This window comes from Lolium rigidum, chromosome 4 (assembly GCF_022539505.1).
Source record: "Lolium rigidum isolate FL_2022 chromosome 4, APGP_CSIRO_Lrig_0.1, whole genome shotgun sequence".
NCBI classification, from domain to species: domain Eukaryota; kingdom Viridiplantae; phylum Streptophyta; class Magnoliopsida; order Poales; family Poaceae; genus Lolium; species Lolium rigidum.
Genome location: NC_061511.1, coordinates 71,063,302 through 71,135,390, shown reverse-complemented (window position 1 = coordinate 71,135,390; position 72,089 = coordinate 71,063,302). Strand labels below are relative to the sequence as shown.

General features: G+C 41.9%; 1 protein-coding gene and 1 long non-coding RNA gene across 4 annotated transcripts; both read left to right on the top strand.

Moving 5' to 3' along the window:
- Positions 1–20,843: 20,843 nt before the first annotated feature.
- LOC124647222 (putative F-box/FBD/LRR-repeat protein At4g03220) lies at positions 20,844–23,615 on the top strand. The gene is made up of 3 exons (XM_047187191.1): positions 20,844–21,857; positions 22,353–22,535; positions 23,265–23,615. The coding sequence occupies exons 1-3, from the start codon at positions 20,844–20,846 to the stop codon at positions 23,583–23,585; spliced, it is 1,518 nt and encodes a 505-aa protein (XP_047043147.1). The 3' UTR covers positions 23,586–23,615.
- Positions 23,616–48,089: 24,474 nt separating this feature from the next.
- On the top strand, positions 48,090–50,222 carry LOC124649185. Of its 3 annotated transcripts, none has more exons than XR_006986558.1 (4): positions 48,090–48,398; positions 48,487–48,573; positions 48,656–48,859; positions 50,075–50,222. It is a non-coding gene; the product is annotated as an uncharacterized LOC124649185 (long non-coding RNA). The 3 variants fall into 3 exon arrangements; XR_006986559.1 differs by lacking the exon at positions 50,075–50,222 and adding an exon at positions 49,813–49,899; XR_006986557.1 differs by lacking the exon at positions 50,075–50,222 and having other exon boundaries at positions 48,656–49,025.
- The last annotated feature ends 21,867 nt before the right edge of the window (positions 50,223–72,089 follow it).

The following is a 72,089-nucleotide window of genomic DNA, read 5'->3' as shown; positions in this document are numbered from 1 at the left end:
CTTGTTTGTCCATCATGAAAATTATGTTTGCCATCATTGGAAGCTTAATCTTGTTTGCCCATGATGAAAATTCTGTTTGCCATCATGGTTTGCCCATTAGTTTTCTTGTTAGGAGCATTAGCTTATTGATGCTGACTAGTGATGTTTGTCCATCTTGTTTGTCCATCATGAAATTTATCTTGGGAAGCTTAATTCATCTTACTCATCATGGGAAGCTTAATTCATCTTGTTTGTCCATCATGAAATTTATGTTTGTCCATTATGGGAAGCTTAATTTATCCTGTTTGCCATCACAGTGAGAAGAACAAGGAGGAGCCAGACTATGAGACTGAAGAGGATGATCATTACAGTGAAGACGATGATCATTACAGTGAAGACGATGATCATTACAGTGAAGACGATGATTACTTCAGTGCTGATGAGGATGATTGGAACACATGGACCATTCTTCGAGGTTTGTTTCTTAATCAAAGTTATGTTTCAAAGATGACAAGTGCTGCATTACCTTACTATTATTCTAACACCACAATATTTTGTCTAATAGGGCCAGGTTTAGGTGGTGATGAATCATTTGACAAGTGCTGCATTTTTGGAAATGAAGTGCAGCTGACTTGCAATCAAAGGAATCAGCTATGTAGCATTGTGGAGGAGCTGCCAATGCCGAAAATGAAGCATTATGTCCGCACATTGATGAACAACAATGTAATACCAGGAGAAGGTAAAATGGTAAGTGATACTGCTTTCTTTGCATTATTTTAAATAGCAACTGATGAATTCACTGTCTTTTGAATGTTGTTGCTTTCCATCTATTTTTATCTATTTGCACAAGAATAGCTTCTAAATAGTATCTGGATCTAGTTGCTCACTTTCTGCCAGCAACTCTTGGTCAAACCAAGTGATGTTACCTAAATGGTCATGTTTGATTGTTGTTTTGATTTACTTGCCCTTATCCTTCTTGCTCCTGGATGATCTTGCTTTAGTTGGTTTGGAGGATGATGCATGGTTCCATAACATTGTAAATTCTTGTAGGAATTTTACTGATTTCGAATTTGTTCCATCAATTTCAGGAGTTTTCACAAGAGTACACAAGTGCATACCTTGTTAAATTTCTCATGTCACAACAGCACATTAAGTATGGCATTTCTGGTGGAGCTCAGGATGTCGCTGTAGTTGTCAAATGTAGTACAAGCTCTCTTAGCAAGTACTGCAGGATGAGGTATGATGGTGATCGAAAGGCCAAGATCAGTGTTGGATGGACAAAAACTGTTGAATCATTCAACTCAAGGAAGGAGAGGTTTGCAAGATAACCTTCAAGGATGAGAGGGATATTCCGTGGGCTAGGAGGGATCAGTTTGCCTGGCTAAGGATGGTTATCACAAAACTTGAAGATGGTTCAGTGTAGAAGTCCAATGTTAGATGGTTCAGTAGTTATAAGTTAAGTGTTATTGGTTCTTGCTGTAATACTGGTCAAGAATATTATAAGTTATGCAGGGATCTTATGAATTAAGTCTCCTAGTCTTGTTGTAATACTGGTCAAGACTATTATAAGTTATGCATGGATCTTATGACGTCTGATTATCCTGCCTGTATTATTCTGCAATGCATGGAACTTTTGAATTTGCCTGCCTGTATTGATGATGATTTTTTTCCTTTTGAACAAAATGACTATCCTGACATCAATGTTCTGAATTAATCTATATTCAGAACAAGGCAGGTAGCCAACATTTGGCAATTTTAAAAATGTCCATTCAATGTATTTCTGTTCCATTGGGCCTACACTTGAATTAGTTATTTGCATAATGGGATTGTGGGCCTTTTTTGGAAACGACATGAGGGTGTTGCCCTTCCTATCGTGGGAACGTGGGTAAGTGGTAGTTCCGTTTATATAAGAAGGCCAACCGTCCAAGAAAATCCACAGAAGCAGTTCCTGGTGAGTTCCACTATTTTTCACTTCTCAATTTTCTTCATTGCTTCTTCATTGATCATGACTTTGTACATCTTATTTCTTCATTGATTCATGCAGCGCCAGAACCCTAGGGAGGATCAGTTTGGACAATTTGTTTTCCTTCTTCTGCGTTGCACTTTCGGTAGGTACACATACTTCCTTGCTTCTGCATCAATTTTCATGTCCATTTCTTCTATGGTCATAATCATGTTCTTATCAGGGATGGATGTGGTTGGTTGTCATTTCTGTTGTCAACCACTGGAAATTTGTGGTCGCCGTTCTAATAGGCGTGCAGTTTCTTTTGAAGTTCACATGATGCAGGGATTTGAAAATGGAATGGTTAGTGCACTAAGTTGCATTTTTCCCTTGCATTAATAATTCTTGATGTGCCTCCCTGCTCTACCAAATTATTTCTTGATGTGCCTTGGAATTCTCAGTATGTGCTCAGTATGGTATGCTATTAGTTTTTCATTCCTCCCTGCTCTTCTAATTTATTTCAGGCTGTGCCTTGCAAATTCAAGGAGCAAGTTAGTAAGCTTGCATGTTCAGAGAACTGGATGGTGGCAAAATGCCCAATGAGGGTTTATGACATGTACCTTGTGAAAGATGGTACCACTACAACTATTTGTGGTCCATACTGGAGGTCCCTTGTCAGGTTATATAATATCCAACTTGGTGATGTACTTTCTTTCACCTACATGGAAGAAGAGAACAGATTCCATCTCAATGTGTACCAAATTGTGAACACTGTCAAGGAAGAAAAACCTTATGTTGGAGAACAAGGTATGATACATTATTCATGTGTTCATGTATTTTTTGCCTGACATCAGGTTATCATTACAGCTCCTAAATAATAATCTGTACTGACTTGTTTCTTTGTTTTGGACCAGTTGTTTATGATGTCATCCCAAGAATCGGAGTGCAACTCCACAAGACAATATTTACAAACATCAGAGCCATCACTGAGGAGCATATGGCTGCCATTACCTTTGGCCTGACCAAAGTTGTGTTGGCTGCACCAAACCAGGAACTTGATGAAAATGAGTTCTATGAGAGTACAAAGGAGTTGCAGTTCTTTGCTCACATTTATAATGAGGAAAATGTGCACTTTGATACCCTGGTAAGTTGTACATCTAATAAGACATGTGCATGACACTTGTGGAACTGTAAATACAAGTCTGTACTGACAAGAGTTTTTTTTCTCTCTTTCAGTACCTGAATCCAAAACCATTTAACCATGTCGGCTCCCCTGTCAATGGATTTGCACACTTGTGGAAGAGGGACCTTGAAGAGCTTATTGTAGCCTTGTACCACATTGAAGGAGTTGATCACATTGCATTTACCATTGGGTGGGATCAATTTAGGGAGCAGGCACATATTGTTGAAGGAACTCTCCTTCTAATGATTGCAACACCAAGGGCTGAAGCAATTGTTCTGGACTTTGTGGAGATCATCAACCCATGAAGTATAGGGTCTAGTTGTTAAGTGGTCATGTGTGACTTGCTGTTTAATCTCTGTGATTATTATTTGAATGGATGAAGTGTGTAATGTTTAGAACACTGTGTTTTGTAATCTACTGTGATTTGCTTCATACTATTAAATGTGTTTTGGATTTGCTAAGATTCAATTATAAGACTACTGTAATCAACTGTGATTACTACTATATATGTGAAAGCAAGAATTCCTAAGGCACTTGTGTTTTTATCACATTTGCATGGATTTTTTCTTGCAACAGCTGATGTTCTTTTTGCCATTTCTAAAGGACATTTCCAAAAAAATCCAGGATTTTTAAGTTTTACGATGCAAGAATTCCTAAGGCACTTGTGTTTTTACCACATTTGCATGGATTTTTTCTTGCAACAGTAGTTGATTTGAAAGTAGTAAATTGGAATTGAAGTTTCTCTACATCGTGGGCTAACATTAACTTGATCTGGGCCTTCATTTTCATTTTGGGCCGGTCGCTAGCCCATATACAATTCATCCTGGGCTGGGTTGTTGGAAGTCATACCGTCCCCCTACTATATTAACCAGTTCATCTCTCTCTCCGTCACTTCTTCCACTTCATCTCTGTCGCTCCACTTCTTCCACTTCTCCTGTAGCAGTTCCTCGACGGTGACGACTGGAAGCTCCTGTAGTAGTTCGTCGATGGTTCTTCTTCAAGTTCATCAAGATCTTGCAGTCGCTTCTTCTGCAAGGTGAGTTCGAAACAAAAAAAAAACCCCCTCTCTTCTGCAAGTTTAGTTGGAAACAAAAAAAACCCTCTCCTTGCTTCCAGTTCTTGCCGTATTTTCTGTAAGGTGATTTTTTTGTGCCAGTTCTTCTTGATTGATGTCTTCGCATGGTTTCAATCTATTGAACATTTTTCATTCCCTCTTTCTAATCTTCTTAGATCTGTTCGCATTGGTTCAATCTGTTTAACCTTTTTCTTTCTTGCATTGATTTGAATAGATGGTTCCAATCCATTTAACCTTTTTTCCTTTTGCATGCGTTCATTTGCTTGATTTTACTGCATTGGTTCATCCTTTTCATCCTTGCATGCGTTTGTTTGCTTTATTTGACTGCATTAGTCCAATTTGTTTATCCATTTTCATCCTTGCATGCGTTCATTTGCTTGATTTTACTGCATTGGTTCATCCTTTTCATCCTTGCATGTGTTCAGTTGCTTGATTTTACTGCATTGGTCCATCCTTTTCATCCTTGCATTTTTTCAGTTGCTTGATTATATAGTATGGTTTCAACCCATTCAACCTTTTTAGGGTTCATTTGCTTGATTAGATCTGTTTCCACCACTGTAAATACTTTTTTAGGGTTCATATCGTCTTCTATTTTCTGATAGGTTCAAATGGATCAAGGCAACTGTCAGTTCTACCATCAGCCTATGGACAACTGCAAGTATTCAAACAGGCGTGCTACATCATTCAAGATCATCATGCAAGAGGACTATGATCACTTTGCGGTACGCAATTCCTTGTACAGACTGTTTAATTTCTATTTATCTGAAAGACTAATCTCACATTGCATTTCATGCTTTGAACAGACTGTTCCTTGTTACTTCAAGGAAAAACTGAACAAGTACAATGACAAGTGGTTGCATGCTCTTGCTGCTGGCCACAGGCTCGATTTCTACTTAGAGAAGAGAACAAACTCCACAACCATGTGTGGCCCCTGGTGGTCTTTTCTCCTGATGTCACACCTTGTTGATGTCAACGATGTTGTCACCTTCAAGTTACCTACTGAAGATGACAGTGAAGATGTGATTTCTGATGAAGATGCAGAAGGCATGGAGTATGAAGAAGAGGCTGGTGATGGCATCTTCCAAGTAACTGTTGCAGATCCTGATGGAAACCAAAAACCCTTCTATCTTATGAATGGTATGTACATGACTCCTTTGGAAACTTGTTCAGACAATTAGTTTGTTTATTAATTTGTGTTCACTGTTTTATAAATTTTTGCAGGACCAATTTATGTACCTGAAGAGATCAGAGGCACACTTTACAAGACAGCTTTCTCAAACATGCATGCTGTTGGTGAAGCAGACATGACTGAGATTGTCTGGGAAATGTACAAGGATGCATCAAAAGATGTGGACTCAATTGATGAGCTTCAGTACATTGTTCACAGAGTTGATGCAGTTGATGCTACATCAAAAAGATTGGTAATCTCCATGTCTCAAAAACCTTGTTCATACAGTTCATACATTTCACATTCAGTATTGCTTAATGCTCTATTCCTGTGGTTTCTATTGCAGGCACTGCCAGAGAACCTTGTCCATGGTTACAATTACCCAAAGAGGGGAATTGCAAGGTTTTCTAGCAGGACTATGAGTGAAGACATTGTTGGTCATTACTTCATTCAAACTGGGGTCTTGGGCATGCTGGTCGTCTGGCTGAATGGAGAAGACATGGACAATTTCTGTGAGGCCAACTCCATAGTTGAAGGCTCTCTTCTTCTGATCAGGGTTGATATGATGCAAGACTACATTGGTGTCTCTGTCCACAAGATAGAAGACATCTAATGCTATGCTGATTCAAGATGGTTGCTGATTGAAGATGCTTTAGTTTATGTTGGTGCTTTTGACTGTAGTTTGTGCAATATGTAATTACTGTTTGTTTGTGGAAGACATATTTTTGGTGGTTACTTTTGTTGATGTGCTGCTATGGCACACATCCTGTTGTTGGCTAATGTTGATGTGCTGCTATGGAACACATCCTGTTGTTGGCTTATGTAAGACTACTGTCATTATGTTGTCCAGTCATTGTATGTCCTGATGATGGCATAATCAAATATGTGTATTATTACTATGTGTTAGGAAGTTAACTGAATTTCTATTACTATATATGTCAATGCAAGAATTCCTAATGCACTTGTGCTTTCATCACATTTGCATTGAATTTTGCTTGCAACAATAGCTGCTGCATTTTTTGAAAATTCTGTTGTTCTTTTTGCACAAGATGTAGAATTGATCTTGTACTTGTTGCTTCTACTGCTAGCTTGGTTTACTTGGTCCTAGCAGTAGAAGCAAGTCATTTTTTACATTGTCTATTTGGTAAAACTTTTTACCAAATGGTGATTCACTTGCATTCAAAGTAACTGCTCACCATGTGTTTTGGTCAGATAAATGGATGAACTGCTTATGCAGTAGTGATTCCCTTGATATGTTTATAAACATGGATAGAAGCCAACTTAAGCATGGATTTAAGCATGGATTCCCATGATTTTAAATGAAGCATTGCTTTTAAACATGGATTTAAGCATGTTTAAAAGCAGCATTGCTTTTACCAAATGATGATTTTGTTTAAAAGCAGCATTGATTTTACCAAAACGATTAGGGTTTGCGGAAACGTTTTACCAAATTCCCATGATTTTGTTCTGCTCTGAAAACATTTTACCAAATGGTCCTTCCACCGAACTCATTTTTACCAAATGGTCCTTCCACAGTTTGCTTTCACTCTCGTTTCCTTCGGCGTTTTCACTCTCGTTTTCCTCTCTCGTTTCCTTCGTCGTTTTCCACCGCCGCTCTCCTTCGCCGCCGCCGATCTCGTCCGCCACCGATCTCGCCCTCCTCCTTCACCGCCGCTCTCCTTCGCCGCCGCCCTTCTCCGCCACCTCCGCCCTCCTCCACCTCCGCCCTCCTCCACCGATCTAGATCTCCTCCACCTCGGCCTTCCTCCTTCGCCGCCGCCCTCCTCCGCCGATCTAGATCTCCTCCACCTCGGCCCTCCTCCACCCATCTAGATCTCCTCCACCTCGGCCCTCCTCCACCGATTAGGGTTGCGGATTCTGCGTGGCGACGACAACCCCTAGGATCCGCGTGCTGACGACAACCCTCCAGAAGCCATGGTGGATCCTAGCGGAGTTGAAGCCATGGTAAATCCTAGTGGAGTTCAAGCCATGGTGGATCCTAGTGGAGACCAAGCTAAGGTTGATCCGCGGCGCTCATTTCTCCGTCGATTCAAGAACTCAAACAACACGGAGGCGAGTTCGTCTGGTACGTGTGAATCGAACCTCCAACTACAAATTCCTGTATCACTGGTTTGCTATAAATTGACTATGATTTGCTGGTTTGCTTGGATACTTGGATTGCTCTAGTACTGGATTGTAGTTGCTGGATTGCTTGCTAACCTTCCTGTATTACTTGGTTAATTGATTGCATGCTAACATTTCTGTATTACTTGGTTAATTGATTGCATGCTAACCTTCCTGTATTACTTGGTTAATTGATTGCTTGCTAACCTTCCTGTATTACTTGGTTAATTGATTGCTTGCTTGATTACTGGATTACTGCAATGTATCAATTAATATAAGATGGCTTAGTTCATTACTGGATTCTATTTAAACTCTAAGTTTTACTAAAAAAAACAGTAAAAATGGATAAAAATTGGATGGAAGCTTCAAGGTCTTCAGATGAGTATGCAGCTGGAGTCTCCTTATTCTTGAAATTTGCTCTAAGAAATGAAGTGAAAGACAGTAAGATACTGTGTCCATGTAAAAACTGTGGGAACAGGTTCTGGTATGATGTAGAAACTGTAAATGATCATCTAATGCATACTGGTTTTATGCCTGGATATAAAACCTGGTTGTTTCATGGGGAACAAGTCGTTAACAATGATCTTGACACAGAATCTAGCTCTCCGGAAGATACTAGTAATTCTAGAGATGAGATTGACCAACTATTGTTAGATGGGTTTGACATGTACAATAGAAGTTCATTGCATTCAGAAAAAGAAGAAGGGAGTGAAGATGATAGTGAAGATGAAGATGTCGAATCATACAAGAGGTTAGTCAATGATGGTGGCCAGCAGTTGTACCCAGGATGCAAGAAGTTTTCTAAATTGCAGTTTCTAGTAAGATTGCTCAATATTAAAAATGTCAGGGGAATGACAAATGCTGCATTTGAAGATATGTCGACACTCGTTCGGGGAAGCACTACCCGAAAGACATTCTCTGCCTAAGAAATTTCATGAAGCAAAGCAGTACATCAGAGGAGTTGGTCTTGCATATGATACTTATGATGCCTGTTTCAATGACTGCATAATTTTTAGAGGCATCCATGCCAAGGCCAATGTCTGCCCAGTTTGCAAAACAAGCAGGTGGAAGACTGTAAGAAGTGTAGTAGGTGGGAAGAGAATCAGTAGGGTGGCAATGAAAGTTATCAGGCATTTACCACTGAACAAAAGAGTCAGGAGGTTGTTTATATCTAACAAAACAGCATCTCCGATGAGTTGGCACAATGATGGGAGAACCAAAGATGAAGTAATGAGGCATCCAGCTGATTCACCTGCTTGGAAGAACTTTGACAGCAGGTACAGGTCATTCAGCAAAGAACCAAGGAACATTAGATTTGGATTAGCTACAGATGGATTCAACCCTTTCAGGAATATGAACTTGTCTTACAGCATCTGGCCTATAATTCTGATCCCATACAACTTCATTCCCTCCTTGGATTTGCATGAAGGAGACCAACTTTATCTTGTCTGTCATTGTACCAGGAAGAAGATCACCAGGGAAAGACATTGATGTATACCTGCAACTAGTAATTGATGAGCTACAGGAGTTGTGGCACCATGGAGTTCTGGTATATGATTCTCATTTTGGTAAAAAGTTTAGAGTCCATGCTGCACTCGCTCCGGACCATCGGTGATTGGTCGGGCCGTGGAATATTGAGTGGTGAACGCATTGTTGTCTCGTTCTCATTGCCTAGTAGGAACTTGTTCTAGAAGGTTGAAGCATGGACACAAAGCATGTTTTCTAGGTCACGAAGGTTCTTGTCAATGAATCATCCATTCGAAGTGATGAGGAATCTTTTGATGGGACAACCGATTTCGGGGAACCTCCGAGTGCAGCCTACGGGTGAAGAAATTTCTGCTATGACAATGGATATCCAAACTGCATATGGAAAACTGCAGAAGCAAAAGAGGATTGGAAGGAAGAAAAGGAATAGAGGTGAAGTGGATGAGGATTTGGAGAATATGGAGGAAGTACATACTATTGAATCAACTTGTAAGAAGAGAAGCATTTTTTCCAACTAGAGTATTGGAAATTTTTGCTTGTGAGGCACAACTTGGATTCAATGCACATTGAGAAGAATGTGTTTGACAATGTAGTCAACACTTTGCTTGATGTGGATAAAAGGTCAAAAGATAATGCAAAAGCTAGGATGGATATGAAGAGAATGAAGATTAGAGAACATTTGCATATTGATGAAACACAAGAAAAACCTAACTTGCCAAAGGCAGTGTACTACATGGAGTCATCAAAGAAGAAGCTGTTCTGTGGACTGGTGAAAAATGTGAGATTTCCAGACAACCATGCTTCCTCAATGTACAACAAGGTAAGGTTAGAGGAAAACAAGTTTGTTGGGCTGAAAACTCATGATTGCCACGTTTTGTTTGAAGAAATCTTACCTCTGGCTGTAATGAAGACATTGCCTGAAGAAGTTGCATTGCCCTTAGTGAAGCTTGCCATGTGCTTCAAAGTCATTACTTCGAAGATCGTCAACAATAAAGAGATAGCAATTGTTGAAGAATAGTTGCCACAGATATTATGTCAACTAGAGAAGATTTTTCCTCCAACGTTCTTCGACATAATGGAGCACCTAGTTATACATCTCCCAGCTGAAGTGAGGCTTGCTGGGCCTGTTCAATTCAGGAACATGTGGTCCACCGAGATGTTTATTGGCAACATGAAAAACTGGGTACACAATAGAAGCCACCCTGAAGGATATATTGCAGAGTCATATTTGTTCGATGAGTGTTTGACATTCTGCTCTAGATATGTGGATGATTGTAACACCAAGTTCAACAAAGCTCCAAGACATGATGATAATATGACAAGTAGTGCAAACAAAAATTGCGGCAAGTACCTGAAGATTTTTGGAAGACCATTATCAGCTTGCAGTACTTCTGAACTAGATCACCTGTCATGGACACAAGCACAGAAGTATGTACTCTTCAATTATGAGCACATCAATTACTACACAGAGAAGCATATGAAAGCTTTAGCTGCTGGGAAAAAGAGAAAAAATAAAAGACAGGTAGAAGCAGAACATCACAGAACATTCCATATTTGGTTCATTGACCATGTGCAGTCTTTGCTTCTTAAAGGCACTAAATTGCCAGCAGAAATTGTTTTGCTAGCAAACAAGTCTTACATGATGGTGAAGAAGTACAATAGCTACAACATTAATGGTTGTGTATTCCACACAAAGGAGTTTGCAGCAGGCAAAAGCACCCAATGTGATGGAGTGTCAAACTCAGCTATGACTTCCAGTTATTCTAGTTCTAAAGATAAGAACGCAGTAAAAGGAGAAGTAGAATACTATGGTAGAATAGTAGAGATTGTTGAGTTAAATTATTCCAACCAAGGAAGTGTTGTACTGTTCAAATGTGAATGGTCAAAAGCTGCTGGAGTTAAAAAACATTACCAACTTTGGGGTAACACAAGTAAACCTGAAGCAGTTAGAATTTGGATCAGAACCATTTATATTTGCAAGTCAAGCTAAGCAGATATACTATGTGAAAGATGTTGTAGATGATGATTGGTACTCTGTTGTCTGTCCTTCAATTAGAGATTGCTTTGACATGGAGCCTAGAATAGACACTTAGTTTGGGTATGACGAGTCCTGTTTGACATGTTCTTCCTTTTCTTTGAAGTTACTATATGTGCAGGAACAAATAATTCAGTTAATATATGTGCAGGAACAAATAAGTCAGATACTCAAGATTGGAAGGAAAAGATGATCCAATTAGGTGGAGCTGTAACAACTGAAAGTAATGGTGCCAATATTTATGAAAGGTTCATACACATAGCAAAAGCTACTGGATACTTGCCAGGGAACCAACAAGTAAGTAATGAATTCTACATCTCAACACCTTTGTACACAACCAGTTTTGCAGGATTCCAAGATATTTGTCTAACTATTACTTTTAAATTTCCTTTGTTCAGATTGTTGAGAATGAAACTATATATGAACAACTAGAGGAAGATGAAGATGATGATGATGATGAAGATGACGAGTGATGAAGAGGATGATGAGGAAGAAGATGGTGCCGAGGATGGGCGAGAGAGTAAATGATGGTGAAGGCTATGACAGGTGATGCAACTACTGATCCTGGTGATGAATATGAAGATGGATCAATTAAAATTAACAACACTCCAGGCTAGATTCTTGATCTATAATGTTCTATCTTGTCAATGGAAAGAAATATAGTATATCTAATCTGTGATAACAATTATGGTTTTAGGCACAGAAGAAGAGAAATCCCATAGAGGTCCAACAATACTGAAGGGGTTCTGGAAACATGTTAATCCAAACTGTAAAATAGATGTGGAATTCAATGACAATGGATAGCCTTGTGGTCCAAACACCAGCCAGTTCACCAATTTTATTGGAAGTTTAGTTAAAGGAAAAGAAATTTCAATGGCAGCAACAAGCTGGAGCAAAGTACCCAGATGTGACAAAATGCACTTGTGGGAAACTGTTAAGGTATTTAAACTGGATTACATTTATTTCAATGGCAGCAACAGTGGAAAGGTTTTTTTTTGTCTAACTGTTGCTACTTATGTATTGCAGGCATTCTTTAATGTTGAAGAAAGACATAGGTACTGGGTACTAAAGTCTGCAGGTAAAAAATGAAAAGATTTCAAGTGCTACTTAAAGAAGAAACATTACAAGTCGAAGTTATCAATAGAAGAGAACGTTGCGAACGGGTGTGGCCAAAGACTTCCTGAAGCTCAATGGGATTGGCTGGTGAGGCGTTGGAAGCAAAAAAAAAAGTCCAAGGTGCATCATTAAATTTTCAAACTTTCAATTTGAAAATGTATGCTTCCTGAACTTACCATGAACTGAATTATTATACTTAAATTGTAGAGATTGTCAAGGAAGAACAAAACTGCAAGGAAAAACCAGCCAAATAGTACACACACAATCTGGGTCAAGGAGCTTCGCAGTTGTACAAGATCAAACGAGTAATAATCCAAACTAATCAATTCGGACTTAAATTTTCTCGCATTTTACTTTGTGTACAACCTTACCATTTGAAATATTTTTACAAGTTCATGAGGGCATAATCCATGTGATCTGCAGGAGATCCTAGAAGGTAAAAAAATTGGGAGGGCTGAGCTGTACAGGATCACTCACACTAATAGCAAAGGACTGCCAGTTGACGAGTTTGCTGCTGGAAAAATTGTAAGTTTCACCTTCAAGTCACTACTGCCAGCACACATACTTGTTCTTGCAACAATACCTGCCATGACACTGATTTCCTTGTAGAGTGAAATTAATGACCAACTTAATGCCAATCCCGAACTGCATGGGGAGGAACCAAATCCCAATGACTCTGTATTCAACATTGTTTCCGAAAGCAAAGAAATCAACAAGGTATGGTCTAGGCATGGTAGTTGGTGGAAAAGGATCGGAAAATCTAGCCGAAGCACTAGCAGCTCTTGAAGAGAGTAGGAAAGAGACCGAGAGACCTCAAGCTTGTGGTCGAGAACATGGCGCGAAAGACTGATATCATAGAAAGTCAATTGAGTCAACTAATGCTAGTGTACCAAGCTAGCCAGAAAATACAAGACAACCAGCAAAAGCAACAGCAGACAAGTGAAGAGGGAATGGAAGGTATTCCTACAATCCAGGTAGACTACAACTTCTTCATTCATGAGTAATTACATGGTCAACAGTATCTTCCTACGGTACGGGCATATCTAAATTTGTGATATGATTGGCCTAATGTAGGTTACCAAGCCAAATGTTGAGAAAGTCACTAGCGGTGAGGTTACGAGTTGCAAAGCAAATGTAAGACGCAGCTTCTTCTTGCATGATCTGTATTGTAATCATACTATCCAGATGGTGCAGCTAAGTATTTGATAATTTTGTTTAAATGCAGGGAACTAGATCAACTGAAGAAACGCACGTGAGAAGGAGCCAAAAACCTAGTCATAACTCAGAAGTTGGAGGATCTCAAGCCAAGGTAAAGTATCGACAGTTTCATGTCCACTTGGCTACTAGATGGTCCTGTTAATTGTGTGCACTGATTGTTGAAATGTAGGAAACTAGATCAACTGAAGAAACACTTGTGAGAAGAAGCCAAAAACCTAGTCATACCTCAGAAGTTGGAGGATCTCAAGCTAAGGTAAAGTATAGACAGTTTCATGTCCACTTGGCTACTAGATGGTCATGTTAATTGTGTGTACTGATTGTTTAAATGTAGGCCACCACAACTCATGAAGATAGAAGAGCCAGAAAAATAAAGGAGAGAAAGAGTGTGAAGGAACCTAATAGTTCTGTACCAAAGGTATGAGCTGGTAACATTGGTATATTTTTAACTGGTGATAGTAGAAATGGTTATAATAATGTTATCATATTATTGGTAATTGAAGGTACCAAGACAGGAAGCAATTTATACCCAGGAAGGTGTATTTTATAGCCAGGAAGATGTATACAGCCAGGAAACAATGTATAACCAGGAAGTAGAAGGGAATCACTCAAAGACTACTTACAAGCAACTAGAGGCAAAGGTTAGAAATTACTCCAGCGGTTGTACTTACTAAATGATTGATGCAATAACTGAGGCTTATAGGGTGATATAATAAAATCTGCAGACAGCAAGTGTGAACAAAATCATTAAAACTGTTAAAATGGAGAAGGCACAGGAGAATAGGATGAAAAACAGTGAGGTGAAGAAGAGAAAGAACAAAGGGCCAGTCAAGGTGACAAAAGGGATGGATGTAGCATTGACTTCACCATACGAGTGAAGCAGATGGTTGCTCTTGGGACAGTTCAGAATGCAGACACAGATGAATTCATCGAAGTTATGATCAACATGGTCTTGAAGAGAACCACAAGGTTACCACAAGCAAAGGGGAGAATGACACTACTAGGTCATGTTGAGGCACACTCAGTCCAGTGGCCAAGAAAAAATGTAAGTTCCACTTGCCTCTTGCCTCTTGAGAATGTCAATTATCACTTGTACTTCACATGATCAATACTTTACTGTCATGAATCAACCATGTGACACAAAACATGCTTGCAGGTCAGCACGCGAAGAAGTGGACATGGACATGACTCATGCATCAATTATGAGCTGCATGGACAAGAACTTGCGCATTCATTCCGGATCGGATGGTAAGGTGCTGACATTGGAGGAACAAGCGGCAAATCGGGAAATGAGGAGGAGGGCGAGAAAACCACGACGATCGGACAACTAAGAGGAGGAGAACCTCCACCTTCAAATCAAAAGCCTCCATAGGTGATGGAAACAAGGCTGATGATGTGTGACCAGGCCTATACTTGCTTGCTTGTAAGTTATACAATGTGTTGCTTGCTTGTAACCCTGCCAAGCGGATGCTGGATGCTTGTAAGTTATGACTGGATGCTTGCTTGTAAGTTATGACTGGATGTGTTTTATGACTGGATGTTTCAAAATGTTGACTGAATGCTTGCTTGTAAGTTAAATGATCTGACTGATGAATTGCTTGATGTCAGCTGGCAGTCCAGTAATAGCTATGAAATGCCGGCAAAAACTATTAACGGCATCTCTGTCGCGTGCCAGAAATGGTTTCCGCGACGTTTCCAGCTTGTGCCAGAAAAAGATTTCGAGGCATCTCCAAAAAGTGCCGGCAAAAACCATCCACGGCACAGGTAAAATGTGCCGGCAAAACTCTTAACAGGCAGAAACAGGTCTGCCTGAAATAGCTATTACTGGCACCAGTACATGTGCCTTGACTTACATACGGCGGTATTTCACGAAAAATGCCGGCAAAGACCTTCCTCGACTGGAATAAACGCAGCACTTTTTTATGTGCCTTGAAATACCTTTGCCGGCACTTTTGGGGCCTTTGCCGGCACTTTTTTGTGCCGGCTATCTGGGTACCTGACGCAGTGAGGATGGAAGGATCTGATCTATCTTCTCGCTAGTGCTTAGGCCCCATGCTTATAAAGAGAAGAATTGGCTCTAAGTTTACGCAAAAAAAATCGGAACTCAAAAGAGATCGATCGGCGGGAGAGAAACCAGAGGAATTTTTCGCGTTTTGGCACAGATCGAGGAGCTCGGCGGGAGAGATTTTCACGAAATTTTTGACCAGGTTTTCGCGGGGAAGAAGGAAGAAGGGAGGGCGCGCTGATCCGCCAGAACAGAAATTACCAAATGATATATGCGCGAGAACCTCCCAGTTTCCGTTTTGACTTTCGTTGCATGCAAACTAAAAGGGCTAACTGAACGTGGGCCTTCACTCTATTCCTTCACCTTCCGTCCATAATTACCGCTCCGATCGATAAACTAACAACTGATTTTCTTGTGTCTCCGTAGACTTTCCTCGACCAATCTATAGTCTATACGAACCTAGTAAGTCGCAGCGCTCGGAAGAGGGAGCGGCACTTTCCCAGCGGCCGTTAATTACCGAAATATTAGAGGCGCTTCATTAATGTGCCGCTAATTAAATAGTAATTAGTGCGGAAATAACAAAAGGAACCACCCGGTTTTCTCAAAAATTGAAAAAATGCTATTTAAAGTTTTTATAAAATGAAATAAATTTTACATCTATGTATTATCTTGATACTTACTCGTGCAAGTTTTTGCGGAAAAATACGATTGTATGTGGCCTGCATAGAAATGACAAAATATCCAAATAACACTATAATGATTGAATTTGTACTGTTCCAAGAAATATAAATTTCCATTTTCTCATTATTCTATAGGCCACATATGCCGTTTTTTTGCTTGAAAATCTGCACATGTATCAACATAATATATACATGTATGCATTATTTTAAAAAATCTGAAACTTTGAAATAGCATTATTTCGAAATTTTCAAATCTGGTGCACGCGAACCCAAGTTCCAAAACTCTATGTTGGTAATTAATGGCACTAGTTTAAAATTACCGCTAAATCTAACATTAGAGGCAGAATTGTAAAGTAAAGATCATCGCCCCTTATAAATTACTTTTTTTTGCCATGCACAATGAGAAAACAAATTGCAAGCGTGCCCTTCGGTTTGTACCAAAATTCGTGCATAAATGCACCGAGGAGAAATATCTTATACATATGACCATGGATGCAGAATTTGTCGCAGTATGTAATAGTTATTGCAACACAATGAAGTTGAGGCAAAAAGTCACCCTATTACAACCAATACATATTTTGTCGCAATAGGAAGCTATTTTTGCAATGATTTCTTGTACTGGCGCCACATTTCAGAATTGTTGCACTATATATTCGAATATTGCCACAAAGATTTAATTTGTTGCAATACCTAGTCTTTATTGCAACAAAATGAATAATTCATGCAACACTGTGCAATTGTGGCGATATCGCCACCATATTACAACGCTGATGCAACTTGTGGAAATATGTGGCTTCTATTGCAACAAAAGTTGTACTTAGCGCGACAAAACAAAATTGTGGCAATATATGGAGCTTATTACCACGAACTTGAATTTTCTAGTAATATTGCATTTTATTGCAACAAAAGATGACCGTTGCAAAACAAATTGTTGCAATAGATCAGAATCTTTGTAGTGAATGTACTCATGCATATGTTGGACAGTGAGGTTGTTGTCCATCTAGATTTTTGCCACCCAAACGTTGCCAAGCAAGGCTTGATTAACCTTCATTTCTTTCTTGTGGATGCCTTGTAGATGAGCGGCGTAATGTCTGGGCTTAGCACCATTTAGCCACGGAGAGTCCCAAAAAGGAGCAATCTTCCCGTTACCAATGGTAATACTCGTGCAAGCATAGAAAAGGTCCATGTCAATCTCATCACAAGGGTTACCCTTGCCGACCCATAGCTTCCTTGGGTGCCTCCACTCGAACCATGGCCATCTCAAATGGAGGGCCCTAGCAAATTTATCTAGGTGGAGAATGCCCAAACCTCCAAGCTTCTTTGGCCTTTAAACCGCCTCCCAATTTAACTTGCATTTGCCTCCGGTAAGCTCTTTGGTGCCGGCCCAAAGAAAATTATGCTCAATTTTATTCTTGGAGGCAAGTCATATGCCGGCGGAATCTTGAGAGGCGTTAGATGGAAAATAGCTTGGGTGTTAGGACGGATTTGACAAGGGACCCTCTCCCATCCGCATTGATGTTCTTGCCATCCCAAGTGACTAGTTTGCTGCCAATTTTGTCATCAATCGGTTGAAAATCAACCCTTTTAAGTTGCTAAATCGATAGCGGTAGCCCAAAGTATTTGATAGGGAAGGAAGCCTGGATCACCAGGAGCCCCACAAGAACCTCGTCAAGATAAATGGCACGGAAATTAATAGGAATGACCACACTCTTTTGGAAGTTTGTAAGCAACCCGGTAGCCTCACCGAAATAGTCAAGAATGGCGGATAAATTTTGGACGTCTTCCTTCTTAGGGTCCACAAAAATGGTCGCATCGTCCGCATAAAGAGAAGTCCGGATAATAGTTCCTCTACCTCTGATCTTGTGGAGAATCTCATGTTGTGTGGCCAACTCAAGAATTTTTTGGAGGGGGCCTACGGCAAGGACAACGAGAAAATTATCTTATTGTCAAGGATATACATGAGCACTGGAATCGAGGGACGGAGCTGCCTTAGGAGCAATGGGGGTTATTGGCCCCAATAAAAATTAAGAAATCCTTCACTAATTGGCATGCACTAATGCATTTAGAGAGGATGGCACCAATGAAATGGAGAGGAAATATAAATGACCCCATCAAAATATTTTTCTAGCTTTGTCCCTGCTAAAATCCAAACTATATAAACGGAAATACTATATAAGGATTAAGTGGTGATCATCAAAGAATAAGAACTAATAGTAGATATTTTTTTAAAAAAAACTAACAGTAGATATGCCAACTTTATAAACTCCAGTCCTAACCAAGAAACAAAACAAAGCGACGCTTCACAAAATCTACTTCCCGGTGCTTACATGTTGTTCTACTTGTTGTTCTCTAGTGTACTTCTTATACACTATACTTGTTGTTCTACTTCTATCAGGTGATTACTTCTCACTCGACCTGCCGTCCGTCTCGGTTTTCTACTCATGGCAGGCAAAACGAGAATAGGATTTCACAAATTTTTTTTGAGAACACAGTACAATGCAGACGCTCACAAGCACGCACATAAAAACACCCCTATGAACGCACGCACGCACACCCTACCCCTATGAGCACCTTCAAGGGACTGAGCCGGTATATCTTGAGATTGACGAAGTCACCACTGACACCTCGCTGTTGACGGGCACGTCACTTACCACTGAAAGAATAGCGCCAGTTAAATCCTGGAATGAATCCAGGTAAATGCAAACACCCATACCAAGTTTAGAACTTGAACCTGGGTGGGTTGGTTCCACCACAAGAGACCTAACCACCGGAGCCAAACTCACAAATTGAGGATGCATGTTCATACATTTATCTTTTTTGTCTAGAGCACAATTTTGCTCATACATGTACGGGGTGCAGCGAATGGGAAGCTCAAGATTCGCTGATTTTGACTGGTAATCTTACGTCACACTTTTGATTTTGACTGGAGATTGATGGTGTTGTCCTTGCACATGAAGGAAGCGGTTATTGTGGTTGAACGCAGTGATGTTAAGAAGTACATAATGATCTGTGAACATCGATTCTACTTCAACCTAATTGTGGTGTAATGGTTTCACGGTATAACTAGACAGGACATGAATTTTGGATGGCTCCTCTGCCTACTCAACTACCAAGTGAGCACTCAGCTATTTTGATATATACATTTACATTTAAATTTAAAACTCTACTGCAGGCTGAGAGCTTTCTTATTATTAGTTTGTTTTTTGGTTAATTTATAAAATTTATCTAGGACTGTTGAGATGAATATATTTTATGTTACTCCAACCAGTTTTCAACCTTTCGTGTAGATTACAACAACACCATATATCAAACAGCTAAAGCCCAAAAGAAGTGTGTCTTATTTCAACCGAGGAGCTAAGATGATCTCCAACACAAACACTATAATAGCGCGCGCTAAAACCCAGCGACGCTCCACCGGACACTGCGTTTTGCCGTGCGCGCTACCGCACAAACACAAATCTCACAAGCATCTATGAAAATCAAACACACATAAATAAAACCAACAATAAATAGTTTAATTATTATTACAACACAAATAATATCAACAATGAATAGTTCAAATGAATAACATGGATGTCTAAATATAACAATACAACAATATTGCGACAGAAGTAGCTCTTGGGGAAAGTTGGTTCATCCACAAAATAGCTACGAATCAACTTGTTGTGTCCCTCAATGCGCTCCCGCCACAACTTTCAACGACTGAACACGGAACCACCATGCTTCTCGTCTACTTTGCGTGCATAGCCAAAATCATCAACATATTTTCTTCCTCTTCTAAATCCATCTCCTCATCAAACGAATGATACGAGGAGCTCATCTACGAATGGTAAAAATCCTAATTTTAAGCATTGAAATCACCTCTACAAACAATGGAAAATCGATTTGGTCGGACGCCACATACATGCGCTCTGCTCATGTTAAATCCGCCACGGCTGCGCGGTTGAACACCCACTTGATTGGAGCAACACCGGCGAGCAAGGGGCGGCGGCGCGGCTGACGCCTGCTTGATTGGAGCAGCGCCGGCGAGGAAGGGGCTGCGACGTCGCGGTTGTCGCAAGTCGATTGGAGTAGCACCGACGCGCTTAAAAAATCCGTGAAGTACCGACGCACGCTGATCTACGTCGGTGAGCAAAGCGGCGGCAAAACCGGCGCGGAATAAGGGCAGCGGCAGCGCCGGAGTGGGAGGCAGAAATGAGGATGCAACATGGGGTGAATTTTCAGGGGGTCGTTGGGTGCGCGCGCGTTGTGGTTTTTCACGCACTCTGAAATGCAACGGCATATTTGGTGCACCACGTATTTTAGCGGGTCTGTTGGAGCGATGAAAACGCCGTGTGGGCGCGGTAAATTAGCGCTTGTGTTGGAGATGTGCAATTTTAGAAGCTGTTGGAATTCGTTCGGTTCATTTTACGGTAGATTGCCACTCCACCTGAGAAAATTGAAAAGAAAAGAAAAAAAGAAACTACCCTCTGTATCGGGAGATATGCCGCACTGCTAGGGTTCATCACCGCTACCGCCGCCGCTCCGCCGCCGCCGCCGTTGCTCCCTCACCGCTGTTGCCGCTCAGAGCACGGCCGGCGCATCTCCACTCGCAGCACGGCCAGCGCCGCCGCCTCCCCCGCCCCTCACCGTTGTTGTCGCTCGCAGCAGGGCCGGCACATCTCCAGTCGCAGCAGGGCCGGCGCCGCTGCGAGGACAAGTTTCTCAATCCGCCGCCGCCAGCAGACGCCGCTCCTCCGCCGGTCCCCCGCATCCGCTGCCGCTTCTCCGCTGCTCATCGGCCGCTCCCCCGCAGCAGACGCCGCTCCTCCGCAGTTCGACCGGGCTACACCCTAAATGGAGCACGTCGAAGGGGAGACCGCCGCCGAGCGCGCTAAGTTATGCGCCGGCAGCGAGGACTGCCTCAGCGCCCTACCCGACGACCTCCTTCTCCACATCCTTCGGGAGCTCCCCACCACCGCCGCTGCTCGCACCAGCGTCCTCTCCCGCCGCTGGCGCTGCCTCTGGGCCCTCCTCCCGAACCTCTACTTCTTCCCCTCGCACAACCCAGACAGTGTGCGCGGCGCCCTCGCCGCTCTCGAAGCGATGTCAGACGACAAAGCGCCGCCACTCCGGTATCTCTTCGTCTTCCCCTCGCACGCCTCCGCCGACTCCCTGGCGGCCTGTCTCCCCATCGCCGCCCGCCGCGTCGCCGGCGTTCTCATCTTCGACTTGGCGGCGGCGACCGTTGCGAGGGAGGACGGAAGAGACGCCTTTGAGCTGCCCTGCTTCAACAGAGCCACCGAGCTGAGGCTCGGGCTAGGGTTTCTTAGCGTCACCCTGCCGCCTTCCGGCGTATTCACCAGGCTCACCGATTTATCCCTGGAAGAACTCCACCTACATGGTCCTTGCTGGATCGGTGAAGCCGTCTCCTCACCACGGTGTCCGTCCTTGCAAACACTCAAGGTGCTCAATGCCCAGGGTCTGGGAAATTTTGCCATCCACTCGGAGTCTCTTCTCAAAATAAAGCTGGAGAAATCGTGTGGATTGCAGCAGCTGACTATTGTGGCACCAGCACTCAAAGAGTTAACTGTTTTCTACTGCTTTGCTCATCATTCAAATCCGAGTCAACCTGTTGCCGACATCGCAGCACCTCAACTGGTGTCACTCCACTGGAGGGATGCTTATCATCCAAGCTCTGTAAAGTTTGGCGAGATGGCGCAGCTGGAATTGCTGGGCGCCACCTTTTTCCTTGTAGATCAAGCAGATGGCTATGAACACAATCGCGACTGTGTCAGGCTGTTGCGCCACTTTGAGGATGTCAGCACTCTTACTCTCCAGCTGGCCTATATGCCAGAAGAAGATATCGAGGTAAATACACCATCTGTTTCAAGTTAAGGAATGTGCCATTTGAGATATGGAGTTCAGGTTAAAGAATGTGCCATTTTGGGTAGGAGTCTAAGATAATTGTGCCATTTGAGAATACCCAGGCACAATTCTTGCTTGCTTAGATTTTTTCTTTATTTGAGGAAATGACATAAAATCTGTCCACCGGTGCTACTGCACTAGCAGCATCTTACGGACTATAAACCTATACTCTAAAATTTAGTTAGGTTGAGACCTCTGTCCATAAAAGTTGTCTTAAATTTATCAAAATTTCGATGAAGGTAGACACTATTTAGTGTATAGATACATCAAATTTATGCAAATAAATATTTTTATGGACGCAGGGAGTATGCCACTGATCCTATAACAGAAATCTGAAGTGAACTTGTTAATTATGGTAATAGCTTTGTGGAAAATGAGATGCATGTGTCCATTTCGAAGTTACATAACCTGTAACTTTTACTTTGCATGAACCTACAGGAGGACTTAGGTGAGCATCACTACTTGATGGAAGACATGACAAGGCTCCCTTACGTTACATTCTTGACCCTGCTTATTACTGCAAAGGGACATTCCTTTGGAGCCAGCTCTTTCCACGTTCTCAGGACATGCACTAGTATAAGAAAGCTGATGCTAATATTTAGTTCTTCTCTGCACTTGGAGGTAAAGCTATCCGTAATTTGTTTACTATTGCTTTATTTACCAGTGGTGCCACTTAAAACAACATGCATTGCTTGCCACCCTGGGGCTTTATCTGATAGTTGCCGTACTCTAGGTGTTGGTTTGATACCAGTACTTTGATCCCAAGCTTATACTCCTACGTGGCAACTATATGGCTTAGGCCTCTCGTGATTATAACATTTTGTTCTCCTGGATTGATAAAAGTGGCATTCTACTTGCGTTTGTCGTAGATTTCACTTTTGAATATTATCAGTATGTTGGAAATATATGCCAGTGGATGGGGAATTAGCCTAGTTATTCTGTACATGGCAGGCTCAATCTTGATAACACAGTTAGGATTTAGGATATAGTAGTATTATGCTTATGGCACAAACTTTTCTAAAAGTTCCATCAGTAACCAACCAAGCCTAAGGTCGACCAGAAATCTTCTTGAATATGGGCTGTTGGTAGCACTGTATCTGAGTAAATTTTATAGGTTAACACTTTCACTTTACACAGAATAAGCACATTTTGTTGCATAGGTTGGCCTTAAGATAATTTCTAGGTGGTGCTCTATTGTAAATTTTGTTAATGACATATCTCTAAGTAATAAGGTAGTCTTCGCAAAAAGTAAGTAATACGACAGTCATACATCTTCCAGTTTCCTCTCATGTCTATGTGGTCAAGCTATAGCAGTTATACTTACTAAGTTGATGTGTGCCCCCATTTCAGGCAGAACCTGCATGTGCATCAGGTTGCTTATGTGATCATCCACCAAACTGGAAAACCGAGGAACTTGTGCTGAATCGCCTTCGAGAAGTAGAAATCAATTACTTGAAAGGAACTGAACATGATTTTGCTCTTGTCAAACGATTATTCAGTTGGGCAACAGCACTAAAAACAATGGCAATAAGTTTCCATATCTCAATCACCGAAAGCATGGCCAAAGAGTTAAGCCAGAGGATACTAGGCTTCTCCAAGCCAGACATATGTCTAAAATTTTACGTGTACCATCACTTCAATAAGAAAGTCTTGTATGTTCCAGAAGACTAAGGTGTGGGCTTGCTGTTTGCACTTTTGGTATTTCGTGGCTTTTGGTATCAGTTGTACCATGTGCAAACATCAAAAGTCCAGCAGATCCTTCTGAAATGATACTATGTCATCCATCATGATTTTCTTATTCCGTGTTATGTTTTACATAAGGAGGTTTAAATGTTGTTCACAAGCTATATGTGTGCACGATCCAAACGTTGGCATGCTGAAGAGTGATGATGAACTGTTTTTGGATAGTTCACTGCAATGACCCTGCAATTATGTTCAAGTGTTGGTAAAATTTGTCTCGCCGTCTGGAGCTACTCATGCGCAGGTTACCTGTACAGGGTATGTATGTTGGGCTATTCTCTTCTTTATCTTATGGTTAGGGCTTCTAGCTTGATCTATGATACTGCAATATGTGATATGGCAATTAACCTCCAGTAGAATTAAAGGTATAATGTTTACAATATGCCTATGTTACAGGGGCTCGAATCAACCTTTCTGAACAGAATAAAAAAGAAACTGTTCCATGCAACCCATTGAGATGCTGCTATTTGTGGCCAAAATAAACAATCAATGATACAACAAAAATATTATTACATGGCAACATCAAGAGCTACACCTGATTCCCTACTGGTTGGAGAGAGAATAGGAATTTTGGACTTTATCTACATCTAGCCTAATTCAACTTTATCTACATCTAACCTAATTCTATGTTACACGATAAATGCCAGTAATATTTCCCTGGAAGATAGAGCACCCATCCTGTCATGGATCTCACTCCTTCAGCAGCATTCAATTCATCAATTGTCATCATACTTTGAATCTTCACAGTTCGATGAACATCTAGTAGTCGCTATTTTACAAGAACCCAATAAACTGTGGGCAATCATATGGTGCAAGTGCAACCGCTGCTCGATTCTTAAAAGTTAAGATGGCGGCTGCAAAACATTGATGACTGTTGTTGCAAGAAGGGATCCTCAGAGATGTAGTACAGCTGATCCTTATAAGGTACAATCCTAGCGGAGACAGGTTTCGTTTCCTTCTCTCATCTTCTTATTCGTTCTCTATTATGTGTTAATCATGTCTTCATTTGATACTACCCAAAGGAGCTGTACCCCTGAACAAGATCCCAGATATAAGCGGCATTAATCACTGCACCCAGCACTCTATGTGTTTAGAACAGAACCTGCTTTCCATTGGGCCTTGGCAGTGGACTAGGCTGAGGGTTTGCCATCGGAAAATGCATGGGGTTCGTTGAGATGGCGAAAGAACCATGATTGGAGGCTAAACCTAATGGTTGAGGTGGAAAATTAGGTGTTACTTCCTGGATTGTTAGTGGCGTCAGTCGAAAAGTGGATGATTCAAATGGCCTAGCATTGTTTGGTTCTGTCAATGAAAAAAAGAAAGCATATTAGGATCTAGCAAATCAAAATGGAATAAGAAAATCTTATTTTGAAGATACCGATAAATAAAAGGAAGCTACTCACCCAATAGTGTTCTTTCCTTTCACATATGGTTCACTCCTCGAGGATGGTTTGTCTCTGAAGCCGTAACCGTTATCCTGCATACAACAGAGAGGTTATATATCTCAGAATCATTTCCGACCTTTTACAGGGGGTGTGTATCAAGACAAAAAAAAAAGATGCCATGTGGCAAGAGACAGACTTACATGGACTTTAATCCCCGCAAAGGCATGTATGGAACCATGTTTGCTGTAATGGCTTGAATTCCGGATAAATGGATGGTCCAACAGCTGTGTTGCGGTTGGCCTCTCCGCAGGATTCCTCTTGAAACACAATCGCAGAAAATCTTTTCCCTCTTGGGATAAATTCTCAGGAATTGGTGGGTCTTTATGCAAAACCTTAAACATTGCAGCTGGCTGCAGTACAAAAGGTTTCTTAGATTATAAAACTATAATGTTGATACCCAGTGTATTCTAGGAAAAAATGTTGATACCCAAATTAACAAGTTACTAGTGATAGCTAATAACATTTCTTATGTTAACTTATGTAACTATCTATTTGATCTACTATGACAGCAGATTCAGGCCCCTCTAGCCCAACTTTCCTGTTCCAGCCCTGACATGTGATGGGAGTATGAGAAGGAAAGGTTCAAGCTCTCAATAATATCAATTTGAGTAACATAGATCTTTTCTCTGAGAATGCCGGGCATTATTTGCATGGCAATTTTCAAATTCAGTGAGAAGTCACATGGCTGCATCTATCACATAAACATGTAAAGAAACAATGACCATGTACATGAGACTAGTCACTAGCACTGATAAAGAAAATGGTTTTATGCACACTAGGCAAAGTCGTGAAATGCATGTTAGTAAGCTTACTGTAAAGCTAAACGCTCCAAGTTATTACCCCTTGAAGATCACCCCAAGGAGGTTTCCCATCGAACATCACTCCAAGGAGGTTTCCCATCGAACATCTCAATGATGGTGCAACCAAGACTCCAGATATCAACAGCAAGATCATAGCCTACTTCTTTAGATAGAGTAGCCTGAAACATCTGTACAAGAAGAACCAAATCAAAATTCAGCAAGCACAAACTAAATTTCCGCAATGTTAATTAACTTGAATACGCGGAATAGAATTCACTAAAATACTTTATCAGACTTTTCTGTAGCATAGCAATTTAATTTCTGCAATGAACCTAATAAGCTGCCTCTTGCACTAGAGAAACATAGTGATGTTGCTGTTGTTTCAACCTTTCAGGTCATATATCTGTCGTACTAAACCACCATATGGTTGCCTACATCTTCCTATCTCTCTCTCTCTCTCTCTCTCTCTCTCTCTCTCTCTCTCTCTCTCTCTCTCTCTCTCTCTCTCTCTCTCTCTCTCTTTTACTTTTGTGAGGGGAACCATCTCCCCAGTGGTGAGGTAGATATTGTCAAAAAGTATAAGGTTGTCTCTTAACTGATTTCACACGAAGAAATAACAACTGATTCCATCAAACAAAGAACAGTTCATAAACCGAGTTTGGAGCTGTACTGGCCCATGTAAGTTGTAATAATGCACATGCTTTGGATGTATGTAATCCAAAAAAAGGTATAGCGAGCATGACGAGCCACGGCAGTACAAGGTTAAAGAAAGAGGAAAAATCACTAGTACATAAAAGAAATATATACCTCTGGGGCCATCCAGTATGGTGTTCCCTTCAATGAAAGATTAGGGGCTGCAGTACTTAACTGGCAGACTGTCAACTGCACATAAACCAGAGGATGCATAGGAAATGTTTACAATTATTATATAAGTAGCCCTATCTGAGCAAGCTTTCAAAAGTTGTAGATTGGCCATTCTCTTAAAAAAGTTATTCTGGATGCTACAATAGCATGAACAAAAGAAAGTTGTAACCAAATTATTCTGCAAGTAACAAACATGATTCAACTAGTATGGTTCTATTCTGTTCGATGCTTGTAACTGCTGGCAGTCCTCCGCTTTGTAGTTTGTAGCATCGGACCACCGTACGTGTATACATCGCGCCGCCGCCGAATCCCCTGTCGATTCTCCAGTCCACCATACACTCTGATGGAGGCGGTGGCAGACGGAACGCCGAAGGTGGATGCCGCGGCCGACTTCCACCTGCAGGTCTCCTTCGGCGAATCGACCCTGCACGCGGATGCCACACGGCACGCTTTAGTTGGACGCCGATGGCCGTCCAAAGTACATGTGACATACACAATTTTGTACATCAAATTAAAATTATACTGATGCATAGTTACAGGTTGTGCGTCAGGTTGTGTTAGAACAAGGTTTAAAATAGCGTGCTAAATGAAATAGCGGCAGCCTCCTTTAAACGTTGTGGACGCTATATCGTGCTAATAGCGTGATATATTTTAAATAGCGTTTTCAAAATAATACTAAATATAGCTTAAAAATAATTTTACTAGAACGAATGGATATATAGTCCAAAACTGACTGAATCATACATACATCAGCAAATTATTTTAGAAGGATAACATCAGCATGTCACAGGGCAACAACAGTATAAATTATTTATTAAAAATTATTAGCATTAACGATATTATCTTCTGATTTAGAAGTGGAACCAACAGATTGCACTTCATCACCACAAAAAAGTGAAAGCAACTTGCCCAAAAAATAGCGCTAATGCTATAAAGTTTTTAGCGCGATATACCATGCTATTCGCAAATAGCGCCACAACGAGCAAAATTACTAAAAATTTTGCAGGGACCCTCTAAATATGCTATAGTGCGCTATTAGCGGAGAAATAACGTGCTATTTTAAACCTTGGTTAGAACAAAAGCAACAATAGTAACACACTTGTGGGAAAACTCAAAGTGTAGCTCGAGCTACATGTAGCCTGTTTTTTACAAAATTTAAATTCAATATTTAAAGTTCCTCAAAAATCCGAAAAAGAAATCTGAATGTAGTCAATGATGTACTCTACCACTGTGCAAATTTTCTGGATGAAATATGTTATATTGGAGGCTACACAAAAATAAAAAAATTCAGACAAATATTGGAGGTTCCAAAATCTACACTGTTCACGGTTTCAGATCCATGGATTTGTGAATTTTGCACAGCCTAAAATATTGAGTCTTAGTATTGTTTTTTCCACAGTCGTAGAGTACATCATTGGCTACCTATAGAATTTGTGTTCCTATTTTTTTGAAACTATAAAATGCCATTTTCGAATTTTTGAAAAAACGGGCTACATGTAGCCTGAGTTACAAAATGCCACACTCCACACTTGTGAGCGACTAAATGTCAATTTCCATAGTTAATATCAGAAGTTATTTGTAGTTCTCACAGAGACTAAACAATCCTCCTGGCTGAATCACCAATAACAAGGTCAAATATTGAAGAGCATATTCTCTTATGCCACCTCTGATAACCTAATGATAGGTCACAAACTCACAATAGCTTATAAACTGCCAGTGGGTGACAGTCCCTAACAAAGAAAATACTCACTACAGTTACGTTGATGAAATTACATCCAACATGTATGTTACTCACCTCAACTTGTATGTTTTATTTCTTCTCATTCAAATGTTGAAAGTGAAGAGATTTTCTTTAATTACTGGTTGCTAAAAAGGTTGTGAAGAAATGAATATCAGAGCAAGATTATTTCTAGCATAGCAGCGTGTATGAAAACACTGGTAACCCTTCCTTCCAAGACTTATGTTCTCAGCCTTGTTTATATGTTGCTTGGGTAGTTTAGCGGAAATCCAATTTTTTCTTCAGTTCTTGTTTTTTTTCTAGTGTTCTATTCTGTGAACGCCTACCCCAACTTGTTTGGGACTGAAAGGCTTGGTTGTTGTGGTTGTGGTTGTTGTTCTATTCTGTGAACATTTCATGTGCACCCACTTGGCACCAGAGCATTCAACCTCAGGTAGATAATTTTTTCTATTCCCTCCGTCTAAAAATTGTTGTCTCAACTTTATCTAGATACGGATATATCTCTAATTAAAATGTATTTAGATATATATCCGTATCTAGACAAAAGTAAGACACCTATTTTTATACGGAGGGAGTATCACAATTCTTTCTGTTGTGTTTATAAGTACTAGCAAGATAATTGTCAAGCAACTTGTAGTCTGAACTTTGAAGCAGGATTCCAAGTACAAAAATAAGGAGTAAATGAGTATTATCTGAAAAACTTACCTACTTGAGAGAACATCAACTTCTTCACATTCCTGGGTGTTATAAGAAACTTGAAGCTGGTACTTGGAACTAGCAGCATTAATGTACATCATAAAAGAAACTTGAAGCTGGTACCGAAAATCCCCCAATTGTTTTTCAACAAGATTATTTCATGATTGGAAGGAATGGGACAATATGCTAAGAAATCATTACTTTGAACTAAAAATCTAAGACTAGTAATACAAAACAGATTAATATCTCCAGTCTGGTACACGAGGTGGATATGGGACAAAATGGAAGTTTTTTTTATGACACACAGGTCTGGTACACGATGATGCCGCGATGGGCTCTACTGAGCCAAGCCTCTTTTGGTGCGGTTGTGAGGTCACCAGTAGAATTCCTACTGGAGTACTGATCGTGTTTTTGACACCAGTATGAAAGCTTATGAACCATTGGATTGACGAAAATGGATGGATAGTATACCATAAAATACCTCTCAAGATTTTATTCCTGTTTCACCTTTTTGCAACACTGTTTAGCACACCTCCTCGAAATATTTACTTTAGGACAAGGTGTTGCACTGCGAGGCCAGCTAGGCAGCTAATGGTGCTAAAGAAGTAGGCAGGCGCAGGTGCATTCTTGATGGCCAAGTCAGTGAACTTCCCTTTGTGCTCTTTAGAGCCTTGTTCGGAATTCCTCCACTCCGACTATAAGCGGAGCCTGCGGAGCTCGGTTTCAGCTCCTTCCTCTCCGGAAGTACAGTCCGAACGAGTTCTTAGTGACACAAATAATGTCATGACGGTGGTAGCTGCTCCTCGGCGGCTCGGACACCCTATCCATCAGGATGAGCGAGCTCCACACTTGTTTATTGTTCTACTTCTTGCAGGTGGTTGCTTATCACTTGACCTGCTGTGTGTGTAGCCGTCCGTCTTGGTTTTCTACTCATGGCGGGCAAAACGAGAATAGATTCCACAAATTCAGGATGCATGTTCATACGTTTATCTTTTCTGTCTAGAACACAATTTTGGTCATACATCTACGAGGGGGTGCGGCGAATGGGAATCACAACGCTTTAGTGGTTTTGATTGGTCATCTTATGTTACACTTTTGATTTTAATTATTTGTTGACTCGAGGACATATCAAATATGTAATAGTATGACGCAAGTTGATCATAGGGGATAAGCTTCATTGCAATTTTGGAAGACTATGTTTCTAGGGATTTTTTCTACAGAGCTTGTTTGGTTTGTAGGATTTATAACCATAAGAATTTTACCTGTTGGATAAAGTGGCGCCAAGCTTCTGGCGTACTCTGTGACAAGAGAGTGCCACAAAAGCTAAAAGACAGGTTTAGTAGGACAGCTATCCGACCTGCGATGTTGTATGGCGTGGAGTGTTGGCCAACGAAGAAACAACATATCCAACAGTTAAGTGTAGCAGAGATGCGCATGTTGAAATGGATATGTGGCCACACAAGAAAGGATCGGGTACGGAACGACGATATACGGGAGAGAATTGGGGTAGCACCGATTGAAGAGAAGCTGGTCCAACATCGTCTCAGATGGTTTGGACATATCCAACGGAGCCTCTGGAAGCGCTAGTGCATAGCCGACGGATAAAGCGTGCTCAGAATGTTAAGATGGGTCGTGGTAGACCAAACTTGACATGGGAGGAGTCCGTTAAGAGAGACCTGAAAGTTTAGAATATCGACAAAGATTTAGCCATCGACAGGGGTGCGTGGAAGTTAGCTATCCACGTTCCGGAACCATGACTTGGCTTCGAGATCTTATGGGTTTCAACTCTAGCCTACCCCAACTTATTTGGGACTGAAAGGCTTGGTTGTTGTTGTATGACAATTATAACATACTATCGAAATTCTTGTGTATTTTTCTGCAGCGCAATCAAATGTCATGTTCAAATTCATGTTTTTTAATTCATGTAGGAATCGACATGCCACAACATTATATTTCTATTTTTTTCATTTTTCAAAGTTAGAAATTCTTTGGAACCCTTGTCAAGTAAATAAATAAATAAATTTGATTTCAAGCAAGTTTGTTCATTGAAAAAAATTCCTCTTTTCCGAAAGAGAGGATGAGACCTCCAACTTATGCATCGAAGCGATGCATACGGCCCTCTTTTTAGATTATTAAACAAAAGTATGACAGAGAGAATACATCAAAAAATCCAAAGCCACAACAAAACGCCTACAAGCCCCACAATGGATGAAGATCATACCAAACATGGCCGTATGCCCTCAAAGCACAAAAAAAACCACCAACTAGAAACCAGAAACATTGAATGCCCTTAGACACCCACTTGGCAAAATAGGAGTGCTCATCAATACACGCTACGAAGCGATCTCCACCCCCAAAACCGTCGAACAATGTTCAAGGCAAAGATACGCATAGTCTTCCCCAGTCTTGTCGCCAACATTTTGACGCTAGACAGCATCCCCTCCCTAGATGAGCCCATCAAGACACGTATGTCACTGTGACTCCCTGGTGCCATGCCGCTGGAACTCATCATCGACGAGGTAGATGCACACCGTTCGACCTTTTGCCTCCACCATGCAGCAGTTTCTCCAAAAAATAATGCCCTCATGAGGGAGTCTACCCCAAAAGCATCAAGATCGTTCGATCCAGGATACCCAGAACTAGGGTTTCCTCCGGAGCAGCACAAGTGACGAGTGAGAACATGGCAGCTGTGAAAGTGATGCCTTCAAAAAGGTAACGGTGCATATATGCTGCCATGACCAGACACGGAGATCGGTTTTCACCGGCAGCTACACCTCCCCAACTCTTCGCTAGTCACAACCAGCCGGCCAACCACCTCCGGCGGGGGAGGGTGCAGCCATCGCCATTCTTGGCTCCCTCACGTTGCAGGCTTAACCCAGGAACAACTGAGTGTCGACATAAAAAATGGCATGACATATGTGTTGCAGGTCGAGGGCCGTTCGAGCCCATCTGGGTCTAGATCGGGCCTGCCTAGTTATCGTCGCTTAGTGCGGCTAAAAACTAAGGCTTAATGATTTTATCGTGGAGATGATTACGTGAGCGACTAGTTCGATAAACATCTGAAAAGTTGTGGAACAGTTCCACAGGTTGCGGCTCCGAGTACACAACATAGAAACAACGAAACCAAATCATGTTTTTAGCCGATGATGTGTTAGTCAGATCTACCCTTGTCATTTCATGGTTATTCTCTACAAACTGTAATGGTCACTTTGTTCCCTAACTGTCCTCTCAATGTTTGTTATCAGCGACACCATACTTTGTCAAACTTTTCAATATTCAACTTTGAGCAAAAGTTGCATGCAATGTGTTAAGAAACATAGAGACTACTGTATCTTTTGGCAGGTCGCCGCAGGACACTCGCTAAACTATGGTTGCTGAGCGCTTACTTATGCTCTGACGGATTTGCGGTCCGACACAATTGAGCTTGTACGGTATATGCTTCGTAGATAGAGGGAGAAAAACTTCTTGCATGAAAAAATTGAGTTATGTAATGACTTGCGATTCGGGGTCTCTATTTGTTGTAAACTTCCCACCACTTTGTAAATTAATTACTCCCTTCGTCCCATAAAGGTTGTCTAGGATTTATTAAAAATTAAATGTATCATCTAAATACATCCAAATTTTGATAAATATCAGACAACGTTAATGGGATGGAGAAAGTAATATTGATAAACTCGGCACAACCCAACAACATTAATGCATTATGCAGCCTTAGTAAGGATGGAGAAACTGATCAAATATATGGTTACATAACTTTGCTGAACAAGAACCAGGGTTGGTGAAAGGAGACACCAGACATGTACCAGTAGTGCCTCAACATTTGGATAGGCCATTTGGTTGAAATAGATGTACAATCCAGCCACCTAAATTCAAGTCTCCGGGATGCAGATTTGTGCTTTTATTATTTCAAAACATCACTGCAGGACTTCTCCTACCGTATTCCGTTTAAAAAAAAAATCATCTTCAGCAATTCATGGAAGCATCGTCGTGCATGTTGAGAGCCTACCTACGAATGTGAGGTGTCAGGAAACACACCGATAGTGCAGGAGGTGTCAGCTGTTCAACATCTTATTCTTATTTCGCCTTTTTGTTGCACTGTTCAGCGAGTGCACCTCCTCGAAATATTTACTTTAGGAACATAGTGTTCACAATATCTCAATATGCCCATGTCTAATGATCTGAATATGGCTTACTTTTGTTATTATCATTTGGTCATGAAATTATGAAGTGCGCGAAAAAGATCCATGATGATGCTATTATAACTGTATTCTATTTTGGGTCATTCGAGTTGTGAGCATTCTGACTACTCGGCAAAACGACAGGTCGCCATTCGCAAATAATTGGAGAGGGTGTCCGACTTGTTGGAGACTTGATTATCCTTCTTTGATGATTTACGTAGATATAGATATGTCTATTTAATGAGACATAAATCGGAAATTATAAAAAAAATTAAAGAGTTTCAGAATGAAGTACAAAGTTACAAACTTAGTGTAGCAAGATACTAAATCTTCTATGATTTGATCGCAGAGGCAAGTACATGAGCAACGAGTTAGATGGACTAAAGAGTTGTAGAACAGTTCCGCAGCTTACGCCTCCAAGTACACCGCAGGGAAATGTTTTGGTCGATGATGAGTTAATCAGATTTTGTAATTTTAGGGTTATGCTCTCGATACTGCAATCGTAACTCCGTTCCCTCACTGTACTCTCATTGTTTTTCGTCAAAGACGCCTTAATTTGTCAAACTTTACAATATTTAACTTTGATCAAAAGTCGCCTGCAATGTGTTGAGAAACATAGAGAGTAGTTTTTTGACAGGTCTCTCATCTCTGGTTGCTGAGCCCTTACTTCCGCTTTGGCGGACTTGTGGTTTGGCAAAGTTGCGATTATACAGTTATACACTTTGTAGATAGAGGAATAAATAACTGCTAACATAAAAACATTGAGCTATAGAACGACTTGCTATTCGTGTCTTGTCTTAGTAGACACCCGCCAATTTTGGATTTTTTTTTTTTTTGGAAATCTCAATACATCCCAACAACATAGATGCTTTATGCAGCCTTCGTATTATTGGAGTAACTGATCATATAAACTGCAACATAACTCTCCTGCAAGAGGGTGGTGAAAGTAGATAGCTACCGATGTGTAAGTACTGGCACAACATTTGGGTAAGTTATTCAACAGCATCTTTGGCAATGTAATAGGGTCGTGGTGCACGTTGAGAGCCTACCTAGGAATGGAAGGCATTGGGAAGGACACTAATAGCGTAGGTGGTATGAAGTGTTCAAAATCTTATTTTTGTTTGGCCTTTTTGCAGCACTGTTTAGCCCACCTCCTCAAAATATTTACTTCTGGAGCAAGGTGTATTACCTTGAGACCAGCTAGAGGTGCTAAAAAAGTAGGCACATGTGCGTTGTTGATGGCTAAAACAGCTGAACTTCCCTTTAGAGCTATCTGTGCTCTTTAGAGGCTGTTCAGAATTCCTCCGCTCCTTCGAATCCGTGGATCTGTTGGTGCACAGTTTCAGCCACTCTGTAAAAAACTTGCAGCTCCTTTCGCTCGGGGAGCGCAGTTAAGAAATGCACATGTTGCTCCGATTCAAAGAAAAAGATGGCAGGGAAGTGAATCGCTTTACATTTGCTGCTATGTGAGGAGTGTTTCTTGGCGGGAGCCATGCAAGGTGCATGCAACATGCAAAGCTATTTTATTCCACTATATTCTACCTCTCTTCTTTCCTTTTCTCTCTGCAAGTGGCCCCGGTGTGCATGCTCCTGGCAGAAGATTCGTTTGAACCGCATCAACTTGATGGTTCGCTTCTTTTGTCTGACACAATAATCCGGTTCGCTGCTATGTATGGAACCGGTTCCTAGACCACTTTGAATCACTTTTGACACACATAGTACATGGTCTTAGTGACAGAATTAATGTCATGGCGGTGGTAGCTGCTCCTTGGCGACTCAGCCACGGTGTCCATGAGCATGAGCTTGTTGTTCTACTTCCACCAGGTGGTTGCTTGTTACTCGAGCATAACGAGAACAAATTTTCACAAATTCAGGATGCCGGTCATACATTTATCTTTTATGTCTAGAACACAGTTTTGCTCATACATGTACTGGGTGCAGCGAATGGGAAGCACAAGCTTTGCTGATTTTGACTGGTAATCTTATGTCAAACTTTTGATTTAATTATTTCTAGTATCCGGGACATGTGTAATAGTATGACGGAAGTTGTTCATAGCATAGGGAAGTTGTCCAAAACATTTAGGCAATATATCCAATAGCATAGGGAGTAGCTTTTTGAAAATATGCAAAGGAGTATATTTGTAAAAAAAGTCATATATCGAGAAACTGCAATGATCACTTCGTGCCCTCCCTGACATGAGTGGCCTCTTAGTGTTTGTTGTCAAAGGTGGCTTACTATGTCGAACTTTAATTACATTGTTTGAATTCAACCAAAACTTTTAGGCAATATATCCAGAAACACATTACGGAGCAGCTTTTCGGCAGGTCGCCCTAAGAAATTCAGTAATCTCTGGTTGTTGAGCGGTTAATTCTACTTTGGCGGGTTTGTGGTTTGACACAATTGTGATTGTACTGTTATATACCCTTTGTAGATAGAGGAAAAATTGTGGGCATGACAACATTGAGTTAGGAACAACTTTCGGTTCGGGTCTCGATTGGATGTAGACACCAGCCAATTTGAAATTTATTATTCTTGGCAGAGTGGGTAAACCTCAACAACATCGATGTACAGTATTATGCAGCCTTGGTACCGTTGGAGAAACCGATCAAATAAACGGCAACTTAACTCTCCTGAACGAGGGTTGGTGAAAGGATAGCTTATATCAGTAGTGCCATAGCATCTGGCAAGTCATACAACGTCATGTTCGGCAATGCAATAGCGTCATGTTGCACGTCGAGAGCCCACCCTAGGAATGAGAGGCATTGGGGAACGCACCAATAGGGTAGGAATAAGGTGTTGCACCGTGAGACCAGCTAAGAGGTGCTGAAGAACTAGACACAGGTGTATTCTTGTTTCTAAATCAGCTGTACTTCCCTGTCTGGCCATTTGTGCTCTTTAGAGCCTGTTCGGAATTCCTTTTCCGTGTCGAATCCGCGGAGCCTCTGGAGCCACGTGAAAAAGAGCTGCAGCTCCTTCCACTCGGGGAGTGCAGTTGAGGAGCACAGAGGATTCGAATAGGAGCATGAGCGAGTTTCACTCTCGTTTGTGCTTCTACTTCTACCAGAATGTTGACCAGATGTGTGTGTGTGGTCGTGGCCGTCCGTCTCGGTTTTCTACTCATTTTTCAATAAAAAGAATTTATTAATATCAAGAGATGTTAAATATATTCAGCCTCTGCAACAACGTAATATCCTAATAGCAATAGAGATTAACACAATTAAAAAAACTAAGAAAATAAAAATTCCGCTACGGTATTTTAGCCCTAGCAGCAACAGTATATCCACCACCAAGATAACACCTGAACTCCACGCTCTCTAAAAGCAATGCTTCCAAAAAAAGGAACAGTACACAATCGCCATTATCGTCCGATAAAAAATCTTAGGTTTTACCCGGAAGATAGTCTTCGCTCTCAAAAGAATGCCTCCAATAAGACCATTGCCAAGCATAACCAATTAAGATCAACTTGAATTTTCATCCTGAAAGGTAAGACTCGGAACTCCACATGTTTGCTGCCTCCACTTGCATATGGCTGCTGTGAAACCTAGAACACCAAACAAGTCCCTCATACATTTTTATTTTTATTTTTTCGGTCTAGAACACAATTTTGCTCATACATCTGCGGGGTTCCACGAATGGAAATCACAAAGCTCTTTTGATTTTTACTGGTCACCATCTTAGGCCGCACGTTTCATTTTAATTATTTGTCACCTCAAGGATCTATTAGAAGACTATATTTCTCATGAATTTTTCTATAGAGCTTGTTTGGTTTGTAGGATTTGGAACCATAAGAATTTTACCTATTGTATATTTTGCGAGCAGTTTCATAGAAAATTTTCACTTAGTATTCAACATCGTGGAAATTTTTCTTTACGTATGGCAACTATAACAAATACACTATCAATATTCTTGTGTTTTCTGCCGCGCAAGCCACCAATGCGCGATCAAACGGAACGTTTTACAAATTCAAATAAATAAATGTGCTTTCAAGCAAGTACGTCCATTCAAAAGAAAATTTCCTTTTTTGGAAAGGGAGGATGAGACCTCTAGCCTTAGTATTCAACATCGTGGAAATTTTTCTTTACGTATGGCAACTATAACAAATACACTATCAATATTCTTGTGTTTTCTGCCGCGCAAGCCACCAATGCGCGATCAAACGGCACGTTTTACAAATTCAAATAAATAAATGTGCTTTCAAGCAAGTACGTCCATTCAAAAGAAAATTTCCTTTTTTGGAAAGGGAGGATGAGACCTCTAGCCACTACATCGAAGAGATGCATACAACCCTCTTTATTAGATTATTCAACAAAAGCCTCGCAAAGGAAATACATTAGAAAATGTAAAGGAACCACAACAAGTACATCCCGACAATGGGCGAAAATCATGCCAACACGGTCTTATGCCCTAAAAGCACGAAAAAAGACCCACCAACTAGGAACCAGGAACATCGCATACCCTAATTTATATCCACTAGACGAAACGGGAGCGCTCATCCGGTATAGCACTCATAGAGAGCACCTCATGCACACGCTACACCAACGTCAAAACCGTTGAGCAACCTTCAGGGCAAAGATACACATAGTCTTCGCCAATATGTCGTCAACGCCGCCACGATGCTAGACAACGGCCCTGTCCTACACGAGCCCATCAAGACACGTCCTTTCTGAGACTCAGTGGCCCCATGCTGCGAAACTCACCATTGTCGACGATGTAGATGCACACCGCTCCACCTCTTGCTTCCACCACCCAGCAGCTGCTCCAAAAGTTCCCTCATGAGGTAGATCGGCACTGAAAGCGCCATCATTGTTCGACCCGGGAGACCCAGATCTAGGGTTTCCCCCATGGCAACACGAGTGAGGAGATGCCAGTTGTGAACTATGCCTTCAGCAAGGTAGCAGCGTGTAAACACACCACCATCACCCGCCATGACCAAAGTTGAAGCTCGGTTTTCACCAGCTGCTGCACCTCCCCGACTTGTCACCGGTCATAACCAGTCGGTTGACCACCTCAGGAGGAGGGTGCCGCCACCGCCATGTTTGGCTTCCTCATGATGTGGACGTAGCCTAGGAACAACCATGACAACTGGGTGTCGATGTCGAAGATGGCTAGATGCAGGTGCTGCAGGAAGGCCCGTCTGAGCCCATCTGGGCACATATCGGGCCTGCATGTACCACGCCGCCACCTTGTTGGGTGTGGTGCATGCACACCGTGCTCCTGGCAATCGCCCTCAACTTATACAAGCGGTCTGGAAGCGTGCGTTGCCAGAATCCAATCTGCGGCTGAGGAAAATCCACCGGCGCTAGGGCTTTGCCCGGCGCCGCCTCTACGGGCAGTGGCTAGGAGCCGGCGGCGGACACCATGGCGCGGGGGCGAGAAAGTTACGGGATGCAGAGGGTTACGGGGGAGAGAGAGTTGTGGTTCGACGGAAGATCTTTGGACCAGGAAAATTTCCTAAATAGATGTGCTTTCAACAAATAAATGTGCTTCAATGATGATGGTATTATAACTTTGTTTGATTTTGGGTCATTCGAGACATGTGAGTTCTAACTACTTGGTAAAATGGCAAGTCGCCATTAGCAAAGACTTGGAGAGGGCATCCAACTTGTTGGAACTCGTATATAACTTAGTGTGGCCAGAAACTACAGAAATTTAATTCGGCACATGAGAGCATATGCTCCTGCCACCCGAAAAACAATTTTGAAATGTCGAAAAAATTCGTACAAAAATTTTCTCGCTTACGTATTGACATTTTACGTGCGCACACCAAGTTTTACAAAAAACCGACATTTTTTGTGACTCGTATGAAAAAGATAAATAAAACGTCTCGTACACAACCTTTTTCTACATGAAAATTTGTCTTTTTTACAGATGACACTCAAAATGTCGGTTTTCTATGAAACCACTTTGTGAACATGTAGAATTTCGGAATGTACCCACTAAATTTTGTATTTGAATTTTTCAATATTTTGAAAGTGTATTTAAAATGAACTTTAAGAATCGGGAGCATATGCTCCTGGGTGCCAAAACACCATTCCTTTTACGATTTGATGATCGTGGAGAAGAGTACATGAGTTACGAGTTCTATGCTCCTTAATGAAGTAAAGACTTAGTGTAGACATAAACTAAAGCTTTTACAATTTGATCATGGAGAAAAGTACATGAGTCAAGAGTTCGATGAACGTCAGAAGACTTGTCGACAGTTCCATAACGTACGCCTCCGAGTACAACGCAGAGAAACAACGTAACCGAACCATGTTTTTTGTCGATGATGAGTTAGTTAGATCTACCCTTGATATTTTAGGGCTATGCTCTACGAATTGCAACTGTCACCCTAACTGTCATCTCAATGTTTGTCATCAAACACGCATTACTTTGTCAAACTTTACAAAATCTAACTTCCAACAAAAGTTGCACGCCTCCCGCCGCTGCCGCCCAACCCTAGCCACCTCCCGCCGCCGCCACCGGGGCAAAGACCTCGGGGCGTGGCGGCGGCGGGGGGGGCTTCCTCGTTGTAGCGCAGTGGACGGCGGACGAGTTCCCTCCTCCTTGATGCTGCAACCGGTCGGCGTGGATGGATGGGCGGCGGCAGCCTGGTGCTGCAGACTCCCTCCTCCCGTCGGCTCCCCCCGCAGCACACCGGCAGGGGCTGGTGGTGGGCGGCGGCCAGGCCCATCGTCTGCGCCGTTTTCCCCCCGGCCTCTCACCGGTGCGTGGAGATGGTCTTGGGCTTCTCCCGCGACACGAGGTCGCCCGGGGCAGCAGCCTTGGGTTCGATGGTGGAGGTAGCCTTCTTCTTCGCCGGAGGAGGTCGGCTGGTTGCTGGGGTGGCGGATAACGAGATCTCTCTACCCCGGCGATGAAGATCTAGTCGACGACGAGCTAGCGGCGAAGGTGCCACCGGTGAACACCGCGCCTTGACTTTGTTCTTGGCGGATGATGGCGGCAGCTATTGGCGTCGTTCCCCTGCGAAGGCATCATCTTTGCTGGCCTCTCCGTTTGCTCTCGCCGAGTTGGGGAATCGCGGCTGTCGGTGAAAACCGTGTCAAGATTGGCGGGCGATGGCGGCGTTAAGCGTCGCTTCCTTCTTGAAGGCATCATTGTCGCAGTCCGCGGGAACTCACTCATGCTGCTCCGGGGGAAATCCTAGATCCAGCAAGGATCGGGCGATGACGGCGCTCCCTGCGTCGTGCTACCTCTTGGGGCATCGTTTTTGGAGCAGCGGCTGGATGGAGGTGGTTTTTGGTGGAGTGGTGTTCATCTACCACGTTGTCGTCGATGATTCTCAACGGCGTGGAGCTGCGGAGTATCGAAGACGGGCGAGGACTGCTGGATGCGGGCAGGATGGTGGAGTTGTTTGGTGTTATGGTGACATCGACGGCAGGCCTGACACGGTCAATGCGTTGATCTCACTTGGAGATGGATTCGAGATAGATGGCGGTTGCGAACTCTGCGACGTGTGCAATGGCACACCCTCAGGGTTTTTCTTTTTTGATGATGTGTGTTGGTGTACCGTCAGGGAGTATAGCCTTGTTCATGGTCCCCCCTTCATCGTAGGTATAGCGAGTTGTCGCTAGGAAGGAGGTTTCGAGTTAATCTTTGTATTTCCCTTGTAAGACATTGCGAATAATTTAATAAAGAAAAAAGTTGTGTGCAGCCTTTGGATGCAGAAGCTGGAGCTATGCTACTTGATCTAAACAAAAACAAAAGTTGCACGCAATGTGTTGATAAACAGAGAGAGTAGCTTTTGGCAGGTCGTCCCAGAACATTCAACTATTCTCTGCTTGCTGAGCCCTTACTTCTTCTCTGGCCAACTTGTGGTTTGACACAGCCAGTTATGCCTTTGCATATAGAGGAAAAACTGCTGACATGAAAACACAATGTGTTCTGGAACGACGTTTGATTCGGGTGTCGATTTGCTGTAGACACCCACCAACTTGAAATTTACTAGTCTTGGAAAACTCAGAGTTAGTACATACCAGCGACATCTATGCATTATGCTGCCTTTGTACAGTTTACGAAACTGATCAAATAAACGACATAACTCTACTGCATGAGGGCTGGTGAATGGAGATAGCTATCGATGTATATTAGTAGTGCCTAGCATTTGGGTATGTCATTCAACAACATCTTCGGCAATGCAACAGCGTCTTGGTGCACGTTGAGAGCCTACCTAGGAATGAGAGGCTTGGGGGTGGGGGAACGCATCAATAGCGTAGGAGGCGCAAGGAAAAAAATAGCGAGCTATTTGATTTAGCGGATGCCTCGTCCAGAAGCTACAGAAGTTATAGCGGAGCAATAGCGGAAGCTAAACCATTTAGCGGTTTTCTTTAACAAAAGTAATATATGTCGCAGAAACATAGAATCTCAGCATGCATTATGAAATATAATAATTTTCTTCATCTCCAAAACTATTGCATTTCTTATAATCTGCTATGGACCTAAACTAGATACGCCAATTCTATCTATGATCCTTATTTCTAAAAAAATGACAAGGGGTTGAATGGAATTGAATAGGCAGGTCGCATTTGTTCCACATATAGAAATATAGTACAAAGAGGAAAGGATAGAGAAGCAAGCCTCAATGTAGCAGTTCTATTTCTTGAATAGACAAACAAGCTTCTGTATACAAATTAATTTTGTGGTTCTACTGTCTGGCATCTGAACCAATACACCGAGGAACAAAGAGTAAAGGATATAGGAGTTGCGACAATCCATCTTGAGTTTCAGGATAAGACATCACGGTGTTTTCAGTCGTCTCAATTCAACCCATGTCTCCCTAGCCACGGTTGCCACGGCCTGGGTGTAGAAGTCGTGGAGCACAACCAGCTTGGTGCTAGAGATCGTGGATTGCTCTAGCTGCATCAGGATTCAGTCCTTCGCTAGCTACCGAGCGAAAATGAGAGGAATGGCTAGGTTATGGATGTAAGCAATTGACTATGCATCGAGGGCTTGGTTTTCGGCCAATGAAAACATGCATTAGGCTTCAAGTTCTAATGTGATGGAGCAATTTTGTTTGCGGCGCTATAGCTCCTCTAGCGGCTATACTCTTTAGCGGTAATTAGAGGCACCTTAGCGGACTTAGCGTCCATAGCGGACGAAACAGGCTTAGCGCAGCAGAAGGCTGTCCTAGAAGCTATAGCGGTGCTATAGCAAAGCTATAGCCAGCTATTTTTTTCCTTGAGGAGGCGTCAAGTGTTCAAGAACGTATTCTTGTTTCACCTTTCTGCAGCACTGCTTACCGCACCTCCCTGAAATATTTACTTCAGGAACTAGTTGATATTGTGTATCTTTGAACAGTTATCTAGTTTAAAAATCAACTTTCATAAGAGTGAAATATTCGGCTTTGAAAAGGCTAAAGATATGGAACACCAATACAGAAATATTTTTGGGTGTGAGTGTGGATCCTTACCTTTTAAATATTTGGGAATCCCTGTACATTATAGAACACTAAGAAATGCCGAGTGGAACCCCATTGAGTGTCGATTTGTTTCTAAGTTAGGTTGTTGGTGTAGCAAAATGCTCTCTTACGGTGATAGGCTGGTGTTGATTAACTCTGTACTCACGAGTTTACCCATGTTTATACTTTCCTTTCTGGAAATCCCAGATGGAGTTTGGAAGCGACTAGATTACTATCGATCAAATTTCTTTTGGCAATCTGATGAAAACAAGAAGAAGTATAGATTATCGAAATGGAACATAATTTGTAGGCCTAAGGATCAAGGCGGGCTTGGGATTGAGGTACTTGAGCTAAAGAATAAGTGTTTACTTACTGATTCTGGAGTGTTTTCAGTCAAGTCTATGTATCTTGATTTAATGAATGGACATACTGTATATCTCAGGAAATATCTATGGAAATAAAGATTCCCCTTAAAATTAAGATTTTCATGTGGTTTTTTAGTAATAAAGTGCTTCTTACTAAGGACAATTTAGCTAAACGGAAGTGGAATGGGTGTCAAAAATATTGTTTTTGTGATTCTACAGAGACCGTTAATCATTTGTTCATCGGTTGTCCATTTGTAAAATTGATTTGGCGTATGATTTATCTCTCTTATAATATTTCTCCACCATCCAATGTTACTAATATGTTTGGTAATTGGTTGAATGCAGTACCAAAGACCGATAAGCAAAAGATTCACATTGGCGTTTCCGCGATTTGTTGGTCGATATGGACAAGCCGCAATGATATCATTTTTAACAGGAATGCTAATTTTTTGCAGGTTATCCGACGGGCTGCTCATTGGATTCAACAATGGACTTTCCTTCTTCTGTTGAAGTTGCGGGAGGATATGGTTACTGGGTGCAACCGAATGTTGGTGGTTGCTCAGGACAGCTTTTTCCAGGGGTAGCGGCATCTTAATAGAATAGCCAATGGATAGCTTTTCTACAGGCCGTGTTTTCTTTTAGTTAATTTTAGTATCGACTCTACCCTTTGATTGATTGTAATGGTTGAATTATGTTGAACTCGTACTTCTAGTTAATAAAAAAAACCGTGTGCATCAATTGATGCAGAGACTGGGCAATGCTCCCTTATCCAAAACAAAGAAACTAGGTTGTGCACAGCAGTAGCCGCTATAGGTGCTAAAAAAAGTAAGCTAAATTGGCAAAGGTACATTGTTAGCGGCTTCCTCTCTCGTTTGTTGTTCTACTTCTACCTTCAGGTCGTGTCTCACTCGACCTACCGTGTGTGACCATCTGTTTTGGCTTTATACTCATAGCAGCATAAACAAGAATAGATTTCAATAAATTGGACATATCGGTTCATACATCTCTCATTTCTGTCTAGAACACAATTTTGCTGATACATCTATGGTGTGCAGCAAATGGGGATCACAATGCTTTTCTGGTTTTAATTGGCTATCTTATGCCACACTTTTGATTTGAATTATTTGTCGTCTCGAGACATGTGTAATAGTATGACGCAAGTTGTTCATAGGGGACTAGCTTCACTGAGGTTGACTCTAGAGCACACATAGGAAACTGAAAACTTTCCCATGTCGATAGACATAGTGATCCTCCTCCTGGGAAAAGAATCCTATACGACCTGGGTCGTATGCTCCTAGGGCTGGACCAGCTTGTTCGACTGCCACATATACGAATCTCAAACCAGCCATGTCCACTTAGCCCAGTTCTTATCGCTAATCATTTTTCTCTTTTCCATTATCGCATTCACGGTGAACCATCTGAAGACCGCCAAAATTCGCATGCTCGCTGTGTCGGAGAAACGATTTCGACAAAAATAACCTAAAAGTGAAAGAAAAGCAAAGATTGACTCTCTTATTATTTCACCGGACTAACCTTTTTGTGTGGCGCCCTTCCCATCGGCGCCACACCTCACTGTGTGGCGCCCATGCGAGCAGAGCGACACATCCGTGTCGACGTGGCGCGGTCGACGCTGCGCGCCGTTAACCAGCCGATGTGGCAGCATGTGTGGCGCCGCTCGCATGGGCGCCACGCAGTGAGGTGTGGCGCCGATGGGGAGGACGCCACACAAAAAGGTTAGTCCAGTGAAATAGTTTGGCCAGAGGGTTAGCCTGTGCTTTTCTTTCACTTTTAGATTATTTTTGTCAAAATCGCCGAGAAACACCGGCGGTCACTGCTCTCCCCCGACTTCCACGGCCACAGTCGTTGCTGGGTCCACCATCGCTCAGCGCGCTCGCATGCGGTACTCTCCTCTTTTTTAGTATGTTTTCCCTCCCCTCAACGATGTAACCCACCAGCGCCAATGCCCCCCCCCCCCCACCCATCTACGGAACGAGATCCGATGACATGCCCATGATGAACAGTAACCGTGATATGCGCCTAGTTTTTTTCCATTGGAACAAAAATCGTTGGACATATGAACATGAACATGACATACTACAGTGTATATGCTACAGTACGTGTGCTACAGAATCATCCACAGTGTATATGTTATAGTCCTTGGCCGTCCCGCACCAGCCCTACAGCCAAAGGTCACCGGTGTCGCCCCTTCCAACCCTTGCCATCATCCCCGGATGGTGTACCGCACCAGCGCTGCAGCAGACAATCGCCGGCGCCGCCCCTCCCCACCCTTGCATGTGTCCCCGGTCGGCATCCCGCTCCAACGCTGAAGCACATAGTCGCCGGTGCGACCCCACCCACGCTCGCATGTGTCCCCGGTCGGCATTCCGCACCAGCGTTGTAGCCCAGATCGCCGGTAGCCGCTGCGAACTGTGCGTCCCCATGGCACCGTTCCCGTCGGCGGGGGTGCAGCCAGCCTCAATTCGTGACGCGCGCCGGCCACGACTACCTCTGTGCCGCTCGTCGTCCTCGACCCCCTCATTTGCCGCATTGAAAAATTACAAAAAAGAACCCCAAGATTTATGCCTATGTAATATTTATAGCCCTATAGAGTTGTCTCATTTGCCACATCGCCAGTGACGGTGGCCCCCCCTATCAGATTCTGTCTTAACAGTTAACGCGACTAAAAAAGAGAATCAGTGGACATTGTAACAAATTCGCGCAATATTGTTGGATTTTTGCAATTTCGCCGAATACCAATGTTTTTTCGAACTTTACGCTATAATTTGGTGGTTTTTTGGAATTAACCCCAGCAAATTGGGAGTGGACTGCTTAATTCGCTCGGTGCAATCAGAAGCAATTTTCAATTACTAGTACAAATGCCCGTGCGTTGCCACGGGTCATCAAATTATTTTTCTCAATACACATATATAATTAAAATATCACACATGAAATTTCGAAAAGTATGATAGAATCTTTCTAGGTGATTTAATTTCTAGGTTTCTAGGTGAAATTTTGAAAGTTATCGTCTCAGGGCTTTTTTTTTTGTATTGCAGGATGTCACTGTTAGACTACAATGAAGGGGATATACTGTGCATCACTATTCCAGAAGACCCAACTTAATGTAGAATTCGAGGTGCATTAGAATGCATTGTTGCAAGCTGCATAAATAAGGAAGGCACTGTTGCCTGTTGTAATGGAGTCACTGTTGTAATGAAGTCACTATTGCCTTTTATTCATTTGATATTTGTGTAAACAGATTGTTATCTGAAAACTAAATTTAGTCACCTGCAAATTTATTTAGTGTGTTAGTCTCAGTTTAATGCAGTTTGAGCTTCAGAAAATTATGTTGTTTTTGTCTAAGGATGAGCATGGTGAAGCATTGAGGAGTTTTTGATTTGGCATACGTCAAATACCTCATTTGCTATGGATGTTTGGTTTTCCTATGCAGGGATAACCATTTGACATTTTGTTTTACCGGTGAAGTGGGTTTGAAATTTCTGCATGGTTTCTCCTTTTCCAATGCAGGGGTAACCATTGAGAAATAAAATATGTTGCTTTCAACATTTATCAGAAGTACATGATATACTTAACTATTACAGTGGTTCTTTATGATGATGAAAAGCAAAGATACATTTGGTCGAGCTCATGAGAGCAATCTATTGTAAAATAAGTTTTTCATAATAGCATGAGACTAAAATAAGAAGATATTGCTAGAGGGGTATAAACTTTGGCGGTCTCCAAAAATAAGGCCATAAATAGGTAAGCTCTAATTGACGAGAAGCTACCCAGCAACTTCCAGTTGTTGGGGTCTATAAACAAGGGATATTTTATAATTTGCCATACATTACTTTGAACCTCTATAATTTGCCACACATTACTTTATGTTTTACTATTTGCCACACATTACACCAATTTCTTTATAATTTGCCCTATTCCTCCCTTTACAGATCTTTTAACTTTTTTTGACCCCAAAATACGCTGTGTAATACCGTAACTGTACCGTATGGCTGAAACTCACCTGGCTGAAACAAATCCATGAACCAAACAGATCGGTCTCCCCACAACCACTGTACGCTGCCCACTGATATTCCCCATTCTTTCTAGTTTCTCCTAGTGACCACGGCACTGAGCACCAGACGAGGGAGCACGCCACGGCGGCAGGGTCCACGCCGGCCAGCCGGCCGGCCGGCCGGACGCCATGCCCGCGCTCGTCCTGTGGCTGGCCGGGCCACGGCGAGGTAGCCCATGGCAGGGGAGGCAACGAGCTCGTCGATGGATGTTCGTGCGGACGGAGGGGAATCGCAAGATGGAGCCACAGTGGTGCTCGGCGGCGGCCGCGGATGGTGTGATGAGGAAGATCTAGCGGTCGCCTTCCTGGAGGTGCGTTTGCCGGCGTCCACCCCTGAGCTGCTGCCGGCGACACCTCGAAAGCTGATGTTCGCGGCGACATCCCCAAGCTCCTGCCGCCGGCAACCTCTTCGATATGCTGCTCCCGGCCACCTCCCGAACCAGCTATTGCCGGTAAGCTTTTTCTTCTTCCCCTCCATCTATTATTGCTGAATTTTGTTTATACTGTTGAACTGAATGGAAAGCACGCATGTATGCATAGACACTATTTGAATCAGTGGCAGAGAAGAAGAAAGATGGGTGGTAGTTGAACGCGTATTCTAGCTTCATCTCTAATCTCTGTAGCAAACTCAACCTAGACTGCAGATTGGTGTTGGCCATAAGGATCAGATCATGTAACGACCGACCTTAAGCAACTGCCGCTGGAACCTAGAAGCAGCGAACGACGTTCTGCGGGAACTAAGAGAATATACATTTACGATGAACCAGCAGGTGCTAAGACAGCGCGTGGTGCTATGTTCATGAGCTGTTAATTTCTGGCCAGTACCTGGTTCTGGTTATTTCAGCTGAATCACTTAGATGTGCTACTGTAGGTTAGCACTCCTATTCTATCAACGAACTGCAGACATGCTTCTGTACAAGTAGTGTTTTAAACATTGCATACAAATTTAATTGTATAGCATACTTCTTATTTTGTTATATAGGTGTTGAATCTGAATCGGAGGCATATGCATATGCATACAGATTTAATAGCATCCATCCATATATCACAAAATCTGTTGGATTACATGGAATTGACATCATTCATCACACGAAGATCACCAACTCATGGAGTACAGGGGGCGTCAAATCCAAGTGTTCTATCATTACTTGTTTAATTCTGTCTATGGGTCATTGCTCTGAGAGATCACAGGTCAGGTCCTTTGTTTTCACTTATTCTTGCCTTATATTCTTTCCGTGGGCTAAAATTTGTGCATAATGATTGGGCAAACCAACTGCAGGAACATTGAGCTTAAACTTGTGCTTTCGGGACAAAGGGTTGCTGAATTCGATGCTAAACTTGTGCATGATGATGGGATGACGTAAAGGTATTCCAGTACATAATTTACATCTTATACGTTCTGGTTAAAGCCATCTAGCTGAGCATCATCCTTTCTCTCATTTTAACAGGCATTTTATGAGGTGGACTGAACTACTTTGAGATATATTGATAACACTTCACACACAAAATGAAAGGAACGGCAGGCAGATTTAAATAAAACAATGTTTGATGCTGAATTGACTAATGAACAGCTATTGAAAAAACGTGATGACAGAATTTGTGAAGCTGATTGGAAGGACCTTATTAAATATTGGAGATCTCCTCAATTTGAAGTAAGTCAGGCTGCCTACTAATGTTATGTTATATTCCAGCCTAGTAATTACCATTGGCTCACACTGTTTATGTACATGATGATCTCAGACCATTTTAGTACTTGTTTAATCTATGGCGTATAAGGCTCCTGGTTGCATTTAGTTTCAGTGTCATTGCTTCAGCTATGTACAATAAAAAAGTGTGATTCTAGTTTTCTGTTTGATGCTCAGCTGATCCTGTTTTCAACCGTGTCCATCATAACAACCACCATTTGTTTTGTTTACAAAGCCAGTATTAGACCATAAGGCACCATATAGTAGAATCATGTCAGAATTTACTTTTGTAAATTGTCCCTCTTCCAAGGATTACTCATCAATGTATATAAGCATTTTTAGTTTTAGTACGTGATGCTTGACTGCTTGTATATGTACATAAGCCTATTTCCTGAAATAATTATTTTATGGTGCAAATATATGTCTGGTAAAAGGTGCTTAGAGTTAAACTGGTGGATTGAGTAAGCTGCTACTTTTGATTCTTGGTAAACTGGTGGTGCTATTTATGCTATACAATCAATCTGGACAATTTTTTGTAGTTGGTACTGCAGGTTGTCTCTATGCTTCATTCGTCTTTGCATATCTTTTGCGGAGTAGCAGTATATGCAGAACCTAATATGATCCTAGCTAATTTGGAACCTATTATTCTTCTTCTTTTATCTTATTTTGCTTCATTTTAAGAATATATTTACTGTCAACAGTGAAACACACATCAACCAAACAACTTATGTTATTTTAAGAATATATTCTAGGCCGAGTGGGGTGTTTAATATCTATGAAGAAAGCATATGCTTTTGAAACAAACAAACAAACAAACAAACAAACAAACACATTCCCCGGTTAGCTCCGGAAGTCATGTTCATCTCTATCAGTTGCATTAGCAACAAATTTATTGAAGTTCTGACATTCGTGACAAAAAGTCCTCTCAGTTTCAAATAGTTCACCCAACATGGTGGTGCGGAATTCTAAAAACGAGAACAACCTAGACTATTGCCTGCACAAATGACATGCGATTTGTATTAGTACATATTCAAGATAGGACTATATATTTGACAAATAGTACAAGTGTGAAGTATCTCACCTAAGATGTAAGTATCTCCTTCCAGACGATGTTCTTCGTGTAGGTATCGACATGACGTCTCTTCTTTTTGCTTTCATCAGATTTATTTTTCTTGTTATCAGCATCTGGGATGACAAGAACCTTCACGTTCTTTCTAGAGGTTGATCTAGATAGCGCGACATACAATTGCCCGTGAGAGAACACCGGCTCAGGCAAGTAGATACCGGCATTAGGTATAGTCTGCCCCTGTGCTTTGTTAACCGTCATGGCGAAACTTATTCTGCCATGACGGTTAACAAAGCACAGGGGCAGACTATACGTCAAGATACCAATACGTCAAGATTTTGGTCGTTCGCTTCGTCGTTCCGCGTGGGTCGCTTCGTCGTTCCGCGTGGGTTTAACTGGGCCGAAGCCCAGCTACCAGATCGTTAACGCGGGATGGAACCTAAAACCAGCACCCGAAACCCTCGCCCCTGAGCTCGTCATCCTCCCCCCGTGATAGAAACAGAAGATTAGGGCGGCGTGTGGGCGGCGGAGCAGGAGCGGCGGTGGAGAGCTCGCGGCGTCCATGGGGAGCTCGCAGGAGCATGAGCTACATGACGGGCGCTGCGTCGTGCGGCGTCCATGGCGCGTGGGCGTCGGCGGGCGCAAGCAGCCGATGCGTGGAGGAGAGAGCCGCCCAAGCCCGGCGCGGCCGGGCGGAGGCATGGGCGATGAATCGGCATTGAGGAGCTCCTCCGCGCGAGCTCAAGGAGGACGGAGCTCGGGGCGGAACCGGCGCGCGGGTCCGGCCCTGGAAAGGAGGCGCGGAAGAGGACCGGTCCGGCAGCCCGATGTCGAGGTCGCGGGAGAAGCATGGCGTGGCTGGGGGTCGACGGGGGATAACGCGCCGCCGCTACCATCCAGGCGCTCGAGGTCTTTCCACATCTTCCTCCCTCACCCCGAATCGGTGAATTGCATCTCCGTTTCTTAGTGCCCAGTTCGCCTGATTTTGGTTCGATGTACGTTTAGGCGACGATCTCGCATCTCCAGGAGGAGATAACGAATGTGGGCTCCGAGCTGGAGGAGCTTAAGGTCAGAAATCTCGAAAATCGCAGTGAATCAGGGTCCTACTAGCATGTTGCTTTAACATGACGCGGTGTGTGTATGATTTGCATTGGCGGGGTTGCGCTTTGGGTGCTTGATGTAATGTCTCTACAGAGCAAGGAAGACAGTGAGAGGTGAGCAGGATGAACTATCTTTATTGGTTGTTTCTGTTGTGCTCCAGTAGGATGATGTTTCTGGCACCGACTAAAATTTGCATGCGCCTGCGCTTGGTTGTTTCAGAGACGAGTTCATCAGCCAGATGCTTGAAATGAATGCAAGGATAAGGTATGTGTTTTTTGTTTTCCTGTGACAACTCCATGTCGCTTCCTGCAAGTGCAATCAGCTGCGGCTGGTGCTGCATCTGTTGTTTGCTTTGGTACTGTAAAAAACCATGGTCATCGGCTAGCGCTCAAATTACAATTGAACAATTAGGCTTGCTCACGTTGTCATGGCTGGGCGTCAGCTGTTGGCGGACTGACAAACTAATTTGGTTATCACGCTTTGGTGGTGATCCTGAAAAGTTTGTTCTTTGGTTATTGGAATGTGCGTTGGTGATGGAGTAAGTAGCTGTGTAGTGGTGAACTTTGTTTTGGCGCCTGCCTTTTCCTATAGTTTGTTTTATGTTAAACTTTGTAAAACTGTGCGGGAACGGTTTAGCTCATTGCTTCATTTTGTGTGGATCCTCAGAATTACTTTGATATATGAAGTCTGGACTCTGGAGCATTGTTTCTCATAATTCAATTATTTGTTGTAGTCTGAAGGCATTATTAAGATCCTTTAATATAAAGATGGCAAACAACTCACGTGGAGGAACACTGCTTAGTTATTTTTAATTCTTCAGACGGGTCTTACAGAATCACCCTTCTGCTTTTCTGTGTTTATGTCCATTTGGTACTATTTGCTTTACCTGCTAGCTGAAACGTATGTTGGAAATTTATATTTAGCTAAATATCTTGTGATAAACTACATACCTCCTTTGCAGGCAATTTCAACAGATGGCTTCTGTAGAATTAGCAAGGAAGTGCTCTGAAGTGTCAGCAGATGGTGAGCAAGGAAAGGCAACAGACGGTAATCAAGGCAAGGGAACAGATTGTAAGCAATGCGACTTTGTTTCCTGAATCCCTGTAAATTTTTAGCATCCGTTCTGTTTCTGTTTCACTGCTTTGACATGTCCTTTTATTGAAAATGGACTGTGGATATTGTATTTCTATGTTGTGCATTAATATTTTCTGTACCGAAAAGCTTGCTACTCCTATTATTTTTAGTCGGGTCAATCCGGTGTGTTTATTTGTGCTTGTGCCGTGAAAGACTAAGATGGCATATAATAAGCCTGTTATTTAATTATATTTCTCCATAATAGTATAAACTTGTGATTGAATATAAAAGAAGCTTCAGAATGTTCGATTCAGTGTTGTATATATACTTATGATCCAAATTGCTTTTGGAAATACAAGTTACTGCGGTCTTTGTTCTTCTGTGACTATTTTGTTAACTGTGTTTTCTGCAATGTGTTGAGGCTATGAGTTGCATGATAGAGCTCCCATTTGTTTTTTATTTATTTGTCATCAGTGTATTTTTCTCTATAGACATGTTATGTTGTTTCCGCTTAGACTGAAATGTTCACATTGGCAGGTCATAATGTGAACAACAAGAATGAAACTGATGAATCAGAATACATGGTGATAGATCTTGCTGATAAGTTGAGCAGCATCGAGGCTGAAATGCATGCCTTGGAGGAAGAGTATCGAAAGGACCTGCTTGTTCATAAACAGTTTTTTCTCCACTGTCCCCCCCCCCCCCTCCACACACACACCCCAGAATTGTGTTATTATTATTGACACTTCTTTGGTTGTGTCTTGACTATATTATTATTTATGAGAGCTTAACATATCTATGTGATAGCTAAGACCCTCTGTTGCTAGATTTTACATGTCGTGGTTGTGTAATTGGAACAATCTATAATGGACAATAATTATGATGGAGGTGGTGGTTCCGCTGTGCCATCCGGAGCTGCCGCGGCGGCTCGGTATTTGGCCCCGTGAGCCAACACTGCTCTCCCTCTACCCATATGCGTCCCCGAGTTCACTACGCCAGGTGAGAAAAACACACTGATTAGTACAGTAGTTGCTCATCTTAGAAGATATCTCGTGCAAAGCTCTGTTTAATTTGCATACTATTTAGAAAAGCTTACCTCATTGGCTTGCTGAATTAGCACGCCAAATGATGTCTACACATAATAGGAGTCATTTCCAATACCTTTTAAACTCTACAACTTATATGATAAAACTTGCTCACTTGAGAAGTATGAAACACTGCTTGGCTCTTTTCTCGCTGAGGTTTGTATCTGATGTTGCTCTCTTCCAAATAAAAGTATGCTCTTTTGTAGTGAGATTCCTATGTCCAAACCCATGTTTATTCATCTTTCGGAGAATATTGTTTCTGCTAAATAACTACATAATATATACATGAACTTAACTATAGTTTGCCTTCTCTATACGTTAATTAAGAAGTTCGTGAATGCAGGGAACGATCACCTTGCCGGTGGTCTGCTGGATTGCACTGGCGGAGCTACGTTAGGGCCAAACTGGGCCGTGGCCCGCCCATGATTTCTGAAATATATGGCTACCTAGGACTGGCCCAGTCCAGTAGCAACGCTTCCCGTGAGCCCTTACCCTGCCACCAGCCTCACAGTCACAGCATGTCTGGCTGTCTCGCCATGGAGCGGTGCTTGCCAGGAAGCTAGGTTCAGAAATTTAGGCACATGGATAGGGGCCGGGAGGAGGAGTTGAGCAGCACTGGCCTGGCAAACAGCAGCGCCGCCCGTAGCCATGCGGGCAGGACGTCATCGCAGACATGGACATGGGGCGCCGGCAAGAGGTCCAGCACTCAACCAGGGAGCGTCGCTAGCAGCTGGCAGATGCAGCCTGCCACCGTATCTAGCATTCTAGCCCCTACCCATCTCTAATCTCCATGTCCAGCTAATTTTCTTTCTTTCCCCTATTTCTTTGTTATCAATTTGATAGATATATGTGTTAATCTGTGATATTTTGCAATCAATGAGAGCAAAAGTATTTAGTAATAACTAGCAACTTCCAGTGTAGTGGTATCATTTAAGGAAATAAAAAGTGCTCTTGTTTACCTTGGCCCGCCCATTGTTTTCTTCCAAGCTCCGCCACTGCTGGGTTGCCAGCTCGCCTTGCCGGGGGCGGCTCTCCTAAATTAGCTCGGATATCTTCACGTGCAGTACTTTTATATATTGTGCCAATCAAAGATACTTTGAGCCCCGTGGCAACACACGAGCATTTATACTATTCTGATTTATGTGCAATACTTTCTACACAATTATCAATTATTTACTTGATGTGCCATAAACTATATGTCCACACTGGATCTTTGATAGCATTTGATCTGGGATGGTTTAATTGTAAAGTCTGAAGCTTACAGGAAATTATTTTAATAAATTCGGACCTCTTCTGAAAAGAATTATGTTTGTTTCGCCTTACCATTTTGCTTCAGGATCGAAATGAAACAATAACATCAAGACGGGTTTTTTAATCAGGTGATTCAAGCTTACATTAGTATCTCAAAATTTCCGTTGTTAGTTTGTTACAACTTTCTTGTTCTCTCTGGTGTTGATTTTTTCCTGGTCTGTTCAGCTGTTGGTTGGGTGATCTACCCGCAGCAAATGAGAACCTGGTGTGAAGAGGAGGCAGCTGGTTCCACAGCTAGACTGATGTTTAGGTAATACAAATTCATTGAGACTGATGTTTAGGTAATACAAATTCATCGAGGATGATCCTTTTTAAGTATATAATTACTATATCATCAAGATGATACGTTGTTCTTTAAAAAGTTACGTGTATTATTTGGCAAGAGATGCAAAAAAGCATAATCTTCTATATATTTTTTTTAGGCCAGTTTGGTGATGCAAAAAATTGAATCTTCTATATATCTTTTCTTTGACCAGTTTGGTGATGCAAATTCGCAAGTTCTGCATTAGCCTCACGGTGCGCCGAGATCCTTTTTATTTATTGGCTTATACCACTGGATTCATGCATCTCAGGTCAATTTAGTCAGTCCTATACCTCAAATATTCTTGTTGTCTCCTTTGTAGGACAATGTGGTGCTCCTATGTGTGGTAATGCTTTGACACATCCTTAATGAAGATGAGGCTCATTGCTAGGATTTTGCTCTATTGTTATAGACCTGTAGTAGTTTCAAATTAACTGTGTTACTTCTCAAGTAAATAAGTAGTATCTGATCTGCTTTTAGCGTTGAGAATATTCAAGGAAATACCTTTCACAGAATCGTTGTCTAGGATATAATCGGTAGTACATGGCATAGGTCGTAAAAGGAAATGACATCAGTTATTTTCGTTGTAGGGTCAATTTTTTACCGACCAAGCTATTCTATGTTGTTTTTATATTATACACACGAGTCTCACACTTTATGTCATAACAAATAGTAAATATCGCAGCATGCATTTTTAATCTTTTTTTTGTGTCATTCTCTTACTTCTTGGTTGTCCTTCCATACTTGAGCAAAAAAAGCCTAATAAGAGTGTGTCACACTGTATGCCACAACGTTTTGTAGAGTCATATGATTTAAACATTACTATATTTTTCATTACTGACTTACTGAGTGCTTGGAAATACAGGTTTTCTAATATTATGTCCAGTTATTTTTGTGGCTTGAATAATTGGGTGAATTACTATACATGTATTACCTCTGTAAGAATTCTAGGGGTGAAAAAAAGTATTTATTTTTGGAGGTAAAATCATGTTCTCTTACGGACACCAGTGGATATTAAATCTGGACAACATGAAGGCTCGATGTAAACATATTTTTACACTTAGGCTGAAGTTTATGCCACTTTCACCAGTTTTTTTTTGGATGATCAAGGACTGTATGTCATAAGGACAACCGATTATGCTTTCACAGGCATGTCTTCCGTTTGCCATGGGCCTGACTACGCTGGTAGCCCTCAAAGTCAAAGTCTTATATTTCATGGAAGTTTGTGATGCAAGTATGTGCACACCAGCTTGTAGCAGCTTGTGACACACTTGGTCACTTTTGAGAATAGGTCAAGAAGGAGGGTGAAGAATTTGAAGTTGTGTAAAAAGAGTCCAAAAAAAGGATATGTGGTTCATCGTTGCTCTGGGAAGAAAGAAGATGTTCGGTTCTAGACATTTACTTCTGGCAGTTTGCTTGGTTGTGGCATGTAAAAGTGTCATGTTTGGTTCTCTTTTAAGTGTTTCCTCTTTTGAAGCTATAGTAACTTAGTTTTTTTTTTGTTTTTGTTGCGTTGATGGTGGTATATGTGTTGTGGTGAAGAACTCTGTAGAATGTTTGGTTTTTTTAATGGAAATCGGGGAGTGATCTCTTGGTTTGTTCAAGAAACTTGTTCCACTGCCTCTGCATGCTAAAAACCAAGAAAATGTTGTGCAACAAATGTAGAAAATCTATTCTATTTCCCTTATGGGATATACATTATATTGTAGATTGGCAGATGGGTCTATGTAGGGCCTAGGTCTATGGTTAACTTTGAAGCCATTCAAGTTCAGGAATGAGAAAGAGAGAGCGGTAGGGACCTACTGTCAACTTGCTTATGATTGCATGGCTTTACTATTGGTTCTAGCTTGCCTGACATTCTGACAACACGTGTTAGTTGATATGATAAGGGTGTCTTTGAAAGAGGGAGGATAGGCCAAGATTTTATAGTCAAATCCTTTCGATAAAATGCAGCTCCAACTTTCTCGTGCTCCTGTAGCAATGCATGTTCTCTCTATTGACTCGATGTGTTGGAATCATTAAATATTTATGTGCATTATATTCTATGTGCAACTAGAAATATTTTTTATGAACCGTGGCAAAGTGCTGACATTTAACTATACATCTAAAAGGATAGGTTATTGAGTTAACAGTTATGACAGCCTAGAACATAGGTGTGAGACTTACCGCGGAAGAGTAACTACAAAACCTATAACTTGGAACCACGCAGATGCACAACAATGATGTCTCGTTATTGCATACGGTATTAGTTCATTATGATATCCCTAATTCGTTTTGAATTTTCATAGTGAGTTGTGAATTATATGTGTGCACTGGAAATGAAATTTGAGGACCCGTGGCAAGTGCTGACATTTAACTATACAACTATTATTGATGTCAATAGTTTCTACACAGAAAAAATATCACATATGTAGCTACATTAGATATGGATTATTAGATAGCTGCACTACTTTTTGTGGACAATTTAGGTGCCTTCATACCAGTCACGAGACTTTCTTGCCATTGAGATGACATATGAGGTGATTGCAATTGGTATGCCTCATTTTCAGCAGGTGCAACATTTTCCGTGTTCGTAGCAGTGGCTCCTGGTGAAAACCCAAGGAGCGCGTGGATTAGTTGCATTACAGTCATGAATTAAACATAGGAGCTATAAATTGCAAAAACCCAAGGAACATGTGGTTTAGTGCACCTTTAACAGCGGGTGTGCTTTCCAGTTGAGTGAGTGCAGACTGTCGTGTGCCTGTAACAGATTGTGTGCTTTGTAGTTTAGCTTTCTTCTGTTGATAGGATTCACGACGCTTCTTAAGTAGCTCATCTTTCTTTTGTGGATCCATCTGCGCATAATTCTGTCGACGTTGTCTATTGCGTTCTTTTCTATCTGTAGGTTCCCCACCATTGCTGGTGTCTGCAACACCTAATAAAATACACAACATAATTAGTTGTTGATCAGAAGTTGATTGACTTACACATTATATATCATCATTGTTACTTGTGCTGATGGTGTTGGATAAGTCTTTGAAAGGAGTACGTTCACTCGATCGTTTCGATGGATCCATCTGCAAGGTATAAGTGTAGTACTCAAATGATTTTCCCACTGTCGGATGGTAGTTATGCGGTAGAAACATGAATGATTCGTCGAACTTACCAGAAATCAAATCAATTTGTCGACGGGGCCTTCGAAATTTCTATCTGATAGCTGTTTGCATAGGTCAGGGTTTGCTCGCCGTTTTGATTGTCTGGGAGGAGTAGAGCTAACACATAGGCAAGTGGGTGAAATTCGTGAGTTTTCTTTCTATTTGTAAAAGACAGGTGAGTCGCTGGGAGTAGTAGATCGAAATTTGGGTAAGAGGCCGAAATTTGGCTAGTAATTTGTGGGTTTGTATAAGGAAGGTATTTATTATAAATTCTCTTGAAATTTGGCTGGGAGTAGAGCCAAATCTGGGCAAGAGGCCAAATTTTTGGAAGGTATTTATTATAAATCCTCTTGAACAAGGAAGGTGATCTCTCATATTAATTATGAAGAGATGGACTAATTGCAAATCAATACGTGACAGCCCCACACAAGGTATCACGTACAACTCATTTTTAGGATGTAGGACATCAAAACAACCGTAAAAAATGCACGTTGGACTAATTGAGGTGTTCTTTTTATATCTATTTATTCCATTTACATGCATTAACTTTGTGTAATACACTGGTTAGCTGAAAATAGACTGGGCAACATGACTCAACCTGAGACTAAATCTTATGTTTTCCTTCTTTTTAGCTACAACAACATGGCTTTGTTCTATCACGGACTCAATTAAGATGAACTTGCCCCGCAGCACATGACTCATACACTGCTTTTGCTGAGTGTAGCATCGTGCTATATATTTATTAACAGATCCGATAACTTCCATATGCTGCAGGACATGAGTTGGGGAAGCTGATGTTGGGCCAGGGTTTGGTGGTGCTGAGCGGCCAGGTCCAGGCTATACTACTGCCGGTTTTTAACATGTAGATGGAATGAAGATATGTCTACAGCGGTATGTATCCATTTTTCTTCAAAGCAAGATGATGAAATTTTGTTCATGTTGTATCCATCTTTTTTCTTCTTTCATTTATTTTTGCAAGCTCCCCAAGAGATAGTGAGCTTACGTTTGATGTATATTCAGATGAAACATTAATTTATTTCTTTAACAAGAAAGCAAATTGCTATCATGGAAACTGAATTCAATTAATTTAATTGAGAATTAAATGGGCCCGTAAATCTGTGTCCTAATCCTAACTACTAAGACATTGCTAGAAAACTATAGGAATCATTACATGTTGGGAGTAGACGGATTCAGAGAAGTGTCGTGACAGAACCATGATAGTTATTCAAGCATGAAAACTACTATCTTTTCAAAAAACATGGAAGGACATATCAAACATTCATATAACCATTACACCTTAAAAGAAGCCGGTAATTAACAGGTTGTGAATCAACACTTGTCTAAAACACTGTTGCATCATAGTGTAGGAATCTTAAGTACTTGTTGCACCATCAACTGCTATATAATCAGATTATAGCATTATCCAACAGTCAAATGAAAGCCGCAAAGGGCTTTTACAGGAAGCGTTCAAAATAGCCGATACGGCAACTTCTCAAACAAAAAAATCTAGACCTGCCATGTTGACTAAATCTCTAACAATTTGTGGGATGTTGTCAGCACACTCGTTGTCCCTGTAGGATAGCATGTGTACCACCGCTTTGATCCGCAAGGCGTAAGCAACCTGGACATGCATTATAAGTCAGTACTCCCCCAAAAGTTCAAATTTATAGTATATATGTTAGAACCAGAAATCAATACACACCTTGCCATCTGCTCGGACAACTTCTTTGCCATTCCACCACCGCATATATGTTAGAACCAAAAATCCTGACATGCGGCTATATAGAAAGTACACATTGTTGTTAGCGAAATTGTAAAATGAAGATATTGAAAACCATTAATTTATGACATGGACTCTAACCTGTCATGGTTTGTTGGCAACACACATGGTGTGATGAGATGCCAATGGAAAACATCATCTTTCCAGCCTTTTATTGCATATTGGAGAGTAATGTTTAGGTAGATTGATATCTCTTTCAGCTTTAATAGATATTTGTGATGAACTCCTGGCTTAACAATTTCCCTTTCAGGGCTGGGATCAAGTAGAGTAATTGTTCGTTTATCCATGTCAAACAGAAACAGAATGTAGTAGTGCCCATGTGTACGAAATGGTAACCAGATCTGCATGAAATTGAATTATGAAATTTTACCAAGTATGCAAATCAAGAGACCAATAAGTTTATCATTTATGGGTTCAGAGTGCATGGAAATTAGATGCAAACATGAATTTTGAATAGTAAGTGTGAACAAAAATAGAATATAGCAGTCTTACCGAGTTGCACTCTGACACATGGTACAACATCCCTGGCCAGTGGTCACATATCCTTGCCATTATCTCACGCTTATCGTCAAACAGTAAACGTTGCTTAGGGTCTATGGAGGAGTCAGCCACTAAAGTCTGATTTGAGAGTAAGAATTATTAGAGTTATTAGATAAAACAGGACATTTCCATACCTATGTAAGATGAATTTTATCATGAATACTCACGGAAAATCTGAGATCAAAAATGTGATCATTAGTATCCATAAACAACCGGGCTTCGTCTGTTGCGTTAACCCGTACAACCATGTTGAAACATTCCTTGTCCATACCATTAGTATCCTTTAACAAGTCTTTAATTTGTTTAAGAGATATACTAAGAGGATACGGGTTAGAGCTCTGAACCCAAATTTGTCTACGAAAAAAGCCAGAGAGTTAACCACTGGATAAAGATAATAACAATTTAAAATGGCCCATTGCCTATAAGTTTGACTTACGTCTTGGCTTCATCGTCATTAACAGACAGGATATATTTTCTAAGTTTGGCAACTGCTTCATCCTTGTTAATCGACTTCTTGATTATCTTGAAAGGAGGTGAGGTGGCATTGGCTACCTGATATCCTTGTGATAATTCAGTCGGAGGAGGACCATTACCTTCCCACATCAGGACATCACTTGCCTCTCCCTTTTGATCAGGCTGCGGTAATTCTGGTCTTCCTTTCAAAATATTTAAGTCAGTATTAAGCAGAATGTAAGGTAATTGTTTCCTGAATAGTTTGAGACCATCCTGCAAATTAGGTATTATGAATCATTAGTGGAAGCATTGATCTTCATATAATATCATTTTTGAACCGTTGTGAAAATACCTGCGTTACAGGATGAGCTAGTTCCTGGCCTGTCCATTCTTCCATGAATTTTAGCAGAAACAAACCACATGATGAGCTGCAACAGTGTAAACAAATATTGGTCTACATGAATCTACAAGTATAAGAAATTTTAGAATAGTCCCGAAAGGTAATACTCATGTAACATACCTATCTGTCTGTAATGGTTTCTGAATACACTCCACCCATTTCCATGTAGTTACCGCTAGGTCTTTCCATTTGTCACCTAGATTTAATTCACTCATCTGAGCAGCAAGTTCAAGCTGATTTTGAAGACCTTGTAGCTATTATAAATAAAAAAGGAAATGACATGCTTTAATTATAAGATAGATATTATTTCACACAATATATGATAAGTAAGAGATTATATTAGTTGATTACGGTCCGTTGTAAGTCGGGGCGGGCTTTGCTTGGACCAAAGGAGTCAAGTATTTGTATACGTCGATTGGGCACATCGACATTACATAGCATCCAGTGACTCATATTTGCATGAATGGGTATAAATAGCTGATGACAAATAAAAAAGTAAGTGGTAGAAAATAATATCTATATTCAAATTGAAGTCAAATAGGTATGCTGAACTTACCATGTCATGTTGTAGGTAGTTATGAACACGTTTTATAATAGTGGCAGGATCTTTCACACTTATGGGATTTGCCCCCATATGTTTCATTAAGTTTGAAACATGTGTGTTTTCTAACCACACTTTTCCACCAGCCCTGGTAGCTAGATGTTCTTTCACTCTCAAGCAGTAAATGTAAGCAGTAATGCACTGTAGTTCAAAGAAAATTGTTGCGTCAAATGAGCACATTGATTTACATATACATAAATGTGAAAATGTATACTTACGTCTCCATCCAACCATCCATCGTCTGGAAATAAGCATTCCTCAAAATCAGTGGGCTTCAAGCATGCGTCATCAATCCGGACGAGTTTGGTCTTGGGAGGGAACGACATGATGTATTTTTTAGTATCGTCAATATCATTTTCGGTAATCTCTCCCATATCTCCATCGGTTGAACTCATCTATGAGAGGTAGTCATAATATAGTTAAAAAATAAAAAGATAGTGAATTGCTTTATTTAAAGTGCATTAACCTAATTTTCTATTCATTGCCTTACCTGATCGCAGCCTACCATGTCACTCTGATTATTATCATCTTCTTTGATCTCTCTCACCTCTTCAACGGTTGAGATCATCTATAAACAGTAATCATATAGAGTTAAAAAATAGAACGATAGTCATCAAAATGAAGAAGTGCTTTTTAAAAATGGAATGTGATAATGTGCATTAACCGCATATGATCTTATTGCCTTACCTTAGGGCTGCCTACCATGTCACTATGTTTATCATCATTTTCTTTAACCTCTCCTACATCTCCAGCGGTTGAGCTCATCTATGAATAGTAGTCATATATATTTAACTGGAATATGGTAAAGTGCATTAACATCATTTTATATTCATTGCCTTACCTCAGCGCTGCCTTCCGTTTCATTTTGTTTCATATTATTTTCCTGACTCTCGCTCATCTCAACATCAGTTGAGCTCATCTATGAAAAATATTCATTGAGATAAAAAATAAACTCATTGGTCACAAGTTGCTTTCGAGAAATTTAATGCTTTTGTAGTAATGGTAAATGTAGTTTAATTAGTACTCTATACCAGACATGAGTACATTTTCTGATTCTTATGTTTGACCCTATTCTAGATGCAGCAATACAGTCCAGATTGGTATCAAAGAGTATGAAATGTATCAAACAAAAAAATCCTAGCTCATCTATGAAAGGTATCAAAGAGTTATTAGAAATTAAAAAGTAAGAAACATGGCTCTTGCTATTTTTAGTGATATGAGTGATATCATCGACTCTTAATGGTAGAAAAAGTAAGAAACCTGAAGCCTTCCACCTTCTCACAGGTGAAACCTCTCTGTATAATTCTAGGAGTGTGCAAAACTGAAAATTCAATCAATCTATGTACTGTGATTTTTGTGGGTTTCTAATATCCCATGCATGATATTTATGCCGCAGATGCTCAACTATTATTTAAGGGATAATAGTACAGTAGTTTCAACTTTTGATGTAAGGGTAATGACTTTGTACATACCTTGAACTCGCTGAATTTATCTGCAGATCTGACTTGTCACGTCCCTTGAAAATTGGTTTGGAGACAGGGCAGGTTGAAATCTGGATTCACGAGACCTCTCGCTCCAGCCATGATCGAGGTACCTTTTATATGGCTGCTTCCTTGTCGCAATTATGGGTAATGTATTAATTACATTACCATAGCGTGATGTCCGTGTCAAGTAAATATGAGCATGCCGAGATACTATCTGAGGCGAGTTGATTTCATCATTGAATTGATTGCTATTATTTAGGGTTTTATTAAATAAGATGATTTGATTCACGTAATTTAGGGGTTTATTAAATGAGATGCTTTGTTAAAAATGCAGATGATTGATCCTTTCTGCTGACTGAATATTTTGTCATTAAACTGATGAATGTAAATTTAGAGTTTCAATTAATGAGATGCAGTTTATCTCAAAATAATGCTCGTTCTATTGACGCAATATTTTCGTGGCAGGTCCATAATTAATCTCGAAGAAAATAGCTGACGTGTGTCTACTTTGCATAAGCACTGTATTGATGGTTCATGCACCTATTGATGGAGTGAGAAAAACAGGTATGTACTGAATTGTATTTTTCCATTTTTTTTAATCTGTAGTACAGATTCCTGAATTGCAGATTGTCTCACTCGTATGCCAAGTGTGTTCTCATTTATGTAATTCACATATCCTTTATGAATATGTAGTTGTATTGTCTATGGGCAATGGAAATCTAAAAGTAGCTTGCATAATATTATTTTTTATGTCAAGATAATCAAGAGGGCAAATAAATAAAGATAGAAACATAATAGCCCATCATGTGAGAACTGGACACATTGAGAGAGCAATTGATATGTGCGAGGGCATTATGAGATGGAGAACAGAGAGTTCACCTAGTAATCAAGATTCTAAGTAGACAATTTTGAAAGGGCAACATATTACATTTTCATATTCTGTCCTTCAAAGGGCGCCCAAAGACATGTTCGAGTCCACCAGAGCAAGCCGCGCGGATTTGAAGCCCCTCCATATTCGGAGGTTCATATACAACCCCATTCTGAGCCTTTGTCGCACAAAGGCCCTGACACGTTTTAGAGTGGACACATTATAAGCTGGGCGAAGTGTTTGACGAAAAGATGCAAGATCATAATAAGCTAGGAGAGTGTCCGGATCAAAAACAAGTTGGCTGTTGTCTGTTGATTTCAAAGCCCCTACGAAATTTGTGAAAACAACATATGAGTAAATATAGTCATGTATGTAAGTTTATTATAATGTCAAATGGTACATCCCAACTTACATTGTGCTGTGCTGACTTCAAAAAGGATGGCAGATAAGATAGACATATTCCGCTCGGCACGTCGCCATTTCATCATGTGGCGCGACACGTGCTTGTCCCATATGCGCAGGCATATGAACTCCCACCTTGTAAAGAAACAGTAATTTAGATAACAGATAATCAGAAGATAAAAAAACTCAAGTTTATTTTATCATACCTATCGTTCATCAGCACGACTTCTCGGCATGGCGTGTTACGATGGGTTGACGGGAGGAATCGTACGGGGCTAACATAGACGACTATCCCAATTACATCTGAAAATGCTTAAAAATATCAATTCAATAGCCTGAAAACTAAGAAAGTGTGAACCAAATTTTTTACTAAAAATTTCTATGCACCTGTAAGTTGTCTGTTTGTCAGTGTTGCGACACAACTGAAAGTCATGAACCGGTCTGGTAGCATAGGTATGGAAATGGTAGGCCCAGCTAAATCAATTTGGGTCCAAGAGTGCATGGTGGTGTAATAATCATTGTGTAACAATCGTTCTGTCAGTGTTTCAGCCGGCTGGAACCCAATACCTCTGATGTAGTATACATGGCCCGTTCGTAACTCGTTGTTCACACGCAATGCTGTTTGTCCAGATGCTATCGCTTCCATCTTATCACCCTATGAAAATTCCAATGTTCAAACGGATAGAAATAATAGCAATATTCAAACGATATGAAAGAATACCAATGTTTTCCATAATGTCTTGTAAGAGAGAATGGTTTGACAAAACAATGTTTTTGAAATAATGATCAGAAGCACAATTTTGTTAAGAATCGTCCAATAAGATTTTGTTCCATAGTTATTGTTAGCTCCTAGCTTAACATCAGTATAATGCTCAAGGTGCAAATAAGTGTTCAGGTGAGTTGAGTATGATCAGTGGTCTGATGTGTTTAGCTTAACATCAGTAATTCTTATTTCCATTCAGAACTACTCCTGGCCAGAGTCGGCGCTTACCCAAAATTCTTCCCCTCTCAAGCTATTCCCTCCATCGAGCTCCTCCGACGTCTTGTCAGTCGCCAAGGCACTCCCATCGTCCGCAGAGAAGCCTGGCCCCAATGGCCAGCAGCGGCGCCTCCTGCTCGGGACGACGACCAGGACGCCCACGGTGCAATCGACAAGGCGGTGCACGGAAATCCAACTGATGAAGCCGACATGAGGAGCATGGTGGCAGAATTGCTGGTGGATTCTGGAGAGACTCACGGACAGAGGGGTCCTGCTAGCCGACGGCTTGATGCCTAGGAGGAAGGAGGACGGGTGGTCTGGCCTCCTCAGGAGGAGTATGCGGATTCCGGCTTGGACGGATGACTGTCAGTATTTGTGCTGGCTTGTTTCAGTCGAGCCTGGTAGAGCTGATTGAGGCGAGTGTTTAATTTTAGACTCTCCTCTCAGTTCGTTCTTTATCAAATTAGATTGATATAATCGTGTTTGTCTTCTTCCCTTAGGATTGGTTCTTACTGCTTGGTGGAACGGGAAGGGAGGCTAAGGAAACACAAGTTGTTGGTCTCTATGCTTTATAGTGTTGTTGGTGCTACAGATCCTATCATGTGCTTCTTCTAAACAGGTTCATTTGCATCTTATATAGGATCATCTAGATGATGTAGATGAGCAACTTTTTGTGAATCTGTGATCTTCAGCTCCTTTTGTATTTCAGTGATAACTATTAAAGGCTAATTTTTTTTCAAGGAGTTAAGCATCAGTGTCGACCCATTGTCGAAGTGGCCATGGCTACGGAAGCCAGCTTGCACTTTAACTGAATATGATAAAGATTGTGTTGGAGGTTGCTAGCAGGAAAGATTGTTATCGTTTGATCGGTTACAGAGGATGGGTACAGGGAAGGCGGCTTTCGCTGGTGTGTGGTATGATCCCCATCTCTGCCAACTTATGTTTTGTTATCATGTCTTTATCACTGTCTGTGCCAAATTTTAACTTATGTCTTTCTCCTGTCCCGTGCTGCACTATTTTTTCCCCATCCAGATACACTGATTTCTCAACTAATGGTGTACATGCTAGTGGGAAAGATTGTTATCGTTCGTGTTTTGGTTGGTTACAGAGTATTAAAAAGTGAAAGTACTTCAACTACTTTATCATATTCAGTTAGATTTGGTTCTCTTATTATCTTCGGGTGGTATGGACTGAAACAGTAAGAAATTGTGATCCCTCTGTTAATCTGTAGAAAATAGGTTTGTCATATTTTTTTCCCGGAGTGAGTAGAGTGCACGATTAGGTGGTAGAATTGCAATTGCGCTGGATATTTGATTACGTAATGTTTGCTTAAGAGTGATTGTGATTGTGAACCGGAATATCATGTACTCCCTACTAATAAATTACTCAATCACCAGTAAGAGATGATGTCTCAGGCACCCAGAGATTCCCAATGGTTGTCCTACTGGCCGTCCGATTAACCTCTCATTATCAGTGTTGCTTATAACGGGAAAAATAACATGCTGCTCTTAGCATCTGTCTATAGTGACACAAAATTCTTTCAAGGTAATCTTCTGATTGTTTGTATGCTAGTCTGTGTGTGTGCACATGTGGTAGCCCTGACTATCGGGAAAAATAACTACCCTTTTGAATACTCGTTTGCAGATTAAGACTATCATATTTGATAAAACTGGGACCCTGACTATCGGCAAACCTTATGTTGTTCAAACAAAGATCTTCTCGAAGATACCACTTCTTGAGTTGTGTGATTTAACTACCAGTGCCGAGGCATTTGATGCAAGACAGTCCAGGTAAACAAGCTTATGATGTTGTTCATTATGCACCCAGTCCAGTATGCACGCATACCATAAACTGATTACTTGAATGTTTGAACACATACCAGGCTGTAACTTATCTTACTCTCCTACTTACATTTTCGTCGGCGAGGATAGCATGGTAGATTAGATCACCTCCTCTGTTGTTTTTTATTCGACCAGAAATAAGTTTCGCAGTTGCCTCCCAGGATCTATTGTAGATATGCAATTGTTCCACATTGCAGAATGTAACATGACTGCAGTATAAACGGAGAAACATGAGTAAAATGTGATGCTAAGAACATGAGTATGGCGACTGAGAACTTACCTTGGTGCCATTACCCTCTTGGAGGTGTGGCGGCTGAGAAGGTATTGACTCAGCATGGTGGTAGATTGAAGATGGATCAGCTGGACGGAGATGAAGATGGATGACCTTAGCCTGGAGTTTTGTATACGTTTCGGTAAAGAACTGAGATATGGTAAGATGGTTCATTCCTTTTTGCAATTTATTGTAATTTATTGTAATTAAGATCGTTCAGGTTTCATTCCTTTTTGCAGTCTGGGGTCGTGAGTCTGGGGCCGTGTGATGGCATGGAACGCGGCGGCGACATCGGGCAGGCTCGCGGTGTGTCGGCAGAGATGCGGCGGCGGCGAGAAAGCCCTAGCGCTCGGCAGCGGGATCATTGGAACAGTTTCATCCTTTTGGAAAGTAAACCACGGGATTTGTGGAGTTATTGACGTATTGGTGGATTTGTGGAGATGCGGTTTTCACCTAGTTACGTGATTTGTGGAGTTATTGACGTATTGGGCTTGGCCCATGTGGAGGACGGACAAACGACGAAACGTATTGACGAAAGGAAACGAAGAAACGTATTGACGTATTGGCAGATGACAGAATAAGGAACCTATTCAGTCTTTTTAAGTAGTAGAGATTCAAGAAGACACAATTTCCACGGCACACATGGACGAGGAGAATTCCCGCGGCTAGTAGAGGCAAGCAGGCATGCGACAACACGATTAAGAAGAAGGGGATGGGATTAGTGTTCGGAAAGATATTGGAGTGAAGTGGACCATGCTGCTTTGAGATTTGTTTTGCTACGTGGCAGTCGAATGAGTTGGTCCAGCCTTCAGGAGCATACGACCCGGTCGTATATGATTCTTTTCCCTCCTCCTGAGGGTGACCTGGTCAAACTTGCAGATCCGTGGCAGCGCATCATGTTAAGTCGTGAACATCCCCAGGTCGATATTATCCAACAGCAAAATCTATTGATTCGCAAAATAAAAACAGAAAAATCTGTTTAATGCACAAGTATATCAATGGAAAATAGATGGGCCTCATATGAAAACATGTGTCAACATGTAAAAGCGGACCGATCTGCAGAAAAAGATGACACCCGAACAAATTGATGGTGCCATTCCTATTGGACATATATTTCTTCGGCTTTGCGACTGCATCAAGCAGCATTGTACCACATACTCACACCAATTGAATTGTGCAATGTTCTCTGTGTTGGCCACTGCACCCCAAAAATTAGTTTGGTGGTAGTAATACTTCATCGAGGGTGCTAGCAAGTGGCCCATCACAAAAATGACAAATGCAATTTGAAAACAAATCCTTCTCCAGCTTGCCTAACTCATCTCTGATATTCCTATTTATAAATTCTTGGGCTGCATGTAGGCTGCGAGCCCCTGCTTTGTCCATCCCGAGTGAGCTCTTGATAAAATCAATTGATTCTTCGGTAATGCTGGTGTCCCTTCCCTTCACATCACGGTTGCCGCAGGGGACACCGAAACCTTGTGTATATCTTCAACCCAGAACCTGAGAATCTTATTTTCATTGATGCATATGGCACGGGGGTAAACATCGACCTTATTCATGGCCCATGCACTAAATTTCAGGCTCAACTTCAGAATTCCAGTGAATCCGATTTTGTTGACAAGACATTTCTTGAACTCAGTGAACCCCTTTAGTACCTCAGCTACATGCTTGACAGAAATACGGAATGTGAGTTGGGGTTCATGCTCAGTTGACTTACAATCGCTGCATCTACTTGCATCGTCCTCTGGGAGCTCTGGTTGAGCGACATGTCTGCTGGCTATGGATCCTGCATCGCTGCCAGCGTCCGACATACCTGTGGATAGAAAATATCTGCAGTTAGCTTTACGCAAAGCTAGAATGACGATGGAGAAGCTTGAGGCACGAGGGAGCTAGAATGACAACCGATTTTTATTAACCATATTTTTATGGGATCACATGGACGCAGACCGATCTGGCTAGACTGTCAGGTTCCGGAAAGCTCCGCCGGCGAACTCCAAATGGACGACATGCCTGGAGATTGCTGAATTCGGTCGTGCGCACCCCGTGTTTTTCTCTGGCCGTTTGGTTTTAGAGGGATCGCTTCGAAACTCTGCTGGCCGTTAATATCATGGAGCATGTTTCCGTTCTATGATGCTGGCAGAGAATGACATGAAAGTCGAGATCTGGGGACTAGCTATGGTGGTTTAAGTCTGAGTGGTGATGAGGAATTGGCTTGGTGATTCGTGACTTGAAGCAGCGGTATGCAAGTGATGGCGACTACATAAGAGAAGTTCAAAGTCTTACCTTTCATGGTGAAAATCTAAGGTATGATCTTAATTGGTTGCGCCTGGCAATGCTCTTGTTCAAGACATTGTTTTGAGAGTGAGGATTTTCTTCAGGGTGAAAACCTAAAATCTATGATCGGGAGATGATGGCGTTGGCGCACTATTTTCTTCTTGGATGCGTCACTTTGGGAGAAGCTGAATTTCTGGTGTTGTCTTGGTGGTGTTAGTGCCGTTGTTTCAAGGAATAGATTGTTGTAGCGGGACTTTTCTTTTTTGTAATTCTTCTTTCTTTTTGGGTTGTGTGCATCCGTAGTGCCGCTAGGGCAATGCGTTGTTGCAGAGGCTGAGTATAATTGGTATCTTCGTGATATGAATATATACTCTTTATCGAAAAAATGTACCAAGCCAACCCGTCGCATTAACCTATTTTTGGGTGGTTTGTTCTTAATGGAAATCTGGCCGAACTCTATGCATCTGGTCTGACAAGATCTTTGAAGCGAGATTTGTTTTTTGCCACCACGCAACACATCATGCCTATGAACTACTACTAATCTCCTTCTGTTCTTTGTTGTAAGCATGGCAAGGCGATTTCTAATGCCATGCCGTACTGACTACAAAGTCGAGTTATCAGCTCAGGCCATAGCTCACAATCCGTACCTTTTTGCCCACCCCGGAGAGTTCAGATCCATTTTCCCTCTCGGGAGTGCGGACTCAGCTTGCCCGTCAGCATCCCGGTGACAGCTTGGACGATGCCCATCACAGATTGATCCTGCTCCATCGAGATTACATGGCTTCCCTCTCCCTCTTCTCTCGCGACTTTACCATCCACCACATCCTCTGCAGCGTACTCGCAAATAGCAGCACTGGAAATGAAGGAGACACGGCCTACCGGTCATATCATGGAGTAGATTTGCTTAGCTCATTTATTACTGCCTCATTCATCAATCTCCAAGTGCAATACAACAATCTCGATAACAGGTTCACTTAGATCCGAGAGCCAAAACTCCACTCCCATGAGTTAGTAAGATCTATCCTTGTCATTTTAGTGTTAGAGCATCTCCAGTCGCGTCCCCCAAAGCGTCCCCCAAAGGGATTTGGGGCGCGCCGGACAAAAAAAGCGTTCCAGCCGCGTCCCCCAAAGCCCATTTTTGTCCGGCGCGGCCCCATACGGTGTCCGGCGCCTCGAGCACGTCCCCGTCCCACAGGGGACGCTCCGGGGACGCCGGACACAACGAAAAGCGAGGCGGGCTCCCACATATCGGCGACTATTTGCATAAACCGTTGGTTCGCGCCTCTTTTCTCGTCGCTCCTTCCTTCCCGCGCCTCCCACTCCACCGCCGCCGCTGGATTTCCCGGCCGTTTGGGCGTCTGATTTGTGCTGGGAGTCAGCACCGTTGTCGCGGCCGGGGCTCCCGCCGGTCGTGCCGCCGCCGCGCGTCGCCGGCGTCTCCCGAACGCGCCGTCAAATCCGCCCCACCTCCGCGCACGAAGGTGCTCGACGACTTGCCGGTAGGCGCGATTGATCGCCGTTTGTTGCGTCGTCTCGCCTCGGCGCAATTTTAACCATTGATTTTGCTTTAGGCATGGACAGCCGACGATGAGATGGTTGCCCCGCTGCCGGAGGACGAGCAAGCGTTCGACGACGACCTGCGGGAGCATTTGCCGATCATCGCGTCCCTCCAGGACATGCTTGACGCCGAGGCGGAGAAGAGGAAGAGAGCCGCGCCGCGGAGGATCAAGGCCGGGAAGAAGGAAGTCGAAGCCCCGGCAGAGGATGGAGGGGCATGCCATGCCGCACAACGACTACTTCGCCGACGGGGCAACACATGCCGACAATTTTCGGCGCCGGTACAGGATGAGCAAGGGCCTGTTCATGAATATCCTCCACGGCGTTCGAGAGTTCGACCCCTACTTCAAGCTCAAGGTCGACGCCGTAGGCGTTCTCGGGTTCTCATCCATTCGAAGTGCACCGCCGCCATGAGGATGCTTGCATATGGAGCACCTGCCGATACACAGGACGACTACCTTCGCATGAGTGAGTCTACCGCCATTGAGTGCATGTACAAGTTTTGCCGAGCTGTGGTGGGAAAGTTTGGCAAATACTACTTGAGAGGGCCAACTGAGGAAGAGATCGGCAAGGATCATGGCACAAAATGCTGCCGTGAGGATTTCCCGGAATGCTTGGAAGCATCGATTGCATGCACCGGGCATGGAAGAACTGCCCGTTTGCTTGGCAAGGTAT

Excerpts from the sequence above, each read along its gene's own strand:
- LOC124647222 (XM_047187191.1), top strand. The coding sequence starts at position 20,844 with ATGGAGCACGTCGAAGGGGAGACCGCCGCCGAGCGCGCTAAGTTATGC. Across the intron at positions 21,858-22,352 it reads TGCCAGAAGAAGATATCGAG|GAGGACTTAGGTGAGCATCA; the intron begins GTAAATACACCA and ends ATGAACCTACAG. Across the intron at positions 22,536-23,264 it reads GTTCTTCTCTGCACTTGGAG|GCAGAACCTGCATGTGCATC; the intron begins GTAAAGCTATCC and ends CCCCCATTTCAG.